The 50,525-nt window shown below is 54.7% G+C and overlaps 1 protein-coding gene across 1 annotated transcript; it reads right to left on the bottom strand.

The window, feature by feature from the left end:
• Window positions 1–10,733: 10,733 nt before the first annotated feature.
• TRPV4 (transient receptor potential cation channel subfamily V member 4) lies at window positions 10,734–48,863 on the bottom strand. The gene is made up of 16 exons (XM_052654718.1): window positions 48,741–48,863; window positions 32,010–32,427; window positions 28,761–28,933; window positions 23,898–24,050; window positions 23,109–23,249; window positions 22,161–22,459; window positions 21,168–21,347; window positions 19,626–19,784; window positions 19,321–19,413; window positions 19,004–19,077; window positions 17,766–17,931; window positions 17,461–17,527; window positions 15,338–15,654; window positions 13,920–14,047; window positions 11,599–11,720; window positions 10,734–10,891 (listed from the first exon to the last, which is right to left on the bottom strand). The coding sequence occupies exons 2-16, from the start codon at window positions 32,393–32,395 to the stop codon at window positions 10,734–10,736; spliced, it is 2,616 nt and encodes an 871-aa protein (XP_052510678.1). The 5' UTR covers window positions 32,396–32,427; window positions 48,741–48,863.
• Window positions 48,864–50,525: the final 1,662 nt, after the last annotated feature.

The following is a 50,525-nucleotide window of genomic DNA, read 5'->3' as shown; positions in this document are numbered from 1 at the left end:
TCAGGTCGTAATAAGATCATCCCCATTTTACAGATGAGGACACAGAGGATCTGAAAAACAGCCACAAGGAGAGGAAGAGGGAGGCGGGTTCTGGCATCCAGCCCCACACTTGAGGCCAGGCTGCCCCCAGACATTCTACCTTCACACATCTCTAAAGCTCATCAGGGGCATTGCAGCGCCCAGGGCTATCCAGCCTCTGGAGGGAGCAGGCCCTGGGTACAAATCCTACCATAGGTACTTTAAGTGACCCAGAACCAGTCCATCCCCAAAGAGGGCAACACCAGAACCAGGGATGGAATTCAAGGAGACCACAGTGTGGACACTTGGGAGAGGGGCGGGGCAGAGCAGGCTCAGCGCTGGGGGTGGCAACCCGTGGTCTGGCTGTCCCCAGAGCTACCACTGCGGCCACCTCCACACCAATGCTAGGTAGCCCAGGTCCCCAGGTCCTGGGCCCACCAGCAGGCCCGCCAGGCAAGGGGACAGAGACTGCAGCCACCCTCCAGGCCAGGTCCCTCACATGCAGGGTGAGGACCGGTCCCCTATCCGTGGAAAACCTCCTGACCCCTCTGCAGGGCAAGTGAAGAGGCAAGCAGGTGGGGCCACGGAGCATAGCCAGTCGGGGCCTGACCCCAGGACCCAGCTCAGTCCTAGCACCAGCTCCCTGGGTACCTTGGCCGGGTTTCTTCTCCCTGAGAGCTGAGGGAGCTGAGCTCAAAGGGCTCTCCAGCCTCTTTAAAACCAGATAGAGGAGCAGTGCAGGCGTTTACGATATTATCATCACTACAATTACAGCCCAGTTAGTGCAGGCACACAGGCCCCAAGGCTCAGCGCTAAGTAGTAGATAGGTCTCGCCACAGTTCAGGTGTACGTGGTATACCTGAGGCCAGCAAGACCAGAGAAGGGCGATCACTTTGCCTAAGTTCACACAGTTCAGGATGGGGCTCAGAGAAGCGGGGGGCGGGGGCAGAACACCGGCCTTCTGATTCAGAATCGAAGCTCCTAACTGCTATGCAGAGACGAAAACCACCACCAATCCCTGCACACGGCCTGTCTGGCTCCAGAACGCAGATCCAGCATTGGTTCCCACACCCTGCGCTGCTGGGACCTCCTGTGGGTGATGGAGGCAGAGAGGAGCCGCCTGCTCCCCCTCCAGAGCTTCCTGCCTTCCCTTTATAAAGACACTAGAAGCTTCTCCCTCTCTGAGTATCTGGGGTTCATCCCTAGTTAGAGCTGAGCTTTCTAGTCTGGTAGCCATGCGCTGGAACCACGTATATTACTACCACTTCCCATCATAACAACAGTTAGATCACTCCATGTTCCAGAGGCCTCAGATGCGTGGGAGGGCTTCGGCAAAACTTTAAGTGCGGGGGCATCCATGGCGGGGACACTCACCTTTGCGGGGTGGCTCTATGTCTTCTTGTCTCATCCCAGCCTTTAGATCCCGCTCCCATTTCCATCCCCGCCTGGCCTCCGAGCAGCGACTTCGACCTCGCTCCGCAGCGCTGAGCTGCACCTGGGACTCCACGTGCCCTGCGTGCCCTGCGCCTGGGTTTCCCCTGGCTGGGTTTCCCTTACCTGCGCTGTAGCGCACATGCGCATCCCGGGAGTCTTTAAAGGGCCCACGCAGTCACTACGGGGGCCCCCTTCGCTGGCCTTTGGAAGGTGGGGCCCAGCCACAGTGGGTGGGCAAGCCAGGGGGAACAAAAGGCTTTTTTGTTTAAACCACCACTTGCTCACCAGGGAGTGACAAGGGGAGAGGAGGAGGCAGGAGGCAGGAAAACTGGCCCGCTCCCATAGACTCCATGTGTGGCCCTGGGCCTCGGTCAGGAGTGGTGGTGGCATTTGAAGGGCTGGGACAGCATCACGTGATGTGTGACCAGGATGACAGGGCAAATTAGTGCTGTAAGTGGGACCTGCCTCCCCCCCTCCCCCCTGCCCCAGAGCAGTGGGGCCCAGAGGTTCCAGTCCTGAGGCTGCCTCCCACCGGCATGTGGCCTTTGGCAAGTGACTGCCTCTCTTTGAGCCACCTGTTCTCAAGTGTAAAGTGAGCCTGCTATTACAAAGCACGTACCACATGTGGCTGAACATAGGAAAAGGGTAGTCAAGTCCGAGGGGCTTCCCTGGTGGCTCAGTGGTGAAGAATCTGCTTGCAATGCAGGAAACCTGGGTTTGATCTCTGGGTCGGGAAGATCCCCTGGAAGAGGGCATGGCAACCCACTCCAGTATTCTTGCGTGGAGAATCCCATGGACAGAGGAGCCTGGTGGGCTGAAGTCCATGGGGTGGCAGAGACTCGGACACGACTGAGTGACTCAGCAGCAGCAGTCAAGTCCTCTAGGCGGTATGGAGCCTCTTCTGAAGGTGCATTATTCCTGTCGTCACCAGAGGCTGATTTTCACATTGCAAAGTGGGTTTCTAGGTTAAAAGAGTTTGAGAAACCAAGGCCTGATTCACCCTCCCTCCAGCACCTTGGAGATGTATATTAGCATATTATTTGCACGTGGATTTAATATGCTAAATCACATTAGATATTAAAGGTTCTGAAAAGTCCTGCAGGGGAGATGTGCATGTGTGCGTGCTCAGTGACTTCAGTCGTCTCCGACTCTTTGCGACCTCGTGGACTGTAGCCTGCCAGGCTCCTCTGACCATGGGGATTCTCCAGGTAAGAATACTGGAGTGGGTTGCCATGTCCTCCTCCAGGGGATCTTCCCAAGCCAGGGATCGAAAGCAGGTCTCCTCCACTGCAGGCGGATTCTTTACCGTCTGAGCCACCAGAGAAGCCCAAGAATATTGGAATGGGTAGCCTATCCCTCCTCCAGAACTTTCCAACCCAGGGATCAAGCCCACATCTCTTCAGTCTCCTGCATTAGCAGGCAGGCTCTTCACAACTAGCGCCCCATGGGAAGCCCGCAGGGAAGATAGCCTTCCAGATTTAGCCCAGCATTTCCCTAACTTTTTCCTATCAGCTAAGTTTTTATTTGTTTCAATTAGCATCCCAAGGAACAAAAGGGACTTCAGGAACTATTGAGTCTTAATTTGTGTTGCAAGTGGGAGAACTAAGTCTCCTCTCCCCACTGGGCCTGTTTCCCCATCTGCAACACAAAGACTCCTCATGGGTTTGCGGCAGAATCAGAACTGGGATCCAGACCTGCCCTGGAGTCACTGGGCCTCACGTCCTAATTGGTCTTTGTCCACCGTGTTGAGCTGGGCTCCAAAGAGGGGAAAGACCACCAGGAAGAGAAAGGAAGCCCTTGTTTGAGAAGTTGGGATGATGTCCTTATTTTGAAAATGAGAAAAGTGAGGTTCAGAGGAGAGAGGCAACTTGCCTGAGGGCACACAGCAACTAGGTCCTAGACTTCCCGGAGGCAGAGACTCCTTTCCACCTGGTGGGAGTGGTAATGGCGGGGTTTCCTCGGTCTGTAGCTTCAGCCTCACCTCCTGGGGAGCTCACGCTAGGGGCTCCTCCTGGACCACGGCACCAGGTTCCAAGTTGTTTGAGTCCCAGCTCCACTTAACCTGCCCTGCTATCATCTGTTAGAAGCCATCAACAGCCTGTGGGAGAAACAGAAAGTCCTCATGCTGTGGAAAGGCCACATAGCTAAGACTGAAGAAAGAAAAAAATCCTGCCACCTCCCAGCAGGGATCTCCTTCTAAGACAGAGGGTTCAAATGCCGAGTCCACCACATCCAGGCTGTGTGTACTTAAGCAAATGCATTTACTTCGTTGAGTCTCACTTTCTTCATCTATAAAATAAGCAGAAAAGTTTGTTCTTGTGTCTTCATGATTTTGGCAGAGTAACAGGAAACCCTGACTCATTGGTATAAATGAGAAAAAAAATTGCTATCTCAAACAATCATAAGAAACCCTAAGGTAGGATGGCTCCAGAGTTGGTTAATTCACTAGCACAATGGTGAGATCAGGTACCCAAGTCCTTTTCTTCTTTCTGCTCCACTAAGCCCCTTCATGATCACAAAATGGCTGCTACAGTTTCAGGCATCACACCCAGTCCTGATGGTGCCTAGCAAAAGAGAAGACAGTGTTTCTTATATTTCTCTTATTTCCCCCAAATTCCTCCTCCTTCAGCAGACTTTCTCTTTTGTCTCAGGGTCCAGAACTCATTCACGTGGCTATTCCTATAGTACCTAGTACTATACCAGTACCTAGTACCTAGTAAGGGAAATAGAACCACAGTGGCGGGTGTGCCTGGGGAAAGCCCATGATTGTAGAGAGGAGAACTCTGAACGAAATGAGGTGCTGTGAATCAGAGAGTCTGACTTCCAGAGAGGCATCCACACCAATTCTTAAGCGCTCACACACAGTTCCAAACACTGAGCACAGCACCCAACGCAGAGAAGATGCCTTACGTGAGCTCATTTGTCGCCTCCTTTTTGTGTTTCCCTCCAAAGTCACAAGACGCCCAGCCTGGCCTCTCCTGACCCAGCCTCCTGCCCTCCCTCCCTGGAGCCTGGGTCTCTACTGCCCAAGGCGGCTTCTCCTCTGTCCTCTGGCTCTATGACCACCACCTCCTTTTGTTTCTGTCCCAAAAGGTTGGGATGAACAAAGATCTCCTCATTGTTCCCTAGGACTTCAGATTCCTAAAAAATAAAAAGCGGGAGGTGCTTGATTCTCATGCAAATGCTTTCACCAAGGAGTCAAAAATTAATAACAGTATGAACAGAGGCCTGGAGTATTTAACCACTCCATCCAAACAACCAAAATGATCCAAATACACCGTTATCCAGGTGAGGTGTAGAAAATTGACTGCCGACTATGACATTATTACATAGGAAATGTCAGGAGTGTGTGAAAGCCAGGGGGAGATGAACAGTGTGGTTGAAAACGGCTTTTGATTTTTTAAAAAATTCCCAGCATTCATCTAAAACAATAATAACAGCTAATAATAACAGGGCATGTAATAATGAACTATTCATAGGCATAAGAGGTAATTGTTCAATTAAGATCCGAGAGTTTCTGCAACTGTCTTCTCTGATGGGGTCCCTTTGTTTTTGACTCTGGTAGCACTAATTATTTCCCGGTAGTGCTTTAAACTTGGGATGAAAAAAGCCCTGCTGTCAAATATGACATACAAGTGCTTTATCATTATTAAATACACACACATGCACATAATAAGAAATCCTTGTTGGGATAAAGTTAGGGGTATGTTTAAACTGACAGGCTCCGGGGTTCAGCATTAGCGATAGGAGACAGCCAGGGTCTTCACCCACAGCAGAAGTGATCTGGCCTCACTAACTCTCACCCCTCCAGGCGTCAGAGTGTTTTTCTCTGTGGCATGAGGAGAATGCCGCTAAGTCGCTTCAGTTGTGTCCGACTCTGTACAACCCCATAGACGGCAGCCCACCAGGCTCCCCCATCCCTGGGATCCTCCAGGCAAGAACACTGGAGTGGGTTGCCATTTCCTTCTCCAGTGCATGAAAGTGAAAAGTGAAAGTGAAGTCGCTCAGTCGTGTCTGACTCCTAGCGATCCCATGGACTGCAGCCCACCAGGCTCCTCTGTCCATGGGATTTACCAGGCAAGAGTACTGGAGTGGGGTGCCATTGCCTTCTCCAGCATGAGGAGAATCAGTTCAGTTCAGTCGCTCAGTCGTGTCCGACTCTTTGCGACCCCATGAATCGCAGCACGCCAGGCCTCCCTGTCCATCACCAACTCCCGGAGTTCACTCAGACTCAGGTCCATCGAGTCAGTGATGCCATCCAGCCATCTCATCCTCTGTCATCCCCTTCTCCTCCTGCCCCTAATCCCTCCCAGCATCAGAGTCTTTTCCAATGAGTCAACTCTTTGCATGAGGTGGCCAAAGTACTGGAGTTTCAGCTTTAGCATCATTCCTTCCAAAGAAATCCCAGAAATCTGATCTCCTTCAGAATGGACTGGTTGGATCTCCTTGCAGTCCAAGGGACTCTCAAGAGTCTTCTCCAACACCACAGTTCAAAAGCATCAATTCTTCAGCACTCTGCCTTCTTCACAGTCCAACTCTCACATCCATACATGACCACAGGAAAAACCATAGCCTTGACTAGACGGACCTTAGTCGGCAAAGTAATGTCTCTGTTTTTGAATATACTATCTAGGTTGGTCATAACTTTTCTTCCAAGGAGTAAGTGCCTTTTAATTTCATGGCTGCAGTCACCATCTGCAGTGATTTTGGAGCCCCCCAACATACAGTCTGCCACTGTTTCCACTGTTCCCCCATCTATTTCCCATGAAGTGATGGGACCGGATGCCATGATCTTTGTTTTCTGAATGTTGAGCTTTAAGCCAACTTTTTCACTCTCCTCTTTCACTTTCATCAAGAGGCTTTTTAGTTCCTCTTCACTTTCTGCCATAAAGGTGGTGTCATCTACGAATACCTGTGGTGTCATCTGCGAATACCTGGGTTCAAATCCCGCCTCTGCCACTTACCAGCCGGGTGCCCTGGACACAAGTCTTCCCCTCTCTGAGCCTCTGTTTCCCCATTTATAACATGGAGTGCAATGGACATTCAGGTTTTTGTAGCCTGACCAGGTTCCGGTTACTCTTTTTTCTATAGTCTGTATTCGTTAGCTATTGCCACAAAATCGATGACTTGCACTTGAACAAAATCACGAAAACTCAATGGCATACCAAAAAAAAAAAAAAGTTTTTGGTCCCATGTTGGTTGGGGGCCCTCTGATTTCTGTGAGGCTTGCCTGAGATGACGCAGCTCTGTTCCATGTACCTCTCATCTTCCTAGTTGCTGGCCTTGGCAGGTCTGCTAACACCCCATGGGTTAGAACAAGTCCTGCTCTGCCCACAGTGGAAAGAAAAAGGTGGTACTGGAAAGGAATGGCTAAAGGGGAGAGTCAGGACCATTGCTGCAGTCTAGCACAAGTATCAGCATCCCAACTTTCCTTGGGATCTCTCTCCCCTCATCCTCAGTCCCTGTGGTCCTGGAGAAGTTAATATCATCCCTGGTTCTAGCTCTTCCTTTCAGAGATTCTGAGCCTCAGGTTTTTATCCATAAAGAGAGATTAGTGTTAGGAAGGCCTTAACAGCTCAGAAGCATCAAACAGAGACCACGTCATAATTAGGAGGGATATTTTCCTCTAAGCAATTCTATGGGCAAAGTGTCTCCTGAAAATATTTTGACCTACCACCAGTTCACGCCCTGTCCTTTGATTGGCAAAGGTCATCATTAGGATCTTACAGGAACAAACAAAATCTCAACGGCTGGGGAATATTTGAAATTCCCCTAAAACAGCTTTTGAAAACCTTACAGAAAATCAACACCCACACCATCAAATTATTTAGAAAATCACAATTGAAAGAGTTGTTATCTATTTAGCTAAAAATGTTCCCAGAGGAAAAGTCATAGCCTACAACGATTTCATTATTTTAAAAGAATGCATTCTGCATTCACCTCAATAATTTATGGAATCTTTTTGAGTTAAGAGGGTGTTTTGATTTTGTCGGCCAACCCATCACAAAACTCCTAGAGAAATGACCTCCTATGGCCCCAGGATAAGTCACAGACATGTTCCGTGACAACGTTGCCTGCCTTCCAGTGGAAAGATGGGGTGGTGGGGAGGGCATCTGGCTGCAGAGACAATAGTGGTTTCCACATCCTCCTTTCCCACAGAACCAAGACCTGGCTGGGGAAACTTCCTTTCTCTATATTGCTTTCTGCTGCTTTAGGACAACTGCTGCTTCCACCTTGCTGATTGGCTGAAGCACGGGCCACATGACACAATTCTGGCCAATAATACAAGAGGGAATGTTGGCTAGGGGACTTCAGGGAAAACATCTCTCTCATAGAAAGAGACACAGGAAGTACCATTTCTCCTTCATCTGGATGCCCCTGAACAAAAATGTGAGTTGCTCAGTCGTGTCCAACTCTTTGCAACCCTATGGATTGTAGCCCGCCAGGCTCCTTTGTCAATAGAATTCTCCAGGCAAAAATATGGGAATGGGTTGTCATTTCCGTCTCCAGAGGATCTTCTCAGCCTACAAATCAAACTCGGGTCTCCTGTATTGCAGGTGGATTCTTTACCATCTTAGCCACCAGGGAAGCCCTGGGTGCCTGTGAATCTGGGAGAAATGCCTGAAATAGTGGCTCCACCCTGTGTCTCTGATGGAGCCCCACGGCTGCCCTGGTGGCTCAGATAGTAAAGAATATGCCTCCAACGTGGGAGACCTGGGTTCAATCCCTGGGTTGGGAAGATCCCCTGGAGGAGGGCATGGCAACCCATGCCAGTATTCTTGCCTGGAGAATCCCCATGGACAGAGGAGCCTGGTGGGCTACAGTCCATGGGGCCACAAAGAGTCAGACATGCCTGAGCTATTAAGCACAGCACATGTGGGGGAAAAGCCAGCACACTTGGTGGGTGGTGACTAGCACAGTGCCTGTTAAATGCTTGAAGGAATAATGAGCTGGCAGAACCCTTAATGAATCACAGAGACTGAATTAACAAGCCTTACTGCCCTCCCTAACTTGGGACATCTTGCTGAGATAATAAATATTCTTTTCGTCAAGCCAACATAAGTCTTCTGTGACTTGCTGCCCCAAACATGTTAATGTATGAACACCACAGCCACAATTCTCTCTTCTTTGAAAAGGCCAGGGAATCACTTGACCTTCACAAAGTCAGCGCCCATTTTACAGATGAGGACACTGAGTCTCAAGAGTTTAGGAACTACCTACCATTTCGCAGAAGCCTTGGCTCAGCCAGGGAGGGTATCTCATCCCCCAGGATAGGACTGGCTCAGGCATGACAATGTGACCCACGTCCATCCAAACAGAATGGCTCTTGGGACCTCCATTAAGAATGCTGGGGGGCTTCTCTGGTGGCTCAGTGGTAAAGAATCCGCCTGCCAATGCCAGAGACACGGGTTCCATTCCTGTCCAGGAAGATCCCACATGCGGCAGAGCAACTAAGCCCATGTGCCACAGCTACGGGGCCTGCGCTCTAGGGCCCGCGTGCCGCAACCACTAAAGCCCAAGGGCTAAAGCCCGTGCTCCGCAACCAGAGTAGCCCCCCACTAACCACAACCTGAGAAAAGCCTGTGCGGCAACAAAGACCCAGCAGAGCCGAAGATAAACAAATAAAATTATTAAAAAAAGGAAAAAAGAATGCTGGAAAGAGGAAGCAGGTAGCCTTGGGAGAAGCTGGGTCATCTGTTGACCGCAAGGGCAGCCCATCAGCCCTTGGAAGCCAATGTAAAGGGAGACGGAAAGAACTGGTCTGTGGGAAGGTTGGCGCCCCCCACCCAGCCACCCTCAGTGGTAATACGAGTCTCCCCTTCATTCTCCACTTCATTGCGATAGCTGAAGAGACTCCCATCCTTCAAGTGATTGACATCCTTCTAACAGACAGGGAACAGAGAAGTGACCTATTCCCACTGTTTGGGCAGAGGGTACAAAGCCGGGTCTTCAGACCCCACGCCCTGTGTGTCTCCCACTGCAGCTGTCCTTTGCCAGGTCCTCCAGAGTCCAGAGCTCTTCTCAACTGAAGCTTCAGATGGGACCTAAGACGGGGTCCAAGCCAGGACCGGGGACCTGGGAGGTCAGAGGGAAACCGGCTGGCTGCGGATCCATCCAGGGTGGAGCAGCAGGATCGGGTATTTGGAGGGCCCCTTCTCATGCCCTGAGGCTTGGAGCTGCCCCGGGGCTGGATCAGCAGTGGGGTGTGACCTGGGGAGAATGGCGGCCCTCGGAAGGGAAGCTCCGGCTCATATGCATGGCTCTGCTGGTGCGTGGTCTCAACCAAAGGTTCTCTCTCGACTCCAGTGGGCCCCGCTATCCTTACTGGGGCTGCTCTCCCCCTCACCATCACCCCACTGGACACCGGATGGCTCACCCACCTCCGTGGCTATCGTCTCCGCCTCTGCTCTGCCCCTCCCAGCTGCTTGCCTACTCCCCTGGAACCCGCATCACTCGGCCATGACGAGCTTTACCATCTCCCCACTGGCATCATTTTTCACCACCAACGTCATCATCTCTCCCAGCACCTCTGGAGACTTAAATGTTTCCCTTCATCTCCACCTCCCCATCACACCCCAAGCTCACCCCCATCTCTCAGTCAGCACCGCCCTCCGAGTCCAGCCCCTCCAACCATCACCCTGAACACGGCCTTGGTTGTAACTCCTGCCCTGCCTTCTTATCCCCACCCTACCCCCAACCACAGAGTTATTTCTTTGCTCACTGGTCTCCCCGCTGTCTTCCCCCCATGCCTGCTACCACTGCCCTCACCATATTCCCAACTGTCTCCACCATCAATGAACATTTATTGAGCACCGACAATCCCAGACCCACCCAGGGCCCAGCCCCTCATCAGAGGCCCTGCACTTCAACCCAGGGTGGCCTGTGCAGCCGGCCCTGCACATAGGAAGGGGTCCTGGGGCCCAGGCCAGGCTCCGGTTCGGGGCTGGGGGTTGGGCCACTTTCCTGAGAGCAGAGCAAATAAATAAATGAAGAGGCAGGGGGCTGAGTCCTGGTGGGCGGAGACCCTGGTGTCCCTTACTGTGACTCCATGGGAGTGAGACAGGCGACCAGGCGTCCCGTGCCCGGGCCAGGGAGGTGGGCTAGGGGGGCAGGAGCCTGGAGACCAGAGGGTCCTGGGGCCTCCCCGGCATCTGCCCGGCCCTCACCTCTGGGGGTCGAAGGAGGGTACGAGGCGGGGCACACCCCGATGGGCGGCACCTCTGAAATGCAGCTGGACTGGAAATGGGCGGCGGAGGGGACCCTGCTCCTGCCCGCAGGCCCTAGAGCGGGGCGTCGTCAGTCCTCCACTTGGGGGGGTAACTCTGCTGGTGGCCGTCGCAGCTGGGGTTCCCCACGTGGTCCAGAGGAACCACCACCTCGTCCGGGTTGGAGTTCTTGTTGAGCTCCACCACGCGGGGCACCACCGAGGACCAGCGATCTGTAGTGAGAGCGGCGGAGGGCGGGGTGAGGGTGGCCAGAGAGCGCATGCGCCTGTGTATCGCGTGCTTTTGGGGTCCCGCGCACTCAGCAGGGGTCGAAAGGAAAAGGAAAGTGAAGTCGCTCAGTTGTGTCCAACTGTTTGAGACCCCACGGACTGCAGCCTACCAGGTTCCTCCGTCCTCGGGATTTTCCAGGCAAGAGTACTGGAGTGGGTTGCTATTTCCTTCTCCAGGGGAATCTTCCCGACACAGAGATAGAAGCCGGGTCTCCCGCATTGTAAGTAGACACTTTACTGTCTGAGCCACCAGGGAAGTCAGTGCTCTAAAGGGGGAGGTATATTATCCCCGTTTTACAGAGGTGGCAACTGGAGCTCAGAGAGGTCATGGAGCCCACCTCGGAACACACAGGAGTAAAATGAAAGAATCAGGATTCAAGCCCGGGTCAGGAGGCCTGCGGGCCGAGGGCCTCCTGACTGTGCTCGGCTGAGTGGAAGCGAGAGCCCAGGCTTTCACTGGCAGCAGAGGAAGCTCGGCGGCCAGCCCAGCACACCCTCCCATTCTACAGACGTGAATACTGAGTCCCAGGGAAGGGACAGGACTGCTCCAAACAAAACGGTGCTGAGGATGACCAGGGCTCCCCGTCTGTGCCCCTCAGTCTCCCCCACACCTCCCCTGACCACCGCCCCCCTGCCCCGCCCCAACTCACCCCTCCGGAGGCGGCCCACGGTGTGCGAGAAGCCGTAGTACTGGTAGCTCTCGTTCTTGCCGGGGTCCTCGTTAATGATGCCCAAGTTCTGGTTCCAGTGAGACCAGTTCACCTCGTCCACCCTGGTGGGGCCACCGCAGACAGAGGGTCAAGGAGAGCCCCCCGCCCCCAGCCCAGAGACAGCACCCCTTCCCCACCCCCAGGGAGCCTCCAAGCTCCAGCCTTCCAGCACACCCTCCTACATTTTTTTATTCTTAAAAAAAAATTCTTTTTAAAGTTATTATTTATTTATTTATTTGGCTGCACCAGGTCTTAGTTACAGCACTTGGGATCTAGTTCCCCAACTAGGGATTGAACCCAGGTCCCTGCACTGGGGGCGTAGAGTCTTTGCCACTAGACCACCAGGAAAGTCCTTGTTTTTTTGTTTAAATTTCTGATAATATATATAGACAGATAGATAAAACATAAATTTGCTATTTCACTTTCTCTTCTTTTTTTTTTTTTTCGGCCTCTATACTTGACTTGCAGGATCTTAGTTCCCTACCCAGGGATGGAACCCTGGACCCGCCAGTGAAAGCTCAGAGTCCTAACCACTGGACCACCAGGGAAGTCCCTCACCCACTTTAGAGTGTACAATTCAGTGGCATTAAATACATTCCTAAGATTGTGCAGCCATCACCACTACCTAGTTCCAAAACCTTTTCATCACCCCAAACAGAAACTCTGTGCGCATTAAGCAGTTACCCCCCATCCCCCTCCCCACCAGCTCCCGCAATCTCTGCTCTACTTTCTGTCTCTATGGATTTATCTATGCCAGACATTCTGTGTTAAGTAGAATTATTCAGTACGTGGCCTCTGTGTCTGGCTGCTTTCACTTAGCGTCACGTTTTCACGATCCATCCACGATGTAGCCTGCATCAGCACTACATTCCTTTTCATGGCTAAATAGTATCGCATTCCCTGCAAAGACATTTGTATGGCTATATACCCTTCATCTGTGGATGGACATCCTCTTTCTTGATATTCTCACTCTTATTATTGAGACACCCTCATAAAGTCAGGTTATAGGGCCCAAATGGGCTCGAGATAATTTTTACTGTTTTAAAATATTTATTTGGCTGCATTGGGTCTTAGTTGTGGCACGTGGGATATGTGATCTTCATTGCGGCATGTTGGGTCTTTAGTTGTGGCATGCAGGATCTTGTTCCTGGACCAGGGATCCAACCCGGGCCCCCTGCATTGGGAATGAGGAGTCTTAGCCACTGGACCACCAGGGAAGTCCCAATTTTTACTTTCTAAAATTATCTTTAAGCTATTTTTATTCAATTTCTGTTCTGGGGTGGGGGGCAACTGCTATGGGTCAGGACCCAGCAAGGAAGATACATCCTTTGCTCCCATTTTACTGATGAGGAAACGGAAGCTTGTTGAACTATTTGTCCAAGGTCACAAAGGTGTTAAATCACAGTCAAGACTTGAACTTTGGATCCAAAACAGGGCTGTGCAGTGGGGGCTGTCATAGTGGAAACTGACTTGCCTGATTCCAAGCATGATGCTGATGCTCCATGCTGGCAACCACGTTACAAAGAATGAGTCCTCCCAGGGGTTCCTCCTAAGAAGCTGGTATTCCCCATGCATCTGGGTAACATCCCAAATCCCGGAAGCTGCTGATAACTCAGTTTCTCCATTTTAATCAAAGCCCTGAGGGGACTTCCCTGGGGGTCCAGTGGCTAAGTCCGCACTCCCTATGCAGGGGGCCTGGGTTCAATCCCTGGTCAGGAAACTAGATCCCACATGTAGCAACTAAGAGTTTGCATGCCACAACTAAAGATCCTGCAAGCTACAACTGAGGGATCGAAGATCCTGCAGGCCACAAAGACTCAGGGCAGTCAAATAAAATTTTATCAATCTATTTAATTTTTTTTAAATAAATATTTTTTTAAAACCGAAGCCCTGAAACCCATTCTATTGTATCACCAATAGAGGGTGGTGCCATGGGGTAAGCATTGCCTCTGAGTCTGCTTCTTCCAGCAAAGGAGAGAGCAGTAACATTGGCTGCTTCGGGTTGTCTGCCCCAATGTGCGTTGGGGGCTGGCCGGGCACATCTCACGTGCCAACCCATCTAATACATACAGCTGGCCAAGAGAGTGATGCTGTCATTGTCCCCATTTCACAGATGAAAAAACCAAGGCTGAGAACTGAACCCACAGGATCAGCCAGTGGAACTGAGCTCCAGTCAGGCCCCTGGGGGCCTCAATGGCTCAGAAGTGGCAATGGGTAGAAAACATAAGGAGGCCCGGTGGTCTCGCCCAACCCGGCCTCACCTGAAGCACCACCTGCGGTCTGGAGTGCCGTCCGAGCTCTTGCCCACGGTCACCATCTCCCCGGAGCGGAAGGCCTTCCTCAGGAACACGGGGAAGGAGCGCTCGATGTCCAGGATGGTGGTGGCCCACTGTGGGGAGAGAGGGTGGGCAGGCGGCAGGTGAGCCGCGCCCGGCCTTGCCTAACTGTTCTTAAAGCAGGAATGACACAGAGAACCAGGCTTTCTCGCTCCCACTACCCCTGCATTAAAGACTCAAATACCCACAGGCGCCTGGCCGGAGAAAATGAAGGAAGGGTCAGCAGCCCGTGCCCCAGAACACCAGGCGTCCCCTCAGTGCTGGGCATCCCCAGGGAGGGGTGGGGACTGGGGCAGACCAGGGGGTGCCAGAGACCCCCACCCCGTGTGAAGGGGCAGCCACCTCTCATCCATCCAGGAATGTGGGCCTGCCTTGCCAGGCTTCCAACTTTTCAAGAAAGGCCAGAAATCTGGATTTTTCTATGAAATCTCTCAATTAAAATTTTTTTGCATTAAGTTTTTAAAAAATATATAGTGATGCGGAAAACAAATAAGTCTTTGCTGGTCAAATCTAGTCCACAGGCTGCGAGTTGGCATGTTACAAGTTACATCCAGCGGGGAAACTGAGGCCCCAGGGGAGGAAGCAGTAGGGATAAAGGGTAAGAGCAGGTCCGATGGGCCCCTGAGACCCAGACCTGGGGGGAGGACCTTGTGGAGTTGTTTTTCCTCACTGTGCCATTTCCTGAAAATGTGCCAAGTCATGGTAAGTGTGGGTGCTGCCTTCCCGGGCCTCATGGTAAGGCTGTTTATCGGGAACCCACGTTCTTGAACTGCCTGCAGCCAGGCAGGCCGTGACACCCTCCCCCCAGGCCCTCTGCTCCCTAGCCTTGCACAGAAACCTGTGGGAAACAAAGACATCAGCTCCTCAGTGCATCCGCACCCAACACATCTGCTTGGGGTAGGAGGTGGGCAGGGGGTGTGGGGAGCCCCTCTGATGAGGATGCTGGTGCTTCCCGGCTCTGGGGTGGCCTGCTCCCATGCCAGCCTGGCGTCTTGGGCCCGGCTAGGGCACGGAAGCTGCCCCCAGGCTCCATGCCGAACCCCCACTGAAATGTGAGGCTCTCTGAGCATTTCTGGTGCCCAGAGCGCTCCCTCCCTGGAGCCAGGGGGATTGCATGCCATGAATGAGACCGCAAGGGAAACTGAGCTGTTGGTCAGGCAAGAAGCCACCGGAAATGCGCTAGGTGGCTCCAGGAAACAGACCTGCAGGCTTCATCAGTGCCCATTAAATAGACAGGGAAGTGAAGGCGGAACGGGGTGGTGCGGCTCGCCCAGGGCGCCAGGCCGAGGAGGTGCAGCAGGCCAGGCGGCCCCGGGGCAGAGCGGCCGGCGGGCCGGGCTCACCTGCAGCTTCCAGATGTGCTTGCTCTCCTTGGACACCTGGCCCACCGTCTCCCCCATGAGGGCGATGAGCATGTTAAGGAGCAGCACGAACGTGAGGATGATGTACGTGACCAGCAGGATGATGAAGACCACGGGGTACTTGGTGCTGCTCAGCATCTCCAGGTCGCCCATGCCAATGGTGAGCTTGAAGAGGTCCAGGAGGAAGGTGCTGAAGGTCTCGCTGTCGCGGCACGAGGGGTAGGTGGGCACCGTGCAGTTGGCGTGGTCCTCGTCGCACACCTTCAAGTTGGCACACGGGTTCAGGAGCGAGACCAGGGCTGCGGGAGGGACGGCAGTGACGGTCACAGAGGGTGAGAGGTGGGGAGGCCCCTTCCCATTTGATGGAGGGGAACACTGAGGCCTGGGGAGGGCAGGGAGGCTGGCCCAAGGTCACCCAGAGTGGAAGGCAAGCCAGTGGTCGAATCTGGGTCTTCCTGCATGCAAAACCTTTGCTCTTTCCACAAACTCTTATTAACAAGGAAGAGGGTCCCAGGACTCAGTCTAGTGGCTCTCAACCGAGGATAATTTGTCCCCCAGGGCACCTTTGGCAGATTTAGAGACATTTTTGGTGTCACAAGTGGAGAAGGGACACTACAGGCACCTATTGGGTCAACAACAGGGATGCTGCTGAACATGCCACCATGTACCGGACAGTCCCCCCCCACGGAGAACTGTCTGACCCCAAATGTCAACAGTGCCAAGGCTAGGAGAACCTCACTGAGCTGACTGTTCTTAGAGTTCTTGGGAGTCTGGGATGCCAGCATTCCAGGGGCAGACTCACTCTCGTGTTCCTGTTTCCCAGCTCACAGCAGCACAGAAAGGAAGGGAGGAAGGTGAAACCAGGTACCAGCCTTGACTGCCCCCAGAGCTGTGCTCACTAAGGCCATCACCCCCTCCAGACATCAGCTAACTGCGGTGCTCATCCCTTCCCATGAAGCCCAGATGAAGCCTCCGAGTCCTGCTCCCTTTTGGATCCTGGGCATCGGATGGCCAGTCACCTGCCCCTTGGGGACCAGCCCAACAGCTTGATTACCTTTCCCAACTCTGGTCCCGCCCCCATGGCCTATGCCACTGAGGTCCCAAGGCATCGTGACATCAAGAATACAGCCTAGTAGAGGCTTTGTAGCTCCTGCCGCCAAGAGGGTAGAGTCTATTTCCACACTTTGATTTTTACTCTTTATATTTTTTGGCTGTTTGCACGATATATGGGATCTTAGTTCCCAGACCAGGGATCGAAGCCAGGTCCCCTGTGGTGGAAGCGCTGAGTCTTAACAACTGGACCACCAGGGAATTCCCCTGTTTCCCCACTCTTTGAATCAGGCTAAGCCTTGCTTTGGCCAATAAAGTGAGAGAGAGAGTGACGCTGTGCTAGTCAGTGACCTCAAACACTTCTGCTCACATCTGGGAACCCTCAGACCACCATGTGACCAAGTCCAAGCTAGCTGGCTAGAGATGAGTGACCCCAAGAAAGACAGCAAAGTCACCCCCAATGGAGGCCAGCCCTAGCTACACTAGTCATCTGCAGCCAATCCGCCAGCAAACACAGACACGGGAGCCCAAATCTGGCCCAGATCAGCACAAGCACCCAGCAGACCCATGGACTTGAGCATAATAATAAATGGTGGCTGTTTGGGGGTCTTCCCTGGTGGTTAAGACTCCATGTTTCCACTTTAGGGGGCACAGGTTCAATCCCTGGTTGGGGAACTAAGATCCCACATGCTGCAGGACATAGCCAAAAATAAAAAGGGTGGTTGTTTAAAGTCACTAAGTTTTTGGGCGGCTTCTTTTGCCACAGTAGCTAAGATGACAGTTTTACTGTTTCCTAGCTTTTGATCTTGGGCACATTATTTAACCTTGCTTAATCTAAGCCTCAGTTTCCTTAATTGTAAAGGTCACAAGAAACGCACTTCCCTTATAGACTTGTTGGGAGGATTAAATGAGGCAGGGATGGGAGAGGACTTGGCTCAATGCCAGCCACACGATGAGAACCCTACAAACGCTGGATATTCTCCTCCATACACCATGGCAGCTGCTCCAGCCCCGGTGCCACCCCTGCCAGGCCCGCCTGGGCACCCAGGGCTCACCTGACGCATAGCCAATCATGAACAGCAAGTAGACCAGCAGGAAGCGGAAAAGGTCTTTGAAGAGGATCTAGACCCCCCGGTGGGAACAGGAGGCAGAGATGAGATACGTGGTTTCTCGCTTTCCCAGCTCCTCATCCCACACCTTCTCTGCAGCTCCACCCTGCCCCACCCCATGTCCAGGCCCTGCCCGCTGCCCCCACACCGCCCCACAGCCTCAGGGCCAGCGGCACTGTCTGCGCTCATGTGGTGTGTGTAGCTCCCTCCAAGGACACACAAAAGTCCAGGGGGAACCGCCTGGCCCGTACCTTCTGGATCATGATGCTATAGGTCCCTGTCAGCTTCAGCCCGCGGGTGAAGTAAAGGGCGTTCATCCAGCCCAGGACCAAGGCAAAGACCATGACGGCCAGGTACGCCTCGATCCCCGCCAGGTAGAGGGCCGCTGAGACAATCACCAGCACGGAGTAGATGAAGCTACAGGGCGGCAGAGACCATGAGAGGAGCCAGAGGGGAGGGGGGAAATGAGACCCCGGACGGGGAGGCAGGCCCCCAAGCCCTCTAGGTACTAGGACATCCTGATGACACCCAGAAGAGAGACCATGAGACCACGTGGCTTCACAGGGTTCCCCAGCATCCTGATAACCAGAATCCTCAGTTAACTGGCAACCGGGCTTCCCTGCTGGCCCAGTGGTTAAGAAGGCGCCTGCCAATGCAGGGGTTCAGTCCCTGGTCCGGGAAGATGCCACAGGGCAATTAAGCCTGTGTGCCACGACTTCTGGGCCCGTGCACCACAACAAGAGAAGCCACCGCAAGCAGAAGCCCGCACACCACAGTAGAGGGTAGCCCCTGCTCGCCGCAGCCAGAGAGAGCCTGCGTGCAACAATGAAGACCCAGTGCAGCCAAACAAATAAATAAATAATTACTTAAAAAAACTAATTGGCAACCGACGTGTGTGTAGTTGTCCTGGGGCCCTACCAGATCCCAAAGTGGAGATTTTGTGGCTAAGTGAAATTTTTTTTTTTTTTGCCCTACCATGTGACATGTAAGATCCTAGTTCCCCGGCCAGGGATCAAACCTGTGCCCCCTGCAGTGGAAGCATGGAGTCCTACCCCAGAATTTTCATTGTTCTCTAACTTTGGGAAAAAGGGCAAATTCGTAACACACAGGCCGCAATCCATCCTGTGCCCCAGGCAGACATCATTAATCAATCCCAGCACTCTTTCCCACTGAACACAGACACAGCCTTAAGATTCTTAACATGGGCACTCCTGGCAGGCATTAGCAATCACTCACAAGCATAAGAGGTTAAATTTATTTTTACCCATGGTGCATATAGTGATAACTCTCTAGCAACCAGAATCTTGCTTTAACCAGAGGACTCTTTTACTTGACAATGGCCTGACTTTGGGCTACAGTAGCTGATCAGGCTGGGTGAATTCACTCCTAATAAGAGTCACACACACCCCCTACCACCAAACCTCAAGGATGTCCCTCCCAACTCCACCTTCCTCACCCAGAAGCTACCACCCCAGGGACCTCTACTCACTAGAGTAGCTGGAAGGAGCCGTCAATGAAGAGAGAGTTCACTCCAGGGCATTTCTTCATGAACAAGTCTTTGATCTGGAGGAGGGGAGGAGGCGGGTGAGAGAGGTGGAGTCAGAAGAAGCGTGGAGAGGTGGAGGGGGACTTCCCTGAAGGTCAAGTGGTTAAGACTAACTCGGCGCTCCCAATGCCAGGAGCATGGGTCTGAGCCCTGGTGGGGGAAGCTCCCCGTGCTGTGGGGTGAGGCCAAACATTAAACAGATTAAAGAGGTGGAGAGAGAGGAGGGTCCAGGCAGGGTAAGGCTGGGGCCAAGTGCTCACGTTGGTGAAGAAGAACAGGATCCCAGTGAACAGCGTGATGATCTCGCCGGCCAGCCTCAGGTAGTCCACCGTGGTGCGGTAAGGGTATGGCGGCTGGGAGGGGCAAGGGGCATGCAAGTCCTCACCCAGCCCCTCCAAATCCAGATGTTCCCCGACAGCCCAGCCTCTGGGTCCTCGGAGCCTCCTCCCTTACCGCTCCTCCCCCGGGCGTGGGGGCGCCTTCCCACCCTGTTCCAAGCCCTCTCCAGCCCCTCCCACAGGAGGCCCAACTGCGCCCCAGCTCCGCCGCACTCGCAGCCACTCACAGTGCCCTCAAGAGGCTGGTAGTAGGCAGTGAGGGTAAAGATGACCATGGCACACAGATAGGAGACCACGTTGATGTAGAAGGAGACGGCCCCGAACTTCCGCCACTTGTCCCGCAGGAGTTCGTTGATGGGCTCCACGGCCAGCATCTCATGGCGGTTCTGTGGGGGAGCAGGGTGGGCAGGGCGTGGGCAGGCTGACTCCAGTACGCCTTCCCCCAGCCTCTGCCCCAAGAGCTCTTTCTCCTCCTGATCCATTCTTCAGACACCCCGACTTCTGGGCTCAGCATTTGAGGCCCTGCCCAGTTCTGTCCCAACTTACCCTTCCAGCCTATTCTAGACACATAGAACCCAGAGCTAGAAAGCTCCTGAAAGAACATCTTTCAGGATGTTTGAGTGGTCCCCAAACTCTAATCAGTGGATGTTCCAAGGTGCTGGCACCAAAATCACCTATGGAGCTTATTAAAAAACATAAATCCCTGGGGACTTTCCTGGCAGTCCAGTAGTTTAGACTCCTAACTCCCAAGGCAGGGGGCATGAAAGTTCCTGCATGCTGCAGCCAAAAAATTTTTAGTGCAAATAAATAAATAAACCCCTGGGTTTCAACCTCAGACATTCTGATTCAGGAAGTGGAAACTGGGAAATTTAGCCCCAGGATGATAAATACTTGACTCACCACAATTTTCCAAGTCTGAACCCAGGACAGACAGCAATAATTGAGTCCCCCACAATAGTTCTCTATACAGTTTCCTGGGCAGACACTATCAATCAATCAGAGTTTGCAGCAGAGATGCTGAAACTTACCACCACCCCCAGTTTAAATCAGGTTGATCACTGATTTGAAAGATGAGAAAAGTGAGCTCCGGTATGAGAAGGCATCTGTCCAAACTCACAGAGCCAGGGCTAGAAGGAAGACCTTCTGTATGCAGGCCCCAGGGCTTTCTGCCCTATTTGTGCAGCATCCTGACTCTTTAAGGACTTGAGTTTCTTTATCATCAAGGATATGTGCAATGATGTAGCCACAAAGATGCCACTGCAATGTTATTCCTGATAGTTAATTGTCGAAACAAACTCAAATGACCAAGAATAGAGGAATGGTTAATTAGAATGTGGTACATTTCCACGCAGCAATGATACTGCAGAAGAATACTTAATGGTGCAGAACGATGTTCATAAAATACTGCTAAGTTAAAAAGAGAGCTTTTAAAAACTTCATATAACAAATGCTAATGATAATAGCTGACACATAATGTTTACCCTGCGCCCGGCTATTCATCTGGTCCTCCCAGCAACCCAATGGGAAATGCTCTATTTTTATCCGCATGGTACCAAAGAGGAAGCTGGGACTCAGAGAGATTGGGGAGTTTGTCCTGAGTCACACAGCATGTCAGTTACAGCGCCAGGCTCCTAAACCAGTCCTGCGTGCCCCTGAAGTCTGACCCTTACAATCCTGCCATTCCCCCCCGTGCCAGACGCCATTCTGGGCACTCAGTTGGCCTCTTCTATTGCACCCAGTCCACAGGGCCCCTCCTGCCCTGCGCCCACCTCTATCTTGCTGTTGTACACCAGGATCTCCAGCACGGAGGTCTCCTCCCCACACGTGTCCAGAGAGGAGAGGTCATAGAGCGAGGAGTACACCGGCCCATAGGCCCAGTCCTTGAACTTGCGCGACAGGTGCCTGGTGTCCTCATCTGTCACCTCCCGACGGATGATGTGTTGGAAGATCTGTGTGGGAGGAGGAGGATCAGGGGGTTTTGTGGGGGTGTGGGCAGGGGTACTGCCGCTGGGCCACTCACATGGGAGGGACTCCAGCAAATAGCACCTTCCCAGAGAGCAGGATGGGCTAGGGAAAACATTTACTGAGCACCTGCTGGACGCTTTCCTCACATCACCTGGTTTAATTCTTGCCCTTACCATCCTGTTTGACAGATGAGCTAATAGCATGCATGCTAAGTTGCTTCAGTGGTTTCCAACTCTTTGTGACCCCATGGGCTGTAGCCTGCCAGGCTCCACTGTCCATGGGATTCTCCAGACAAGAATACTGGAGTGGGTTACCATTTCCTGCCCCAGGAGATCTTCCTGACCCAGGGATTGAACTCGTATCTCCTGCACCGCAGGTGATTCTTTACCACCGAGTGATTGGGGAAGCCCCCATGAGGAAACAGAGGTTCAGAGACAAAGAGGATGTTCCCTGAGGCCACACAGCAGGTTAGGGGCTGGGCCAGAACCCCGGCCACGGAGGGCAGAGGAGTACTGCAGGGCTACAGCTCTGGGGCGCAGCTCTCTGTCAGTGGCGTGCTCTGGCTGGTGGGAGTGGGGCGGTGAGCATCCAGCGGGGTGGGATGAGCAGAGAGGCTCTGGGATGAAGTTGAACAGCCGTGCTGGACAACAGGGAGCCACAGCAAGTTCTTGAGCTAGCACATCTGTACTCTGGGGTGGGCAGGATGGGAGGTGAACGTGCGCATTAAGAACACGCGCCAGCAGCAGCCTCCCCTGCGCGCGTGCGTGTGTGTACAGTGACCCCGGCCCCACACTCACCCCAATCTTGCCCGTCTTGGCGGCCATCATGAGGGGCGAGAGGCCGTCGTTATTGAGCACGGCCTCCAGGTTGCTGTCGGGGAAGAGGCGGGCACACTTGAGCAGCAGCAGGTCATACATCTTGGTGACGAACTTGGTGTTCTCGCGGGTGTTGTCGGCGATGGCCACCAGCGCGTGCAGCACCGTGTTGCCGCGGGAGTCCTGGCGCCGCATGTCCGCCTTCTTGTGCGGGTTCTCCGTCAGGTAGTTGACGATGTGGGGCTGGTTGGTGCAGGCAGCCAGCGACAGGGGCAGCTCCCCTGCGGGGCAGGCGGTCGGGGGCCGGCTCAGTGACGGGGCCCCACCCGGGGGAGATGCCGTGACGATGGACACAGCGCCCATGGCCAGTGTGAACAAGCCCTGACCGACTGCAACTGTCTGGGGGCGATGCCCCCGGGGAGACGGACATGGCTATTTGAGGTATGGCCACGCGACTTGGAGGCTGTGAGGGACTCTTCGAGGAACTTTGTCTCTGAACCCCTAATAACGTGTCTAAGCGGGGTGAAATTTAAAATCTTTCATGGGTCCAACTGGGCCATGGTAGTGATGCCATTTGGACCCTGCATCTGACCATCAGTGCCAGCTTAAGTCAGACCTGAGGATGAGAGTGGTAAGGTCTGTGTTGGGGGAGAGGACAGCCCACCACAGCCCTCTGATCCCATCACGATGCCCGCTGCACAGACAGGACAGCTGAGGCTCAGGCAAGCGAGGTGACGCTCCCTTCCTCAAAGGTGAGACCTCAGTGACCAAGACCAACGAGGCGGCCTGTGCCCTGGGCTCCATCTGGGCCTGTGGTCAGCACAGCCCTGGTGTCTCGGGAGGTGTCAGGACTGCCAGCACCACCGGGTACCCGCCATGGCCCCCAGCTTCAGCCCCATGTGCCCCAGCCCCCACCAGGCCCCTCCTCACCGAAGTAGAAGTAGCCGCCCTCGTCCTTGGGCTGGAAGAAGCGGCCTCGTGCCTGGGCATGGACGTCGGCTCCTTGGGCCACCAGCAGCTCCACGTAGTGTTTGCAGCGGCGTTCGATGGCGATGTGCAGGGCGGTCTGGCCTGGGAGGGAGTGGGGGACAGTCATCGGGGGGCAGGGGGAGCGCACAGCCCTGACCAGGTGGAGACCCACCCCAGTGCTGCATCACACCCACAAGAGTTTGGGCTCACGGGATATCTGACTTGGAGGACCCCAGATGCAGGGACTCTGCAGACTCGTAAGAGCCTTTCACGCCAGAGGAAACAAGGGCATTGTGGTCTCACAGGGTTTGGGACGCAAAATTCACAGCCTCTGAATCTGACATTCAGGAATCCGAAACGTCGAGGTGGATTCATGGATCTCAGAATTTAGACCCAGGGAGCTGGGCCTGGTGACACCGCTGCCTTTTCGAGCTGTTGGCTCACAGGACCATTGTCACAAAGCCTCAGAGTCTCCAAAACCAGAGCATCTTGGGTCCGGGTTTCCAGGTTCACAGCACCTTTGGCTCATTGCATGTGAGAACATCAGAACCTTCAATTCTGAAACCCAGAATTTAAAAGTCGGAAGGGGTAGTTATTGTTGTTCTTCAGTCCGTTCCTCATTCATTCCACAACTGGTTCCAGGACATGCTGGCACTCGCGGCCCAGGCTGAAATGAGGTGTTGCTGGGGGGTGGGGAGGGGTTGGACAAGTGAAGAGGGAGCCCCCCTCCCGCCCAGCCCGGGGCCCCACCTCGGTAGTAGATGTCTCGGAAGGGCGAGTTGATGAATTCCCGCATGTTGCCCGTGCGCTCGGCGATGTCCAGGAGCACGGGGATGGTGTCGTTGCGGCCGTTGCTCAGATTCAGCAGGGCCTTGGGCAGGCAGGTCTTCCCGGTGGACGGCTCTGCGGGGAGACACGTGCAACAAGAGGAGTGCTCGGCCCGAGGCCCAAACTGCTGGGCAGCAGGGGACAGGGCACTGGGCAGGGAGCCAGAGGTCCTGACCGTGTTCTGCTTTCTGAGCCTGGCCCCTATCTGCTCCCTGACCCCACCCCAGGGTACTGAGAAGGTCAAAGAAAACTCAGAGGAGCAGATGTTCTTTAAAACATGGAAAGCTGCAGCCTATAGAGAGATGGTACTTACCAAAGCATATTTGGAAGGACTTTTAAAAAAATATATATTAATATATTTATTTGTCTGCATTGGTTTATTTGCAGCGAGCAGGATCTAGTTTCCTGACCAAGGATTAAACCCAGGCCCCCTTCTTTGGAAGGCAAAGTCTTAACCACTGGACCACCAGGGAAGTCCCTGGAGGGGACTTTTAAAAAATCAGATAAAAAGGGGGAATGCTGAGTTAATCAAAGCCAATCGCCACCATGTCTTCACTACAGGACTTCTCAGAGCCTTTAATCTGCTCATGGGGACTGTTGCTGCTGCTGCTGCTGCTGCTAAGTCGCTTCAGTCGTGTCCGACTCTGTGTGACCCCATAGATGGCGGCCCACCAGGCTCCCCCGTCCCTGGGATTCTCCAGGCAAGAACACTGGAGTGGGTTGCCATTTCCCTCTCCAATGCATGAAAATGAAAAGTGAAAGTGAGGTCGCTCAGTCACAGACCCAGGAGGCAGCCTTTGCTTGAACACAGATCCTTTAACCATGAAGCAGGTGCAGTAGCGCCCCTAGAGGGGAGCAGAGGGAGTGCAGCGTTTCCCGAAGTGGGGGCTGTGAGCCATAATAGACAGGAAACTATCTTAGAGGATTTGGGGACTCCTGCAGAGGCAGCAATGGCAACCCGCTCCAGTACTTTTGCCTGGAAAATCCCATGGACAGAGGAGCCTGGTAGGCTGCAGTCCATGGGGTCGCTACCAGTCGGACACGACTGACCCACTTCACTTTCACTTTCATGCATTGGAAAGGAAATGGCAACTCACTCCAGTGTTTTTGCCTGGAGAATCCCAGGGACGGGAGAGTCTGGTGGGCTGCCATCTATGGGGTCGCACAGAGTCGGACACAACTGAAGCGACTTAGCAGCAGCAGCAGAGGCAGCAATAAAAACAGCAAAAGCCCAAGTGTGCGAGGTGTCAGCCCCTTGTCAAATCTCTCCCGTGAAGTCAGTCTCCATTTGGTACTAAGGGATCTTTAACACCTCCCTCTAATGCTTACTAATGTCCCTTTGCAATTTTCTTTCCCTTGTATTAATTTTTATGGTGATGTGAGTGGATTTATACCTTTAAAAGAAAGAGTCAATGACAAGAGAACTGGCTTTTAACCAGGCATGGGGCAACACAGCCGAGTGCAGGAAAGGGCCCAGGAATGCGACAGGGAGCGGGAGAGGCAGGGGTGAGCTGAGGGGCTCGCTCTGGAGCCAGGATCCCTGGGGCTCACATCAGGCTTTGCTCCCCATTTCTGATTTGTGTGTGACCTTTTTCCCACTTCCATTTCCTGTCTAACTACATTGAGCCTATAAAGGGAAATCATAGGCTAACAGATAGCTGTTGATGAGCCCAGCACCAGGCAGACAGGCATTCTCAATAAGTCATACTGTTGCAGTTATTATTCTACCAGAAATGCTTTCAAGACTCTCCTTAGATACCTGGAATCAGTGGAGAGAACGGGAAAAACCCGTGGACTCAGAGTGACCTGAATTCCAGTCCCACTGCCCCAGGAGTGAAGTTGCTCAGACAAACCTCATTCTGGCTATTTCTTGCTACATCCCTGGCGCCCAGCCCAGTGTCAATGGCAGGTAACTATGTACTCAATAATAACAGCCTTCAGCTTTCCATCTGCATAAGGTGCGGGGCGCAGGGCGGTGAATGCTGGCCGAGGCCCCTGGGGAGTCTGCTCAGACTCGCGAGCCTGGAGGTGGATCAGTCCTGTTTCCGAACCGACAGGGAATTAGAAAATTAGAACTGTCGCGACTCTCCATGCTGACCTCATCATCTTTCGTTCCCCGGACCCCACCCCGGTCTGCACGTGTCCCCTTCTTAGACACTGATGTTCCTAGCCAGCCAAAACCTCTGTTACTCGTCTCCATCCTACCTCTTGTGCACACCCTCTCCCCCAGCGAGTCCCCACCAGTTTTACCTGTTTCCCCAAGCCCTCCACCACTCTCCACCTCCATTGCCACCAACCCGGCCCAGCCAGCATCTCTCTCACATGCCCAGGACACCTGCCTGGTTTCCTCTGGACATCCTTGAATCCACTTTCCACATAGCAACTGAGTTCAGCTCTGGTTATGGTCAGCCACAGGGCCTTTGCACATGCCGCTTTTTAAACCTTCTCTCTAATCCTTCCCCCACCTGTTTTTACTTGGTTAACTCTAGTTCGTTCAGACTCAGCTCAAGTGTCACCTCCTCCCAGAAGCTCTCCCAGATTTTCCTGATCAACTCAAATCCTCCAACACAGCTTCTTTGTGGACACACAGTTACAGGTTGTAATTGTTTATTTGTTTCTGTGATTGCTTAATCAATGTCAGTCTCACCCCTGAGACTGAGAGAAACTTGAGGTCAAGTCTGCTTTGTTCATCATCTTTTGCCCCAGGCCAGTACCGGACCTGACGCTTGGTAGGGGCCCAATAACCACTTGTTGAGTAAATACACATTCCGTGAAGGGGCATGCTGTGCACTGCAAGGAATTCCAAACCACAAGGGCTCAAGTGGTTTATGTAGGATGTGGGACCACACCGTTGATCTGAACTGTAGCAGGGTACGGGGCTGCCAACCTGGGTCCTGGGATACGAAGCCAAGAACAGGGCTCAGCCAGAAATCAGGTGTGGTTGCAGTCACAGGACTCCACCACCAGGTGGCGAAGTGGCTTTGCCCACTGGGGAGGCTGGAGTCAGGGGCCCTAAATAAACTGTTCTGTTGGAGGTTGTCAAACTTTTGAGGGGGTGGTCACTGACTCCCCTAATGAGCTCAGGAACCTCTGGCTAGAAGAACATGCAGGGGTGGAGCCAGTGTTTGAGGAGCTTGAGACATGCAATTTGGGGATTCTGTTTCTGAACATGAACACACAACTATAAATTCCAAGTTAGGTCCACGGATGTATTGGGGGCCAGAGCAAGAGAGGATCCTGAAGCCTAAGTAGTGGGCCTCACAGTAAATCCCCCTCTACACCTGCCTTATTCGGTACAATGTCAGGAACCTCCCCCCAGCCGGCCTTAGAGCCCCCCACCCAGGCTCACGCAGACCCACTCGCCTGAACTCAGCCTGCGCTCAGAGACCCAGTCCTGAACTCAGGAAAAACCAGAAATCTTGGCAAGTCCAGCCTGGCGCTGCTCTGCCCACCAAAGGCAAAGCACCACGATTTCTGTTTCACAGGGGCTCCCTCCACCCCAAAGCTCCCCACTTTTGCCTGGTGAACTTGGGGGGCTAGGTGGGGCTGTTTGGCCAGGGCTTATATGTGGTTTATCTCCAAATGAGCTCGGCAGCATCACGGAGACCTTCTGAGGGGAGAGGGGGACCCCATCCCCCCCACAACTCTAAGCTCATGCCCCAAACAAGGCCAGACTCTCTGCGCCCTGGCCGGGCACCATGAATGAACGCTTTTAGTAAGTCCGGTAACTCTCTTCTGATGGACACAGTGGTTCAGCAGAGTATCATTCTGGTGTTCAGAGAGTCTGGCTGGTAAAGGTGTACGTGAAAGATACACTGCAGACCCGGTCAGCCTATTTAGGCGCTTCATTTGCTTGAAATACCTAAAGTCTCCCAATACCTGATCTCCCTGGAGCTTCGTCAGCCCTGTTACTGTGGCCGGCCCACCTGAGACAGGCCCTCCTTCCTGGCAGGTGCCACAATTCTCGACATTTTATATTGATTTGTGGGGTCACTTGGCCAGTTAATGACAGCTCACCTGGTACCTGGCACACAGTACGTGGCTGACTTGGGTGGAGGGGTTCACAGGCTCCCCTCCCCAATGTGCAGGGAGGCCAGGGCAGCGGAGGGAGCCAGTGCCCTGGGGCGGATGTTTGAGCCTGGACGAGGCTGGAGGGAGCTGTCTGGGCTACGTCCCAGGGCAGTGGTGACTGGGCTCCAGTCTACAGTGGGGAGCCGGAAAACTGGGCAGGGGCAGGGCTCGGACCTGGAGAGCAGAAGAGGAATGACCTGTGACCCCCTCCAGAGCTCCCCAGACAGGACAGGGACTTCTGGGACCCTGGCTGCCTTGTGTTCGGCACTATGGGATTCTCTGGCCACAGAGGCCAGGGCTACGCTGTCATTATTCCCCAGGGTACAGATGAGGAAACAGGCTCAGAGAGGCCAAGGATCCCTTAAGTGGTAGAGGTGGGATCTGAGGATCCCTTAAGTGGTAGAGGTGGGATCTAAGCCCAGGTGTGTAGACTCTGGGCTTCCCTGGTGGCTCAGATGGTAAAGAAACAGCCTATAATGTGACCTTGCTTACCTGTGACACTTTCCATAAACAAAGGCTGAATGAAGAAAGGCAGCCAAGGCCCAGAGAGGTTAAGTAATATGGGAAAGGACACACAGGACTAGACTCCCTGTCCAGTGCTCCTCCTGGCTAGTGCAGCCCACTGACCCAAGAGAAGACACTGACGGGAAAGGGGGCCCCCGATGCCATCCCCCAGACCCCAGCTGGCCCGCCTGCTATTCTTGGGTGGCTCACCCCGGAACTCCTCATCCGTGAGGCGCTTCTTGTGGGTCAGCAAGAAGGGGAGCAGCCCATCCAGGTCAGCGGTGGAGCCCCGGGACACGATGTCAAAGAGGATAGGCCGGTTGAAGACTTTGAGGATAGGAGGCGGCTGGGGTGCGGGAGCTTTGGGGCTCTGTGGCTGCTTCCTGAAGGGGGAGGAAGCGGGGTGATAGGAGGGCTCATCCCCTGCCCACCCTCATGGTCTCCAGCCTTAGAGGGCGGAGGATTGTAGGGGAGGGCAGCTGGAGCCCTAGGAAGGGGCCAGGCTGAGAGGGGAGAGACATCTGGAGACACAGAGGAGTGTTTCACCCCAACACTCTACCTAGCACCTACTGTGTGCTGGGTGGAGACAGACAGAAGCTTACAAGATCCCCATCCATCTATCCATCTACCTATCCATCCATCTACCCACCCATTCATATATCCAACCATCCACCCATTCACTCACCCACCCATCTACCTATTCATCCACTACCCACACTCCCACCCCTCTACCCATCCATTCACCCATCCATCCACCCACCCACCCACCCACCCATCCAATCTTCCATCCCTCCACCCACCCACCCATCCACCCATCCATCCATCTATTTGTCATTTATTAAGTGCATAATTAGCCAGAGACTGGAAGAGACAAAGATACTAAGGACAGAAAGGAGGAACACCAGACTAAAAGATAAAGCAACTCTATCATTTATTCAAATCATTCACTGCTTGATTTATTCATTCAACAAACATTTGAGACAAATGAGGCCGTGCACGTAGATGCTTAGTTCAAGGCCCCACCACAGTCAACACTGGTAAACATTAGCTGCTGTTCCTGTTATTATTTAGTGCTACTGGGTGTCCGGAGCCTGTATGTGCGGAAGAAACGCTGAGCTGCAGAGGTGGGTGGAGAAAGAATAAGGTGGGAAGGGCTGGGGGAGGAGAAGTGATGGAGAAGGAAAGAAGGGAAAAAACAGTCAATCAGCCATTCTATAAGCATTCACTGGGCACCTACTGTGCGCTAGGTTTTGAGAGACAAAGAACTGGCGCAGAGCTAGGCCAGGGGCACCGAGGGCAGGGACACTCTGTCGCGTCCTCACCCACCCAGCGCCCAGCACACACAGGGGCAGGAGGAGGCTGTAAATGAAGACAGGACGGACAGGAGAGGAAGAGCATGCGAATGGGAGAGTGGAGGGGGGCAGAGAGGGAGCCAGACAGGAGGCAGGGCCCAGGGCCGAGCGGTCACCGAGCTGTTCCTGGGCCCAGACCTTGCCCCCCAGGACGGGGCCTCCAGCAACGGGGCACCAGGGAAGGGAAAAGAGGTGCTCCTGGACATTGGGGAGGGGGGCACACAGGCTAGGGCAGCCCGCATTTCATCTGCTCCTGAGACCCTCACCCCGCCCCCATCCTCATTGAGGCAGCCTTCGCAGTCTCTGAAGACCTCAAGTGCTCAAACGCATCCCCCTCCAACTCCTCTGCAGCCCCTCCAAAGCCATCAGCCCTAGCTGTCTGAGGTAGTGGTGGGGATGAGGGCCTGAAGGAGGGGGAAAGGGAGATGAAGAGCCCACCAGCGTGTAATGCAACCTTCCAAAGAGATCGGGCACCGGGACACCTGACTCTCCTGGGCTTGTCTCCACTTCTGAGTGGAGCTTACAAAGTTCATCCTGCAGCTTGCAGACTGCGTTCCGTGCAGACCTCAAGCTTCTCCAGCCTCCACCTGGAATGTTGTTCAGTCACTCAGTCATGACCGACTCTGCGACCCCATGGACTGCAGCACGCCAGGCTTCCCTGTCCTTTACCATCTCCTGGGGTTTGCTCAAACTCATGTCCATTGAGTCTGTGAGATCCAACCATCTCATTCTCTGTAATCCCCTTCTCCTCCCGCCCTCAGTCTTTCCCAGAATCAGGAGCTTTTCCAGTGAATCTCCTATGTGGAGGCCCTTTCTCACTCCTTAGCCAGCTCCTCCAGGAAGTCCACCTGGATTATGTTTCCTGTATCAGCTCCCTCTCTCACCTCAGCACCTCCCCCAGAGTGAACTATTTCTTTTTTTTTTTTTCAGTTCTACCAGTTTCTTGCTTCCAGCCCATCTCCCTCCACCCTCCTCATGCATGCAGCCTCAGTCACGTGACCCCATGGACTGCAGCCCGCCAGGCTCCTCCGTCCATGGACTTTTCCAGGCAAGAATACTGGAGTAGGTTGCCATTTCCTTCTCCCAGAGCGAACTATTTCTTTCTTTCTTTCTTTTTTGACCGAGCAGCATGCGTGATCTCCCCTGAGCAGGGACTGAACCCATACTCCCTTCATTGGGAGCATGGAGTCTTAACCACTGGGCCATCAGATGAGCCCAAAGGGAACTGTCTGCTCACCTGCATGTTAAGTGTTCTGCCCTCCAAACTGACAGGGCCAGTGACAGCGACTCAGTATCTAAGCTAAGCAGGGGCAGCATCGGGCCTGGCTCATTCCTGGAGCCCCAGGGCCAACCCCTCCCCTAACCTGGCATGTGGTGGGTGGTCCACAAACCTTCACTGAACAAACTGGTGACTCGGTAAATAAACAAAGGAGACAGGCAGCTTCTGACCAAGCAGGGGCTGAGAAGGTGGCTGAGCTTCATCCAAGGGCGTAAATGAGTCTGATCAGCATCGGGGGATAGAAGGACATACGCAGACTTCAAGACTCCTCTAGACACACACAGAGGCCTGAGAGGGGTCTAACGGGTTTTCATGCAGAGATGGCTAGACAGAGATGGCAGAGGAATAGATGGGTCGATAGGTATCCGAATGAGTGATGATGGAGGATAAACTGGACAAGTGGATGGACAGGTGGAAAGGCGGGTAGCTGATAAGAGAGAGAGAGAGAAGGAAAGAGAAATAACGAAAGAGAGATATGGAAATGGAATAAATGAATGAATGATGGGTAGTTTAATAGCTGACTGGCTGGCTGAATAGAAACGGTGAGTAGACAGAAGAAGGGATGGCTGTTTGGGGAATAAACAGTGGACAAACGGAAAGCTGGTCGTACGAGAGGATGCCTAGATGATGGATAGACGGGCAGACAGATACTTGAGGGAGTAGATGACGGACAGGTGGACGGGTAGATGGATGGACTGGACGGCTAGGTGGAAAGACGGGTAGCTGGATGACTGAGTGAGTAGACAATGGGTGGGTAGGTTGACGGATGGGTGGACGGGCGAATTCAATACAGAGGAGACCCCTGGTCAGGCAGCCAGCAATACTCACTCTAGGACCTTCCTCCTCCACCGCTTGTTGTCACTGGGGTGGTGACGATAGGTGCCGTAGTCAAAGAGCGAGTCCATGGGCGCCTTCTTGGGCCCGGGCACCACTGAGGACTCGTACAGGGTGGACTCCAGCAGGTCGATGGGGTTGGGCACCCCCTTGCGGAAGGCGCCCTGGAACTTCATGCGCAGGTTTGGTCGCCCGTCGCCTGGGCCGGTGGAGCGACCACCATCAGCCAGGGAGGGCGACGGGGAGCCGTCTTCCCCCTCGAACAGGTTGGCCAGCGACGACAGGGGGAAGGCCTCCCCGCTGGGGGGCCCACTCTCATCCCCAGGGGACTCGGCCGCCTCCCCTGGAGCCCCGCGGGGGCCTTCGCCCGGATCCGCCATGCTGCCCTGGGGACCTGTCCACACGGCTTGGCCTGCAAGGGAATGGGAGGGGCGTCAGGCCGGCTCCAGGAAGCCCCCCTCCCACGTGGGCAAACAGCACCGCTGCCAGCTGCTTCAAAGCCACCCTTGTAATGACAGGGGTGCAGTGTGGCCACTCCCAGATGTGGTTGGCCGCCAGCCCCCGGCAGGAGCTGCAACAGGAGCCCCATTCAGGGATCTGGAAACACAAGTCCGCCTCGCGTCCAGCTACCCTGGACATCAGCTGGAGACGGAAGGGCCTCAGAATCACACCAGGTCCCCAAACATAGAGCCTGGGGCTTACTCCTGGCCAACCAAACCAGCTTTGGAGCACCCAGAGCAGGGTTTGAATCCAAGTTGCACATTTAGCCACCATATGACAGGAAAACCGATGGTTCACAGCCTAGGTTTCCTCATCTGTGAAATGGGGACGAAGAAGAGCACATGCGATCCAGTGGCCTGTGCTGTGCCTGCCACACAGAAAGCACCTACTAAAACATAACCATCGAATGCATGCTGCAGGCACACTAGGTGCTCAGCAAATACACATGAACTCATTGTGGGAGTGAGTGTGAACTCATCTCTCATTGTGGGAGTCAGTCACCCTCAACTTCCCAGAGCCATCATTATGACCCCATTTCACAGAACGGGAAACTGAGGTTCTGAGGGTTTAGTTAGCCGTGCCCAAACTCTGCTCCCCAGTGCCAAGCACTGACTCCTTCCCTCCCTCTTTGCCCGGTTAGCTCCTGCCCACCTGTGTTCCCAGCTCGTGCCGCTTCCTCTGGGAAGCACCCCCGACCATTTGTACGTGGGATTCGTTAATCCCGGGGTTGTGAGTACCAGAGGGCAGGGAAGGCCTCTGCCTTGTCCACACATGCACCCCCGCACCTTGAGGGGTGCCACATGGACACACGACCTGACGACAACGGTGTTATTTAGTCTTATTTGTCAGGTGAGGAAAATGGAACTTGAAGAGGGCCAGTCACACGGCTTGTAAGGAGAAGCGCTGGACTTGAACCTAGGTCTCTCTGGCTCCCAGGCCCAATGTTTAGCCAGGAGAAGAGCAAGGGAGGGAGAGGCCTGCTGGCTGTCAGCCACCTGCCCTCTGCAGCATGCACAGGGCGGGCTGGACACCAAGGGCAAGTTCCCAGGAACTCCTCACATCCCACCCGGGCTGCAGAGAAATGTCTGAAAAGCTCTCTTTTCTACATCTCTCCCTCCATGCACATTAGCAGAAGAACAAATAAAGATTGGTCCCACCTTGTTTGTTTTGGGTTGCCAGGAGAGAAGGCAAGGGCCCTTGCAAGAGGCCTCTCTTGGCTGGCACAGCAGGACACACAGAGGGTCAGAGCTCCTGCCTCGGATGGGTCCCACTCTGGGCACAAATGGGGAGGCAGAGCCTGGACTTTAGACTCTTCCAGGCCTGGGTTCTAATCCCAGCTAAGCTATTTCTGTGTAGCATGACCTTGAGAGAGTGTCCCAAGCCTCAGTCTCCTTATCTATAAAATGGGTACAATAGTAGCTTTCTCATACATTTGCAGGAAGAATTAAATGAGATTGGGCATGTCCAGTGTTGACCCTGGGATTAACCTGGGGGCTGTCGATGAGCACAGAGAAGGAAGGAAGGGCTTGGTGCACAGGTGCTGAAATCGGTTTTACCCGGTTCCCCTCTGGGCCCTGGTTAATCAGCAGCTGTGAGATCTCGGGCAAATTGCTTCCTCTCTCTGGCCCTCAGCTCTCCACCTGTAAAACCAGGGTAACCACAACACCTCCTAAAGCTTGGGAGATGCCAAGTGCCTTCAAGAATCTGAAGCACCCACTGGGTGCCAACACCTAATATGAGTCAGGAGACATTAGTTCCAATCCACCTGCCAGGCGGGTAATGGAGACCCCCTAGGGGCTGCCCCGAGTCCCGGCTCTGTGACACAGGAATGGGGGTATGTTGAGGCAGGAAGGGCTGTCCACCGGGGTGCAGGCACTGAGGGGGAGATTAGACTTCCCTGGGCACAGTCCTGCTCACTTTAGTGGGGACCGCAGGGTCAGGGGAAGAGAAGGAGTTTAGGCACATACTTCTTAATTACCGCACCCCCTCCCAGGTCCCCACGGGGTTCCAGACACCCTCCACCCAAGGTGGGGGCCAGATGAGGCAGCCCCTCTAGCCCCCACCATGCCTGTACCCCCTCCTCTAAGAAATCTCAGCTCAGACAGCATCCAGTGTTTCTGGGGCTCCACAACAGGGGGTCTGGAGTCAGCCAGTCCCAGGTTCAAATCCCCGCTCAGTCAGTCACTCACTCACTGCCAGCAACCTTGACAAGGCAAACAGGGATCAATGTCAGCGTATTAATTATGGTGACGTGATAATTATGAACTAAACCCCCATCATCACCGTGATCATGCGGCTCTTGGGGGCCCAAGTGCTTCACACACACACTTTCACGTGGTCCTCCCTGGAACCCTAGACCAGTGGTTCTCAGCCGGGGGCGCCTCGGCTCCCCAGGGACACTGGGCAATATCCAGAAACATGCTTGGCGGTCACACTGTGCAGAGGAGAGAGGACTAATGGTATCTAGTGAGTCAAGGCCAGGGGTAGCGCCAGACACCCTACAAGGCATAGGACCATGCCCCCCACAAGGAACTACCCAGCCAGAAAACAGTGCTGAGGTTGAGAGACCTACCTCTGGAGGTAGGTAGGTACTGTTGTAATTCTCCTTTCACAGATGAGGAAAACTGAGGCTCTGAGAGGTTAAGTGACTTGCCTGAGGGCACATCGCAGGTGAGGGACAGAAAAAGTGAAAGTGGAAACTAAAAGTGTCCGTCGCTCAGTCGTCTGACTCTTTGTGACCCCATGGACTGTAGCCCGCCAGGCTCCTCTGTCCATGGAACTCTCCAGGCAAGAACACTGCAGTGGGTAGCCATCTACTTCTCCAAGGGAGTCCTCCCAACTCAAGGACTGAACCTGGATCTCCCGCATTGCAGGGCTTCCCCGGCAGCTCAGCTGGTAAAGAATCTGCCTGCAATGCAGGCAACCCCGGTGCGATTCCTGGGTCGGGAAGTTCTCCTGGAGAAGGGATAGGCTACCCACTCCAGTACTCTTGGGCTTCCCTAGTGGCTCAGAAGGAAATGGCAACCCACTCCAGTGTTCTTGCCTGGAGAATCCCAGGGACGGGGGAGCCTGGTGTGCTGCCGTCTATGGGGTCGCACAGAGTCGGACACGACTGAAGCAACTTAGTAGTAGTGGCTCAGATGGTAAAGAATCCGCCTGCAGTGTGGGAGACCTGGGTTCGATCCCTGGGTTGGGAAGATCCCCTACAGGAGGGCATGGCAACCCACTGCAGTGTTCGCCAGTATTCTTGCCTGGAGAATCCCCATGGATAGAGGAGCCTGGAGGGCTACAAACCATGGGGTCGCAAAGAGTTGGACATGACTGACCAGCTAAGCACAGCATAGCACTCCTGCATTGCAGGCAACTTCTTTACCGTCTGAGCCACCAGGGAAGCCCTTAGTGAAAAAACCAGGTCTCAAACCCAGGCAGTTGGCTGTGGAGGCTGGGCTACCCTAACCCTTCAGTTGACAGCATGGCCTGGGGGCCGGGTGCCACACCAAACCCTTAGAGTATCTTGTTCAAGGTGCACAACGGCCCCTTGAGAGGATTATTACCGTCAGCCCATGCTAACCTCTCTGAGCCTCAGTTTCCCTGCATACAAAATGAGGGTTGCAAAACAGCTTCTATCCTATAGGGCTGTTAATGGGCAGGTCAGGTGTCTCTTGGGCCCCTAATAAGCACCTGACAAATGTTTTTTGTGTTTTTTTTTGTCTGTTTTCTGGCCACACTGTGCAGCATGCAGGATCTTAGTTCCCTGACCAGGGATCGAACCTCTGCCCACTGCAGTGGAAGCACCCGGTTAAGCATCTTAACCAGGGAGGCCCCTTGACAAATACTTGAATCATCACTGCCATTATGATACAATCCCAGCATACCCACCCTCCCCAGGTACACGCACGGGGTGCTCCTACAGCTGTGCATTCACAGTCCTTATTAACATTCACCAAGTCCTCCCAGCCTCTCCCTCAGTTAATCCGCCGGGGCCTGGTGAGCAAAGTTGCAATGCTCCCATTTCACAGCTGAGAAAACTGGGGCCTCTGAGATGATGCCACACAGTGAGTGACCTTGAAGAACTGGACTCTGGGCTCCCAATCTTGGACTCCCTCCACAGTGCACAACCCAAGTGTGTACAGACACCAGTGTACATGTACGTGCCTGTTCACAAGCGGACGCACAGAGCCCGCTCTGTGGCAATCCCCTCCCCAAACACTGCCGTTCTCTGTGGTTGGGGATTGCGATCACTCCCTGTTCTTATTTGCCCTGTAGGCTGTTATTACACATTCCAAATCCTTGCCAGACTAAGGGGAAGGAGGAGTGCCGGCTGGGAAAGGAGGCTGAGAGTCCTCCTGCCTCTTCTCTGCGTGTAAATATCGTGTATGTTTCCTCCTCTCTTCCCCCTGTGCTCACACACATGTGTGTGCCCACTGTGAGCCCCTGGGAATGCCTCTGCAGGGGGCAGCGCCCAGCTGGCACCAGGAGCGTATCGGGGGCTCAGCGAAGGACATCTACGCCAAGTGTGGACGTCCCCACAGGCTGTGTGACCACTGCATTCATTTAACGTGGCGGATTTCAAATGTTTTTAAGCATCCAAACCCTATACATATACACACACACACACACATATATAGGCTTCCCAGGTGTCCCAGATGGTAAAGAATCCACCTGCAAGGCAAGAGACCTGGGTTCAATCCCTGGGTTGGGAAGATCCCCTGGAGAAGAGAATGGCAACCCACTCCAGCATTCTTGCCTGGGAAATCCCATGGACAGAGGAGCTTGATGGGCTACCGTCCATGGGGTCACAAAGAGTTGAACACAACTGAGTCACTAACACACACACACATCATAATATATACTAGGCGGTAGTCCACACACAGATAGTAATTGTGGCCGGATGGACGGGTCTGAATCCCAGGGCCCAAAGAACAGGAGTGGAAGCCATTCACCCGTGTATTTACTCAACAAATGTTTCCTGAGCATCTATCGTGTGCCAGGTCTTGGGGACACAGATGTGAGCAAGACAAAGAACTCCTGCCCTCCTAGGGCTGACCTGGTGAGAAAACAGAGCAAATAGCCAGACAGAGCAAGAAGCTGAGGCATGTCTGGGGACAAGAGCTGGTTAGACAGGAAGGGCCTGGGAGCGGTGAATTCACGGGTGCAGGGCGAGGAGATCAGGAGACCAGGGCCCCCCAGGTCTTCCTCTCTGCCCGGGTCAGACCCCACACTCTCCAGAAACATGGCGGAAGTTCACGCATTTGGCTCGGATAGCCCTGGGGACTCAGTCAGGGCAGCTAAACCCACACTCCCTGGCCCAACCGAGGAGAGGGCACCTGGTGGGAGCTGGTGGGTCTGGGAAAGAACATGCATATTGACGTCAGACCGATCGAGGTTGGTGCCCAGACCCTACTGCTCATTAACCAGGTGAGCCTAAGCAAGTCACTTGGCCTCTCTGAGCCTCGCAGGCCTCACCTGCCCCTGGGGGACTTAACTGGGTCACCCTGAGGATTACAGGGATTGAGTCAAGCACCTGGCACAGAGTAAACCCTCAACGAACAGCAAGCCGCAAGACCACATGAATGGCAGCTGCCTTCTCCCTGGCAATCCCAGGTTCAGCAGGAGCGGGCTGGAGGTCTCTGGCTCCATACCCCGCATCCTTCTACTGGCAGAAGAAGGGGCCCACCCTCGCCGTTACCCCGCGGCTTTGCCTGATCTCATGGAAACCCTGGCACGTCCTTGTCAAATCCCACCCTCCTGATTACGTGAGCGAGGAAAGCTGCTTAGATCTGGGGGCAAGTTCAGGCGTGCAGGGACTGCTCCACCCCAGGGGGAGGAATTCCAGGGAGCTGGGACCGATGCACGCCAACAGGCATCTGCTGAGTGCCAACTGTGTGCAGGGCACCGGGGAAGCAGAGAAGAGTGGAAACTCAGGGAACTCAGTCTAGGAGGGGACCAGATGGCGCTCCGGGCCTTTGCCTGGGCTGGCCTTCCTCCACTGCCTCCCTTTCTCTGGGTGTCATCTTAACCAGCACTTCCTCTGAGAGGCCTTCCTCCCCACCTCACCCTACCCTACCCTACCCCACCCCACCCCACCCCACCCCACCCCATTCTAAACCAGCTCCTTGTGCTCACTCTTACAGCAAACTGGGCCTCCCTTTATGGCACTTCTCATGATTAAACTTTGACCTTTACTTATATCATCCTTTCATTCATTTTCTCTCTTCTCTAGAGTGTGAGCTCCATGAAGGAGGGACTATCTGTGTTGGCTGTCTCCCTGGCATTCAGCGTTATGCCAAGGCATCAGTAAATATCTGCTTGCTTAAACAGTCAGGCAAGGTCCGCTGAAGTTCTGGAAGAAGACAGGCAGGAGGAAGCAGCACTGATTGATCCTGACGGGCCCAGGAAGCGGCGGCGAGGAGGAGGGCTTGACACGTGGGACAGATAAAAGAGCAGAGGAGACAGCAAGGTCCTGGGAAACAGCAGGGGGCACTAAGGAAAGGGCAGCCTGAGGCATCGGGAGAAGACAGGAATGGAGAGAAAAGATGCGTGAGCGGGTGGGCGGACCGGGAGGTGGGGGGAGGCAGGCAGATCAGGTGGAGGTTCTGGGCTCCCAGACAGACTCCCCTCCATCCTGTGGCTCTCTGCCCCATCTGTGGGGTCCCCCACTTCCTGCAGTAACCTGGCTAGCCTATCGTTCTAGATCAGTCCTGGAGGGGTGGCGTGGGTGGGGAAGGGCCTAGGAGGACGGATCCCAAGGCTTGCTGGCGCTGAGAGGGAAAACGCCAGCTCTATCCACCCCCCACCTGGCAGGTAAGGAAACGGAGGCTCAGAGAGGTAGAGTCACTCTTACAGGGCTGCCCAGCCCCTTAGATGTGGAACCAGGTCCAGTATGGCCCCAGGGCCTGCGCCTTTAGTGGATACTTCATTATTTTTTTATTTGGGCCACACCGTGGGGTATGTGGGATCTTAGTTCCCTGACCAGGGATCAAACCCACCCCCTGCACACTGCAAGCGTGGAGTCCTGGCCACTGGACTGCCAGGGAAGTCCCCTCTGTGAATACTTTACCAGGACCAGGGGACTTGAGAAGAAAAGGATGGATGATGGGGGTGGAGGGGGAGTGGTTCAGGGTGGGTGGTGGGGACCACGGGCCCCAGAGGCAAACTGCCCACTCACCAGCTGTGTGACCCAGGGTAAGTCACCCGGCCTTCCTGTGCCTCTGTTTTCTCACCTGTAAATGGTGATGACTGCAGTGCCTGCCCTGGGATGGTTGAGAGGGTCAAATAAGAAAGTGTGTAAAGTACTGAGCCTAGCACCAGGCAGGAAGCGCCGTGCTGCACTCAGCTGCGTCCGACTCTTGGTGACCCCACGGACTGCAGCCTGCCAGGCTCCTCTGTCCGTGGGGATTCTCCAGGCAAGAATATCGGAGTGGATTGCCGTGTCCTCCTCCAGGGGATCTTCCCCACTGAGGGATCGAACCCAGGTCTCCTGCATTGCAGGCAGATTCTTGAACCGTCTGAGGCACCAGGGAAGCCCAAGAATACAGAAGTGGGTAGCCTATCCCTTCTCCAGAGGATCTTCCCGACCCAGGACAGGTAGATTCTTTACCCACTGAGCTACCAGGGAAGGCAAGGAGTACACACCCAGCAGAAGATGGTTGTTGTCGGCATCATCAGTGTCACTGTAGTCTCTTTATCAGAAGACGGATAAACAGACAAACTGAGGATCAAGGAAGGTGTGACAGCCAGGGAGGGCCAAGCAGTTGGGCCCAGAGCCTGGGACACTGGCAGCCACCTCAGAGCAGCCGCCACCGGGAGCTTGGCTCCCTGGCCAGGCTGCCGAGGCTCCCCCGGCCCAGTGGGTGGGAGCAGCAGGGGGCATCACGCCACGCAGGGCACCTTCCCCAGCCAGCCTGTATTTACCCAGCAGGTCTCGGCCCTGCCTGCTTCCTGTCTGCTGCACAGTGGTTGCTTGTCCAGGGCGGACAGAGCCCCAGTGTCCCGTCGGGTCCCCCCCACCCAGAAGGGGCAGGGCCGGGGTGACTCACCAGGCCCTACAGAGGGCAAGGCTGATGTGACCATGACCTCACTCGGTCATTCTGCAAGTCCTTGGCAGGAGGGATTCCGACAGGACACACAAGGATCCCTCCGAGCTCTCAGGGCTGCCCATTCGCTTCCAAGGTCCCCGGGCCCAGGGTGGGAAGCACCAGGAGGCGGTGCGGCTGAATGGGTTAAGAGCACACTCCGAGCAAGACAGAAGGTGACGTATGATAGGATTCCATGTACATGAAATGTCCAGAACAGGCACATCCATAGAAAAGAAGCAGAGGGATGGCTGCCAGGAGCTGGGGGGAGTCGGGGGGACAGTGACTGCTAGTGGGGATGGGGTTCATTTTGGGGATGATGAAAATGTACTGGGGTTAGACAGTGGTGATGTCTCTATAACCCTGAACATTCTACAAAACCACCAAACTGCACACATTGAAAGGGTGAGTTGCATGTGAGTTACATCTCAGAAACCCTTTGCAGCTTGATGACCTCGGGAAAGTCACATCCCCTCCCCAGCCTCAGTTTCCTTGCTGTGACAAGGAGACGTCGTGAGGGGCAGCACAGGGACTGTGCGCAGCAGGGGGGGGGGGGGCGGTGCTCGAGGACAGGAAGGTCCTGTCCCAGGAGGCTCTGGCGCCTTCTCCCAAGGCTGCACCCCCTCCCATCCCTCTAACTCAGCCCTGCTCAGAGCGCGATGCTACCCAGCCTGGGAAGATGGAAGCCCCTTCTCTCTAGCCCAGCCCCTCTACCGGAGGACAGTCACAGCCACAGGGAGGATTCTGCAGCCTTAGAAACCACCCCACCCGTGTTCTCTTCCCCACCTGCCACTTCCTGACAGGGCGGCCGGGAGCAAGTCACTTCTCTCTGGGCCTCAGCTTCCTCATCTGTAAAATGGGGGAAATGATCACTGCCACGTGGGAAGGATAAACTCACATATTTGCTTTACAGTTACTGGTTGGACTCTACGTTCATGCTTTGAATGAAAAAATAAAATGATAGCTCTTACACCAAAAGGGTGCTATGAGGACTGAATGATCATGGAAGATAATGTATTGAATTGATAATTTACGAGTTTAAGCCAGTGCCTGGTGCATGGCAAGTGTTAACAACGGCAGCTGCCTTTTCATTGTTAATATTCCTTCAATTACTAGCTAGGGAGACAGAGACCAGAGAGGGCAGGGCCAAGGCAGCGCTGGGACCCAGACATCCGAGGTCCAAAGCCAAAACACGTGATTCTGCTCGGAGACCTCGCCTTCGGAAAGCCTTTTCTCCCCTCCTCGTCTCCATCTCTTCTGCATCACTCCCCCATTACCTAGCTGGGAGACTGAGGCCCCGAGGAGGCAGGACACCCACCTATGCAGACCAACACCCACCCCTCCATCTCACACCCATGGGCAAAAGTCAGAGAAGAGAGCAGACACCATGGAATGAATGGGTAAGGCAGGAGCCAGGGAAGGGTGCCCCAGGCAGCAGAAAACCAGTTCAAGATCCTCTTTCTGCCCCAGCCCGCCTCACCTGCAGCCTACGCCAACAGGAGGCTGTGTCTCTGGCTAATTGCTTGAATGCCCACGTTAGCAATACCCACACCCCTCTGGTACATGTCATATACACCTTCTGTTTTAATCCAAAAAATAACTCTAGAAGTTATTATCATTTCCATTCTCAAAGGAATAAACTATGACTGGGGAGAATGGAGGGGAGGGGCCGACACTTATCTAACACCTATCGTGTGCTAAGCACGCTTGCACTGACCTCTCAGCCCCATTTCACAGATGAGCAAACTGAGGCTTGGACAGACCAGGAGACCCAGCTGAGGTCACAACTCAACAGGAGGGGAATGTGGTTGGGATTCCAACCACCTGGTTTTAAGCCCATTTGAGTTCATGCCTTTAGGGTGTATGAAGCCCTCTCCTTGGGGTCACCTTTCTAAATGCCATGCCCCTTGGAAGTCTTGGGGTGGGCCAGAACAGACTTGTAGTTTCCACTGTGCCTTTGCCGCTTAGTAGCTGTGTGACCCCAGGCAGATTATGTCACCTTTCTGAGCCTCAGTTTCCTTATTTCTATTTTTTTTTTTTTTTTTGGCTGCACGGCACAGCATGTGGGAATCTTAGTTCCCCAACCAGGGATCGAACCCATGACCCCCTGCATTGGAAGGGCACAGTCTTAGCCTCTGGACCAGCAGGGAAGACCCTCACTTCTAAGAGGGAGCTAATCACAGCACCCACCGCTGGGTTGCCTGGGACTGTGGGTGTCAAGAGGGAGGCTCATAAAACACTGTCCTAGATATTGGGAACTTGGACGCCAGCTCCAGGAGGGCGGGGGCCTCTTCTGTTACAGTCACAAGAGTTCCCAGGGCCTAGAACAGGGCCTGGCACATTGCAGCTGCCCAAGACATACTTGCCGAATGAATGACCAAATGGATGAACGCAAAGATATAAATGAAAGGAATCGCAGCTAAGTCCTTCTCCACAGGACAGACAGCCCTTCACAGCTGCACCTCTGCCTAACTAACCAGCTGGACAACCCCTCCTTCCCATCCTTGAACAGATAACATAATGAGCACCTGCTGCGTGCTGGGCTCTCTGACCTACAATGTTCAACATCCTCCCGTGACGGAAACAGCTACTATGTGTCCATTTTGCAGATGAGGAGACTGAGGCTCGGGCAGGCCAGGACTCTTGCCCGAGTCCCTGTCTGAATCTGAGCAGGCGGGTCTTCCTGATGCCCTCACCTGGCTGACTGTTGAATCACTCGGTCCTTCGTTGCTTCATCCGTCTGCTCTGTCCACAGGTATTCCTGAGTCCCTCCTCTCTGTCAGAGGGCACAGAGACAGGAGTGAACCAGGCCAGCTGGTCCCTGTCCGAGATCTGTGGGCCTTTTGGCCACCAGGGTTTCCCCTGAACCTGGGGGGGCCCATCGGCGACATGCACTGGAAGTGCCTGCTCCATACACACCCTTGTCGAGCCGTCCCAGAAGGTGGTCAGCTTTCCTGGTCAGTCGGGTGGAAGCCAGGCCACTCCACCCTCGGGGAAAAACTGGCGTCCGGTGAGACTGAGGAGCTCTTTGTGCCGCGGGTGGGCAGAGAGGGGGCAGGAGGGATGGCCGTTACTCACCACCCAAAGAAAAATAAGCTCACTCCCATTTGGTCAATGGCTCTCCTGTCTGCCCCCACACCACCACCTCCTTCCCGAGCCCTTCCCGCCCTCTGATCTCATCTGGAGCAGACCTGTGAGGGCCTCCGATGCCCCTGGTGTGCCGTCTGTGACTGCCACTGATGAGGAAACAAGCTCAGAGAGATGGCGTGACCGGCCTGAGGTCACACAGCCAGAAGGGCAGAAGGGGGAAGCCGATGACCAGGACGGGGCTCAGACGTGGGAAGGAAATCAGAGTCACAGTGAAAGCGAAGGCCTGGCCTCCCTTCCTCATTCCTGCTCAGCCAGGGTGACAGGTCAAGGGAACTCCAGGGCACCTGAGGCAGGGGGAGCCCAGGCCAAGGCAGGAGTGGGCAGCCAGAAGGATCCAAATCCCCTCAACTGGTTTGCTGTGACCTCCTGCAAACCCTGGGGGTGGCAGCCCCAGGAACAGAGAGGTTAAGCCACTTCCTGAAGTCACACAGCAGCAAGTGGCCAAGCTGGGATGTGAACGGAAGTGGGTCAGACTCCAAGAGCGGACAGTCCCAGTGGCTTTCTGGGAAGGAAGTTGGGCCAGCCACTGGGCTTTTCAGGGACCCTAGGGGTCACTGGGACCTAGCTTTCAGGTCCAGCTCTTCCATAAGCCGGCGAGGCATCCCTAGGCAAATTGCTCCTCTCTCTGAGCCACGGTTTCCTCTACTGTAAAATGGGACTCAGCATTCCTGCCCTGCCCAACTCCAGTGGGGGTGATGCTGCAACCCCATCAAGGCAATAGATCGTCAGGCAATAGACACTGGTTACACGCTGAACAGTCTGTGCTGCTCTGGAGACTGTCCACAACCACCCCCACAAAGCCTGCACAGTCATCACCCCTTTTACAGGTGAGAAAACTGAGGTCCCAAGAGTGAGGGAACTGCCTGAGACTTGGGATGTGAACCAGCCCTTGCGTAAGCACTAAGTCAGGAAAGTAGGAAACTTTGACGGCCCCTGGCGCTCAGTCAGGCCTGGAAGTATTTCCGAGCCGCAAAGGCAGCGTCTCTTGTCCAGGTGCAAGTCCAGCTTTGCCCCTGCTTCCTTCCTCCCGCCTTCCTGGCACAGAGGGGCTCTCGGAGGGATGAGCTGGAGGAAAATGTGCCCTGGAACAGTCTGGGGGACAGGATGAGGAAGCAGACAGTGCTCGGAACCCCCTCCGTGTGCTCTGGACTGTCCTTGCAGAGAGGGGACTGACAGTCCCATTTGACAGATGAGGAAACTGAGACTCAAAGATGTGGTGACATGCCTGACCTCCCCTGGGGAGAAGGCAGCAGGCATAGGAGTTAAGTCTGGGCCTGTCTAAACAATTCAGGTTCTTACCTCTAAACTGCAGACTGTCTTCCTGTGACCCCAGATCTAGACAAATGGGGACAGGCCACCTTGGAAGTTAAGGGACATGGATTTTATATGTATCTACTTTTATTGATTTGGCTGAACTGTGTCTTAGTGGCGGCATGCGTGATCTAGTTCCCTGACCAGGAATCGAACCTGGGCTCCCTGCATTGGGAATGTGGAGTCTCAGCCACTAGACCACCAAGGAAATTCCTAGGCACTGATTTAGAGTCAGATAAATGGAGTTCAGATCTTAGTTCTGGCCCTTCCCAGGTGGGCCAGCAACTTTACCATCCTGACCTCAATTTCTCCCTCTCAAAAATGGGCACCATCGTAGCTTCACATCCAAATGTACTTAGTCTTGGGCTCACTGTCTGGCACACAGTAAGTGCTCAGTAAATGCTCACAATCATCATAATGACCGCTAACACAGCCTATGCTTGGCTGAAGCCAGACAGAACCTTGCACCCAGAGTTCAGAGCGGCAGCTGCGGGTCCCAGGACCACAGGCATCTTGAGAGCTCTGAATTAATCTTTAACAGGTGAATTCCGCCCCGACCTGGCAACACGGGGCATTCCAGAGGGCCTGCTGGCAGGAAATGTTCCCTTGGCTCCCCAGATCCTTCGTGAGTCAGGAGGAGCTGGTCCTTGGGTTCCCCCGTGAACTGGGGAGGGGCCTGGAATGTTTTTCCTAGAGTCGAATGGGGGAAACTGAGGCACACAGCAGGTTGAGGGGCCTGGGAGGTATAGAGCCGCCACTCTCCATGTGGCCCCCTCCCTCCCAGGGACACACGAAGGACCTCAAAGGACTCTGGCCCTCTCAAAACGCTGTGTTCGGGCACTCAACCGTGCAAGTGGGGTTAATTGCGCACCACGTGCCGGGTGCCCTGAGATCAAGTCTTGCATAGTGCTTTCCCTCCCACATCTTCCAGCCGCCTACCAGGCGTGCCAGCCCCTACCTGGGGCCTCACACCTCTGGCTGGATGACTTCTCCGCCTGGGGACCGGCCTCCCCACCCAGCCCCGACTCCTCGGGCCTTTCTAGACCACACATCCGGCGTGGCCCTCCCAGGCTGGACTTGCAGGGCTTCTGGGTCTGACCCAGCCCTCTGCCTGTCTGATCCCTTGTCCTTCCTGTTCGTGTCACACTCCAGACAAACGGGACGTCTCAGCTCTGCTAGTTTCACCAGCTGGTGACAAGGAGAAGTCAGATCTTTACCTGAATACCCTTGCCCCCAGCATCTGCATTTACTCCTTCAGGTGAGCCTCCAAGGCCACCGTGATCAAGCCCTTCCGGGTACCTGATCGTCACAATCCCACCCACAGCACGCTCCCCTGAGCCCCAGCCATCCGGGGCACACACGCTCCCTGGCTGGGTGCTCTTGGGGCTGGTGTGGGTGTTGCCTGAGGGCAACGCCAGGGTCAGGGAGGCAGCTGAGGGGGAGGAGGCAGCTCTCCCTCCCATCCCACCGGCTCTCTTGGACCACCCAGTTCACCGCGCCCCCCCGACCCGGGCTGGGGCTAGGTGGGGGTCCGATGCCTCAGTGCCCAGTCGAGGGCTGGCCCGGGCAGCTTTGCAAGAGGGTTTTGATGGACAGAGGAGGAAATGGCTGAGGCCCAGCTCACACCGGCACAGCTGATGAGGTGGGAGGGGAGTCCACAGCCCCAGCCTGGATAGAAGGCGTCTGGTCTGGATTTCGCTTGGGGGATTTGAGGCGTCTTCACTAGTCTCTCACACACTTCTTCCTCAGGCGCCCATTCTCTAAACCTGGGGAAACTCCACTTGGAAATGACCCCACCCTGCTTCTATTAATACAAGTGTGAACCTGACTGGCCCAGGACTGTCATTTGTTGTCTTAGGAGCCCCTCCCCGCTACGGTTTACCAATAAAAGTGGGGAAAGGGGTCCCCCGCCTTTCTGGCTCCTACCACTGTTCAAACAGAATGATCTAGATAAATGTGGAAATGGCCAATTACCTTTTTTCACCCCCTCCATTGGGCTTCCGTGGTGGCTCAACTGGTAAAGAATCTGCCTGTGATGCGGGAGACCTGGGTTTGATCCCTGGGTTGGGAAGATCCCCTGGAGAAGGGAATGGCTACCCACTCCAGTATTCCAGCCTGGAGAATTCCATGGACAGAGGAGACTGGCGAGCTACAGTCTATAGGGTCCCAAAGAGTCAGGCACAATTGAATGACTTTCACACTTCACATTTCACCCCCTCCGTTAAGAAGATGTTGGGGGCAACAGCCACCAGTGCAAACATCATACCCTTAGGCTGGGCTCCAGGCAGTGTGGGGCCCCTCACAGGTCGGCTGTCCTCGCTTCAGCCCAGGGGCGCCCTCAGCCCACCCCCACTTTATAGATGAGCTGTCTGTCCCTTAGACAGCTAAAGTAGCCCGAGATCACACAGTAGCAGGTGGCCAAGGGAGGGTTCACACCCACACAGGCCCCACTTTTAACCTCACAGACGATCCGGGCTTGACCCTCATACCTGACCTCTCTTAAGAGGCCACCTCCTCACCCAGTGACCCCATCCTTGCCCCTATGATAAAGGGGCAAAGCTCAAACCCTCCAGAGGGGTCTCAGTGTCCGAGATCACGCCCTACCTCCACCCCCCAGCAGAAGTCCTTGGTTCTAGACACTCGGCAGCCATAAGTCCACCCCCTCCTTGGCAACTTCCACGACAGCCCCTGGGCTCCATGTAGGGAGGATGTTGGAGCTGGACAGCCCTGGCTTTAAGTTCCACTTGGCTATATCCCTGACCTGGGCCTCAGTTTCCTCTTCTGCAAAATGGGGAGAGTGGATGGAGGAAACCGGCTGGTGCTGCGCCAGGCAGGGGAGTCCACGGTTGGAAACCGCCAGGCATGTGGGAGGGTAGGCGGTCTCTCCCAGTTCTCAGAGACCTCCCAGGGTGTCCCGGCAGAGCTGGAGGGGAGATTAGAGATCTTCCTGCCTCCTGCGAGAAGAGCTCTCCGTCTGGGGCTCAGTAAGGAAGAAGTGATCTTTGGAAGCTGCAGACTCCCAACCCTTCCCGGAGATTGAAGGCAAACCCCTAGGCACCTAACTCCCTCTTCCAAGCCCACCAAAAAGGAGGTGACCGCGAGGTGGTCTGCAGGGCCTCCTGTGTTTGGTTCCTGGGCTTGGATCTCCGGGGGAGCCGGTACCTCCCTCCCTCAGGCCTGCATTCCCGCGAGCCGGGAGCCGAGGTTAGCGCCCACTTCGCAGGTAGGGAAAGGGAAGCCCAGAGAGGTGGTGCCCGGCCCAAGGGACCCCCACGGATCCCGCGCCCCAGACTGGCACTCCGCAGCCTCCAAAACGTACCCAGGGGCGCGAGAGGTCCTTGGCTGTGCCGACCCTCCCGAGGGTCCCCGCCCCGAAGGCCCAGACCCCACTCACCTCCGAGAGGGCTCGGCGGGCGCCGGCGGCCGGGAGCTCGGCGCTTCCTGAATCCCGACAGCCAGCCCTGCGCCCGCCCGGAGCCGCCGCGTCCCTCCTCCCCGGGCTCAGGTTCCACCGAGCGCCGCCCCCGGGCTGCACCCCGCCCACGTCGCCCGCCCCGGAGGGGAGGCGCCGAGCCTACCCAGCGCCCGGGACCCGCGCCCCTGTGGGAAGGGCGGCGGCGGGCGGGCGGGCGGGCGGGCGGGGGGTGGGGGGGGGGTGGAGGTGGAGGCAGGTCCTCAGTTTCCTCACCTGGAAAACGGGCGTCATCACCCCAGGTACAGGGGCAGGCGCTTCGTGGGGGGCGTGGGGGAGCCTCTGGCTGGAATCCTGAGACCACCGGCTCCTGAATTCGTCAGCCCGGGACTGCTTCGCCATCTGGTAATGGGCTTGTCACCGATTCCTCCACGCTTCCGCCCATTCGGCAGTCAGTTCAGAGACAGTGTGCGCTAGGTCCCGGCCTGGCCTTCGGGTAGCTCCAGACGTCCAGCGGCGGAGGCACCTGTGTTACAGACAGTACCATCCAGGACTAAACCAGTGCGAGCGCCTTTGAACTTCACCTCTTTACCCAGCGCCTAGCACAGACCCTGGCACTGAGTAGGCCACCAACAAGTGTTCTTTTATGGAGAAGGTGAGCCCCACCGCGCAGTCTCACTTCTACCCCAGACACTTGAATACCTTCATGGACAGGCAGCTCACTTCTGCCAGGACTGGCTCGACTCCTCCAGCCAGACTCCCGGAGCCCAAACCCTGGCTCTGTGACTCACCAGTTGAGCAGCCAGTCCCTACTCTGCCTCAGTTTCCCCTCACATCACAGTGAAGAGGCTGAGGGCACCAGGTCCATGCAGTGGCCAAAGAACAGCCTTAACCCTTTTTATTGTTATTCTTTTCTCTAAACTGAGCTGACTCCCACATTGGGAAGACGGTGGGGTGGCTCCTTCCTCAACAGCTTGCAAGCAGAAATAGCTGCCAGGGTGCGCTGGTTCAGCAGCCAGAAAGTGGAATTTGAGAATTGTTGGAGAACCTTAATGGAAGTGCTGCGTTCAAACCAGCGGCCGAGGACGTCCCTGGTGGTCCAGTGGTTAAGACCCTGTGCTTCCACTGCAGGGGCACGGGTTCGGTCCCTGGTCAGGCATACGTGCTTCAGTCACACGACTCTTTGAGACCCTGTGGACTGTAGCCTGACCAGCTCCTCTGTCCATGGAATTCTCCAGACAAGAATACTGGAGTGGGTAGCCATTTACTTCTCCAAGGGAGCCTCCCAACCCAGGATCAAACCCGAGTCTCTTACGTCTCCCGCATTGGCAGGCGGGTTCTTTACCACTAGTGCTACGTGGGAAGCCCCTGGTCAGGGGACTAAAATCCTGCATGCCTCGCAGCCAAAACAAACAAAAAATAAAATAAAATGCAAACTGCCAGTCTGAAACAATTACCAAAAGAGAAACCTTGATAAAGAATTCACTGAGCAAGAGGTGGGGATGGGGGTGGAGGGTGTCAATTAAGCCTTCCTCCCCCCAGGCTATGCGGCGGGAATTGGTGTGCCCGTTTTACGGATGGGAGACGGGCTTGGAAGGAATTGTGGCCTCTCCAAAGCTCTGTCCATGATGATTTGAGAGAGAGGACTCTCTCCTCTGGGCTTCCAGAATCTTAAACAGAGCAGACAGGCAGTTATCTGGCAGTAAGGAATGTAAACAGACGGCCCCTTATACCTCGTTGAGGAGGAAAAGCCCTTCTGTTTGGGGCCTTCCAGCTGGGCGTGGGTCAGGGCGGGACGCAGAGGAGTTCTGGGCATATCTAGTCTGGAGCCCATTTCTGGAGAAAGCCTCTTCTTAAAAGAAAGAAAAAGAGGGGCTTCCCTAGCAGTCCAGGAGCTAAGCCTCTGCGTTCCCAATGCAGGGGAGCCGGGTTCAGTCCTTGGTCAGGGAACTAGATCCCACATGCCACAGCCAGATAAATAAGCAAATATTAAAAAAAAAAAAAAAAAAGGATAATTCAGTAGGAGGATGCTGGGGGCTTCCCTGGAGGCTCAGATGGTAA

Source organism: Budorcas taxicolor, chromosome 17 (assembly GCF_023091745.1).
Source record: "Budorcas taxicolor isolate Tak-1 chromosome 17, Takin1.1, whole genome shotgun sequence".
Classification (NCBI taxonomy): Eukaryota; Metazoa; Chordata; class Mammalia; order Artiodactyla; family Bovidae; genus Budorcas; species Budorcas taxicolor.
Note: the sequence above shows the minus strand (reverse complement) of the source record. Positions and strands in the feature narration are given on the sequence as shown.

Bases quoted from the DNA above. Each gene is read 5' to 3' on its own strand.
- TRPV4 (XM_052654718.1), bottom strand. From the start codon at position 32,395: ATGGCGGATCCGGGCGAAGGCCCCCGCGGGGCTCCAGGGGAGGCGGCC. The intron at 24,051-28,760 runs GTGAGCCACCCA...GTCTCCCCGCAG, and splicing joins CACGGATGAGGAGTTCCGGG to AGCCGTCCACCGGGAAGACC. The intron at 15,655-17,460 runs GTGAGCCCTGGG...TCCCTCCCGCAG, and splicing joins CATGATTGGCTATGCGTCAG to CCCTGGTCTCGCTCCTGAAC.